This window comes from Leopardus geoffroyi, chromosome D2, assembly GCF_018350155.1.
Source record: "Leopardus geoffroyi isolate Oge1 chromosome D2, O.geoffroyi_Oge1_pat1.0, whole genome shotgun sequence".
Classification (NCBI taxonomy): domain Eukaryota; kingdom Metazoa; phylum Chordata; class Mammalia; order Carnivora; family Felidae; genus Leopardus; species Leopardus geoffroyi.
Window position 1 is genome coordinate 78,875,484 of NC_059334.1, and position 69,976 is coordinate 78,945,459.

Consider the following 69,976-nt stretch of genomic DNA (forward strand, 5'->3'; position numbering starts at 1 on the left):
CAGCATGCAGTTTTATTTTTAATCAGTTATTTCACTCCCGCAGCTTGGCTGGAGGGTGGAGGATGGGGTCCTGGCTGTATCACTCTTGTAGTGTGACCCTGGGGGAGTCACACTACCCTTTTTGGCTCTCAGTTTTCTCACTCATCTGCAAAGCGAGAGTATTGGACGAAAAGAAGTCACTACCGCAGGCCAAAGTTTATCGTATCTGCCCACTGGGCTGCAGTGGGGAGACGCTTTATTGGCTGATCCACTTTGCCAATTATTCCCCTCACCCCCCCCCTTCCCCTTTTTGGGTAATCACAGCTAGCCAGGCGCTCAGCACCCCTAATCAGAATGCTGTGGCCCTCTCCAGTATCCAGGGACTGAGTGAATTCTGGCTCAAGTTCTCCCTTTACACAAGGATGAAGATTGTGGCTTTAGGAAATCCTGTGCTAATGTCCTTCTAGAAGTCCAGGCTGCTGGACCTCCTGTTTCCCAACTCTTGGTCCCAGGTACCCCTCTGGATCCTGGATGCTATTGGCTCACATTTGGGAGGTGCTTTGGGCAGGGGCGGTTATAAATATTTGGATTTTGCTTTTTAAAACTATTTTTATTGGAAAAACATCCCGTGCACAAGGGAACCACCCAAATACAAAAAAAAAAAAAAAAAAAAAAAAAAAAGTGCAAAATCCCTAAGCCTCCTGTGCCCCTTCCCACACCTACTCCACCCCAAGGTCGGAGCTCCCAGCCCGCCTGTCCTTCCTTCGGCATCTCTGCCTGGGCGGGGCGTGTGCGAACCGGTCTCCTCCCGGGGCCTCAGGTGTAAGCTTTGTCCATCTGCTGAGTATCGGCCCGGAGGCCGACGCCCGAGGGCCTGGCGCCACCGGGACGCGCGGATCCACCTCCGGAGTCGCCCCTGCCCCTCCAGGTGATGCCTTGACTTGCATCTGTCCCAAAGGAAGCACCGAAGACTCTCAGGCGGAAGATCAAAGATGAACTCCTTTAGGTAATAACAACGTTTTGAGATAATCATGCACGTGGTGCAAAACTCAGGCGCTACAAAGCCCCTCTCTCACCCAGGACTCCCACACACCCCCCGCCCCGGTGCTACCAGCTTCTCGCGTCTACGCTCCGGAGCTATTCCGTGCATGTACAAGCACGCCTCCCACCCGTTAACAACTTTCCAAAGGAATCTGACGCGAGTGATTGTATTCTAATTACTTCGGCTCTTGGCTTTTTTCACGTAACCGTGGGTCTGGCCACGGACTTTCCGCCAGCCCCGCCTTCCTCGCAAGGCTGCACCGGGACCGCGGTCACGGTCGCGCGTGTGGGACGCGGGGGTCAATTCCAGGGAAGTGCCCGCCCCCCTCCTCTGGAGCGCATGACCGAGGGCCAGCGGGTCCCCGGCTCGGCAATCTGGGGAACTTCCTCGGGCCCGCGCGCGCGGGACCGCCGCAGGTTCCCCTTCGCAGAGTCTCCCCCTTAGTTTTAGGCTGGCGAGGGGCGTGCGAGAACCCGCGGACGGGAGGGGCGGGAGAGGCGCGCGGAGCCGGACACCGAGCCCCGCGAGAGGGCGGGCCCGCGTGCCGCCCCGCCCGCGCCCCGCGAGCCGCGCCGTGCCCGGGCGCGCCCGCCCTGCCCCCGCCGCGGGCGGTCCCCGCTGCAGCCGCCCGCCCGCCCCCCGTCCGCACCCCCCCTCCCCCCCCCCCCCCCGGCCGCCGTGCCCGTCCCCAAGGCGGCTCGTCACCGCCGCGAGGCCAATGGGCTGGGCCGCGCGGCCGCGCGCACTCGCACCCGCTCCCCCTAGTCCCTCCCGCGCTCTCCCCGGCGCCGCTCTCCGGCCCGCGCCCAGCCCGCCGCCGCCGCCGTCGGAGCCGCCATGCAGCCCCCGCGCGCCTCGTTCCTCCCGCCGCCGCTGCTGCTGCTGCTGCTGCTCGCGGCGCCCGCCCCGGCGCAGCCGTCCCGGGCCGGACGCTCGGCGCCTGCCGCCGCCGCCGGGTGCCCGGAGCGCTGCGAGCCCGCGCGCTGCTCCCCGCCGCCGGCACACTGCGAAGGCGGCCGCGTCCGCGACGCGTGCGGCTGCTGCGAGGTGTGCGGCGCGCCCGAGGGGGCGGCGTGCGGCCTGCAGGAGGGCCCGTGCGGCGAGGGGCTGCAGTGCGTGGTGCCCTTCGGGGTGCCCGCCTCGGCCACGGTGCGGCGGCGCTCGCAGGCCGGCCTCTGCGTGTGTGCCAGCAGCGAGCCGGTGTGCGGCAGCGACGCCAACACCTACGCCAACCTGTGCCAGCTGCGCGCCGCCAGCCGCCGCTCCGAGAGGCTGCACCAGCCGCCGGTCATCGTCCTGCAGCGCGGCGCCTGCGGCCAAGGTACCTGCGCTCCCGGGGCTCCCCGCTCTCGCCATCCCGGCCCCGGCGGGCCGGCCGGGCGAGCCGAGGGGCGGCGAAGCGTCGCGGGGTGTTGGGGCTCCCACCTGCTGCGAGAGGCGGGGCCCCGGACCCCCGGTGGGGGAACTTTCCGCGGGCCCCTTGGGGACCCAAGCTTTGCGCCCGGCCCGGGGCCGGCTCCGCGCCCGGCGGGTGCCCCGCGCGCTCTGGGCGGCAGCCCCGGGCCAGGGTGACGGGGCGTCCCGCCCGCTGGCCGGCTGCTGGGTGCCCCGCGAGGCACCACAGCGCCCCGGGGGAACACGGACAAACGAGACAGGAGTGTGCGCGTTGAGTTGAGAGGGACTGGGAAAGGTGCCTTGTGCCGGAGGCGTCGGGACAGCCAGGACTCATTGCTGTCGCTTTGCCTTCCTTCTACTTCTCTGCATTCCGCCCCCCACCCCCCTGGCGCCTTTAGAGTTAAGCGTGCGTTCGTCTTATTATGGATCCTGTCCCGGAAAACTTTCCCGTAACTTTGTATTTGAAAGGAACGGTGTTCCCGCCCGCTCCGCGGTTCCCCCAGATGATCTCGCTGGGTTGGCACCGCTTGAGCCCCGCAGACTTTGCAGCGGCGTGGCCGCCTGCCTGCTTCCCGTGTTTTGAGCCAATCCTACAAAAATGAAAGTGGCTTTTTTTTTTTTTTTTTTTTAAATAAGCGGAACGGAACTTTGGATCGCGGAATCTGAGGCGGGGAAGGGGTGGGGGGAGGCGGGTTAGGGATGAAGAAGTGAACCCCTCCTCCTTAACTTAAGCATCATTTCTGGCTCAGCGAGACCCGTCCTGGCTGGGGAGGTGCCGGTGACCCAGCGAAGGGTGGGGAAATTGTCTCTCTCGCGGGACCTTCCAGAGGGATGCTTCTCCAGGCGGAGAGACCATGTGGAAAAACAATACGGAGTTCAGCTGCGGCCAATCCAGCGGTGTAGGGACGGGCCGGCTGTGCTTGGCAGCGCACTTGGCCGCAGCCTCCTACCGCGGGCAGTGCATGGAGAGGGAGGGAGGCAGGGGAGCCCAGCGCCAGGAAGTGGTCTAGATTTTCTTTGGAGAAATATGGTCCAACACGACCAACTAGGGCCTGGCACAGGTTGGCTCCCACGCAGAGAAAGGTGCCAGAGCCGTGGAGGAGAAATTGGAGGTTGTGTATTCCAGCAACACAGGAGCAGGGAGCCCGGCCTGCCCTCAGGAAAGAGCCTAGCCAGGGGGGAGGCAGGAGACTTCCCTCGGAGAGAAGTGGTCCAACAGCGACTGAGGTATGGCTGTGACAGTGCACAGGTGTGAGATTCTCGTTTCACAGATAGGGGAACTGAGGCTCAGTTACTTGCCCACGGCCACTCAGCTGGAATTTGAACCCAGACAGCCTTCCTTGGTGCCAGCCTAGTGCTCAACCCCAAGACTGAGAAAGAGATGTCAGACAGGGTGACGGAAGTTTCCGGAAGGTCGGGAAGTGCATCCTGGGCGGCCTGCTCAGTCTGGGCAAAGCCTGAAACTTGCTTGGGAGCTGGTGAATAGATTGGTGTGGCTGGGGACATTAGGGGCGGGCAGCGAGAGTGACTCAGGCTGGTGGCACAGAGTCCCGGGCCTGAAGAGGCCGGCTGTGCTGTGTATTTGGATGTTCTTGGACCAGGGGCAGCTTAAAGAAATCCCGGCGTAGGACTCACCTAGCACCGGAGCGCAGAACTCGCCAGGGTGCGGAGTGAGGGCCACTGCAATAGTCTGGGTGTGGGGTGACAACATTGAAAAAAGCACCTGGCATGTTTTTGTCGAAAACAAGCCAGCTGTTCCTGTGTGTAGTCTCACTGCTCGGGGTCTTGAGTCATTGGCACCGTCTGAGCACCTGATTTATTGCCCGTGGAGTCACTTAGCGAGCTTCGCAGTTGGCAGAGGCATTAATAGTCGCCGTGTGGAGAGAAACAGGTCCTTGTCCGTGGGCCATCAGGCCCACAGGAGGCTCCCAGACAGCGGCCTTGAGAGGAGAGAGAGACAAGGAGGGGCGAGGCTATTCTCACCCTTTTCTCTGCAAGTATTTATTGAGCGCTGCGGTGTGTCAGACGCCGTGTGCTTCTCTGCCTGGCACACCGGAGGCACCCGGTAGATATGTGGGCAGGTGATGAATGAATAAGTGAATGCATCAGGAAATAAGAGGTGCCTGAGACACAGGGCCATCCAGACTTTCCCTAATGGAAGGCCTTGCTTTTCCCATCTGCTGCCCACCCGCGCTCCACTCCTGCCGTCTAGCACTCCACCCGTGACTTCCCAGAGGTGCCTCTGCGGACCGGAGCCTGGGAGCCAAGACTTCATTCAGTGGAAGCCCGGCCCGCGAGCAGGTCACTTGACGTCGTTGTTGAATGAGGTGAATTGGCAGCCAGTTCTGGCCGAGAGGGTTGGCGGGAATGCTCTCTCTTTTCGCTGGGGTGATCACGGGAGGCCTGGAGTTGGAGGGAGCCGTGCACGGATGTGGGGAAGGAGCTCCCGAGACAGGAGCGGGCTCCATGATCTCCGAGATCCTCTGGAGGGTTTGTCTGGAGCAGAGAGTGAGCGGGGAGCCAGGAGGAAATGCCCGCAGACCAGCGGGCCCTGAGTTGAGCGGCTCTTTAGAATCATGGTGGATGGTTGGATGGGGGAACGTGTCACCACTGAAAAGAAAGCACTTTTATCTGTAAGCTGTTTAACGAAGAGTTCAGACAGTGTCTCCTAAAAATGGTTCTGGAGGTGAAGGCAAATCATCTATTTCAGAAATCTCGGGCCACCGGGGTGGCTCAGTCGGTTAAGCGGCCGACTTCAGCTCAGGTCATGATCTCTGGTCGGTGGGTTCGAGCCCCTCGTGGGGCTCTGTGCTGACAGCTCAGAGCCTGGAACCTGCTTCCGATTCTGTGTCTCCCTCTCTCTCTCTGCCCCTCCCCCGTTCATGCTCTGTCTCTCTCTGTCTCAAAAATAAATAAACATTAAAAAAATATTAAAAAAAAAAAAAAAAAGAAATCTCAATGCTGCTGTCAGGGTTTGGATGGGAAAGTGTCCAAGTATGAGAACAAAGATCTCTCATCTTTCACCACTAGCAGCTTGGATTCATTTAAAGCAAAAATTCGCTGCTGTCAGGAAACTATAACGGAGAAAGGAATTGCAAGTAATATAACAGTATAATAATAAAGGCTAACATATATTTAGGGCTTATTCTGTGCCAGGCATGTGTCAACCCATTTGACCCTCCTAGAATCGTGTGAGGAGTGTGCTCTAATCTTCCCTGTGTCCCAACTGGGAGACAGAGTCACGGAGAAGTTCCTTGTCCAGGACTTGAACCCATGCATCTGGTCCAGGATGCATTCATAATCACCATGCTGTGCTGTTGACAGAGAAACTAAGATTATAAGCCAGCTCCAGCTAAGCCGCGGCTAATAGCTGGAATAAACAGTGCTCCAGATGGCCATGGCCTTGACATGAAATGTAGGACACCTCCCAGCTCTCATTCCACAGGCACGAGAGTTGAAGGACATGGTTGCCCCAGTTGCCGTCAGTGCAACGTTTGCTACAGAAAAGCAAAAGAACGGAAGGGGCTGGAAGAGAGATGTTTCCAAACCAGAACCCTCGGCCCCAGACTGCTGTTGGGGAGAGAAAGTCCCCTCTGGATTCCCAGACATTGCAAAAGACTAGCCAGCACTACAGATCTCTGCTAAAAATGGACGAGAAGCCAGGAAAGAGGCCTGAAAGAGACTTCTCAAAGCAGCAGGCTACTCCGTTTCTACCCCTAGTACCCACCCCAGGAGAGCCCCCCCCACCCCAAACGGCAGCCCAGACAAACCTGGAGCTCTCCTGTCCTCGTTCTGGTCCTGGTCCCAACATCGCCGTTCCCCCCCCCCCCCCCCCCGCCCCTCAAATCTCTCCTCCCCCACCCTGATGAGGTGGAGCCTGGCTGTGCATTCCTGGTAAAGAGCCACCAGCTTGGAAGAAGAACCGTCTTTTCCACGGTTTAGAAGGCTTTGCTCTCTCCGGTTGGTTATTTGCCTTTATTCTCTTGTCGGTTTTGCTAAAGAGTTAAAATATTAAAGTTTCACAAAGTTAGTAAGTTAACAGTGTCGAAAGCCAAGCGTTTGAGTTATTTCATTCCGTCCAGAAGAGCTGTAAATAGGTTGCATTAGAACTTAAAATAACCGCATTCAGTAAGCGATTCTGGTGGGGACCATGAGCTAACTGTGGTCAGGCATCCGACAGCCTCCGGACTGCGGGGCTGGATTCTGAGTCCATTTGGAGTTGTGTGATCCTGGACACTGTTTCGTGCCTTGGATTGAGAGATCAGACTTTCTGTGGGCCTGTATATCAAGTGAATAAATAGCTCTGGTCGGGCTTAGTTTGAAGAAGAGAAGAAGAAATCAAGCTTGGCAGCGGCTGAGGGTTCCTTGGAAGGCCAGCTGGTGTGGAGGGACTGGCGGGCTGGCCCCTGGCTCTGACCCTTCCTAGACTGTTACCTCACCAGGTGACCAGCCCCCGACATCTCAGAGCCTCAGCAATGAGGGGATTGGGCCAGATGATCTCTGAGGTCCCTTCTAGCTGGAATGGTCTGTGATTCTTGTAAGAAAACTAAAGACCCGTGGTCACGTGGCCCATCTTGGGCCTGGTTCCCTTGTACGTTAGCTTTTGCTGGCTGGGGAAAATCCCTGGTTGACCATCGTGGTGACATGCCCACCCCTGAGATGTGAGCTCCAGTGAACCTGGTGCCTCTCCCTGCTTTTCCCGGAGGCCCCACGGCTGGGCTGGAGTGGGATCCTTCTCGAGTCATTTCATCTTTCTTTCCCACCTTCCTTGCCATTAAAGAAGAAGGAAAAAGGGAAGGAAGGAAGGAAGGCAGGCAGGCTGGCAGGCAAGAAAGGAGGCAAGAAGGCAAAGAAAGAAAGGGAGATAGAATTAACATCAATAGAGGAACTGAGACGGGTACCAATTCCAAATGCTTTTCCAAAAGGCCCCTAGAAGTGATAGGGAAGTTGGTGTGACCCAGTGCTGCTGGGTGACATGTGTCTAGAGCCACCGATGGTCACCAGCTAGGATAACACAGCACCAGACGGAAATGAGCGGCAGCGAAGAGGCCAGGCCACTTGCTGCTCAGAGGGTACAGAATTTAGCGTTTGGAATTAGTGACGTGGATTCTATTTCTAAGTTTCTTCAGAGCATTTGTGGAACACCTACTGTGTACTCAGAAGGGGGTCGAAGGGAGTAAGGCTAGCAGCCCACGATCTCAAGGACTTTGTGCTGGATCACGCGATACCCGGCCTCAGGAGTCGGATCAGCACTTTCTAAACGTGGGACTTCCTGTGTGTGACGTAATCTCTGTAAGCCTCAGTTTCCTCATCAGTGGAATAATAATAAAAACAATAGTACCTGCGTACATATGTCCTTGGGTTGCTGGGGGGTAGATGCTCCTAATTATATGAAGTGCTTAGAAGTGTACCTGCTGCGTTACTAGGACCCAATCAGCATTAGCTGTAGTAATAGAAACAGTCATCATTTTTGAGTCCTCTAACAGGGAGTCAGCTCGGCGGGGCGAGTGCTGTAAGGATCATGTCTTCCTGGGGATGAGGTGGGCAGGTGGGTTACAGAAGGCTTCGCAGAGAAGGAAGGTGGTGGGGGACATGTGTCCTGGAAGCTGACTTGGAATTTGCCAGTAAATATGTTTGAAAGTTTCTCTGGGCAGAGGGACTCAGACGCCACTGTCCCTGTTACCCCGTGAACCCCCTGGTCCTTGCCCATGTATCATTTGACAAGTGTGTGACTTTTCTTTCTCTTTCTTTCTTTCTTTCTTTCTTTCTTTCTTTCTTTCTTCCCCTTCCTTCCTTCCTTCCTTCCTTCCTTCCTTCCTTCCTTCCTTCCCCTTCCTTCCTTCCTTCCTTCCTTCCTTCCTTCCTTCCTTCCTTCCTTCCTTCCCCTTCCTTCCTTCCTTCCTTCCTTCCTTCCTTCCTTCCTTCCTTCCTTCCTTCCTATTTAGTTTTGAGAGAGAGAGAGCATGAGAATGAGTGGGGGAGGGGCAGAGAAAAAGGGAGACACAGAATCCGAAGCAGGTTCCGGGCTCCCAGCTGTCAGCACAGAGCCCGATGCGGGGCTTGCACCCACCAGCAGGGAGATCATGATCTGAGCCAAAGTCGGACGCTTAACCGTCTGAGCCACTAGGCGCCCCTGTGTGACTTCTCTTGAGTGAAGAGCTGGGACACCTGAGCTTTTACAGATGTCCCCTTGTTAACCCTGCCTGGAGGGACTTTGTGACGCTCAGGAGATGGCAGTGTTTAGAAGCCCTGAGAGCTTCTTGAATAATCCTTGTTTTGGGAGCGTCTCACATGGAAAGATTTGCCACGTCAAAGTGTGGGAGCCTACCGGCTACCCTATTATTTGAGATTCCTGGGACAAATTGTCAAGTAAGCGCATTGCATGAACACGGGCCTCCCCAGCATCACGTGACCGTGGCCCACTCTCTCACCGGGGGCTGATCCTGCGCCCTTGGGCACATGCTGGTTTCGGAGGGCACGTTGTTGTGGCTGGAATTTTTGATAGTTTTCAGATTTGAATAAGCCCTAAGTGAGTCAGAGGCTTGTGCAATGCCTTCAGGCCTCAGGAAACATCTTTTTCATTCGTTGTGCAATCAGATCTTGAGAAGAAGACGGTAGGCCTGTGTGTGTGACGAGCTGTTTTCTTCTCAGGGTTTGGCGAGGTTTGCGGGACGGTTCCCTTTCACATCGTCTCGGGTGAGATTTCAGCAGCTCATCTAGCACTTGAGTCATCTCGCACCCTGTGACTGGGAGAAGCCCTGTCTTCGGTGCCACTATTCCAGGTGGCAGTCACCACTTGGTGGGGATGGATGGACACAGAGTTCTGCCAGTTGGGGTTGCCCAGGCAGGCGGCTGCCAGCCAGATATGGAAGAGAGAAGGCTCAGCGTCTAGCGGTCACATCTGGTTTTCTCCGGCGGAGTGAGCTAGCCGGGGGGGGGGGGGGGGGCAGGGACCCCAGGACGGCCGGGTGGTGGGTCACAGCCCTGGAGAAACAGTGACCCCCAAAGAGCTACTGCCGCTGGGTGCGCTCTGGGAGGGGACACTGTGCACCCCTGAGTTAGGGGCCTGCTGCCTCCTTGGCCACTAGGGCCACCCAGGAAGGGAATGGCATTGTCCTCGCTTCCCGGCTCAGGAAACAAGAGGAGGCTCCAAGCAGTAGGTTGTAACTGACCAAGGCTCCCTGGCAGGACGAAGCAGGGCTGGGATTCGACCCACCTCTGTCTTACTCCCAAACCATTTTGAGACTTCTTTTTTATTTATGTTTTTTTATTTATTTTTGAGAGAGAGAGAGAGTACAAGTGGGGTAGGTAGGGGCAGAGAGAGAGGGAGACAGAGGGTCCAAAGCAGGCCCTGCGCTGAGAGCAGAAAGTCCGATGTGGGGATTGAACTCACAAGCAGTGAGATCATGGCCTGAGCCGAAGTTGGACGCTTATCCGACTGAGCCACTCAGGCGCCTCAAGACTTCTTTGCCTCGACTGTTACTTAGAAGACTGTTACTGAATCTCCAAGTATTTGGGGGGGGAGGGCGGCTTCCAGCGATCTTTTCTGTTCTCGATTTCTAGTTCAGTTCCACTGTGGTCTGAGAACATACTTGGTATGATTTCTGTTCTTTTAAGTTTGGTAGGGTGTGTATTCTGGTCTGGAATGTGGCCTGTCTTGGCGAGTGTTCCATGTGAACAGCAGAATATTCTGCTGTGGTTGTCGGATGGAGTGTTTTATACATGCCAACTAGGTCTAGTGGACTGATAGTGCTGTTCAGGTCAACCCTGGCCTGACTGATTTTTGGCCTGCTTGGTCTGTCGGTTCGCGAGACAGGTGTGGCAAAGTCTCCTGAGTCTGCTCCAAAGCCCTGACCCGCTGTCTCCTTTGTGAGCTCCTGGTGTCAGGAGACCTGGGTTCTCGTACTTGCTTGGACCTTTTGGGGGAGTTCCGAACTCCCTTCAGCCTCAGTTTCCTCATCTGTAATATGGGGATAACGATGCTGCCTAGGAGACCTCAGAGGGACACTGTGAGAGTCAGAGGAGAGAGTGGCTGTGAAGCTGTGTGGTCATCTGGGAGTCCTGGAGCATTGCACCTGCAAGGAATTAGGACCCTGAATTGGCACTTCTGGACTCTTCCGGGGCTCCTGGTACAACCAGCACCAAGCGGTGGAGCCAGAAGGATGGAAAAAGTAATATGCTTCCTGTGTGTTTAAGACATGGGTCTCCTCTGGGCGTGTCCCCCCATCCCACTGAGACACGATAGCCCTTGGCCAGGGCGACTGAATTATTCGTAAGCACTGATGCTCTGTTTCAGGGAAGCCAAAGGCCAAGTCCACGACCATCAGCTCTTCAGGGAAGAACACTTTGGCTCAAACCACTAGGAATTGGGAATTATTATACCGAGCACACTGCCGTCTCCACTGTGCCTCCAGGGAGCCTGTGGCGTGCGTTCTGAGTTCCTCAGGCTGAGTTTCTGTCGGACATCTGCTGGCCAAGAAGTGGCCTGAGTTGAGGTTCTCCAGCTTGAAATTGCTGGAGAAATTCATCAAATGTATGAATCCGTATTCCAAGATATGACACTTTTGACATTTTTGGTTCTGAAAACCAGAGCCCAGTATGGGTTCAGCCCTCACCGGAGAAACCCAGGAGAAGTCTGATAACAGCACAGAAGGCACAGGAGGAAGGGCAAGGATTGGAGACCGTCGAGAAAGGACCCACGTGCCCTGATTCCTTCCTGTGTGTGTGTTTGGGGCGGGGGGGGAGTGGTTCTGCGGTGTTCTCAGACACAGCCATTTCCTTGGAATGCCCATCACTGGCCATCCAGACAGTCCTTCATCCTCTGAAAAATACTGTGGGCTTCCACAGCCCATCTCTGACCACGGCCGCACCTCAGTTTCATGTTTTCTGGGGTTTTGTGGACAGGAACAACTCCTTCCCTTCAGAGGGCTGGCCATAGTCCCCAAGTGCCTCGTAGAGAGGACCGAATCCCAGAGCGTGCAGCCTGAGTGTGGAAGGGCCTTGCAGGTCTTGTAGCCCAACCCTTCCCTTTACAGATGGGGAAACGGACACCTAAGGGGAACATGACTCACGAGCTGCCCAGCTCATCAGTGGGGAGCCAGTGTGGACTCCATCCTGAGGCCCTTCCCACGTCAACCACACCTTCCTGCTGGAAGCAAGTGGGTGTTTGGGAGAGGACAGGGTCCATCCATACGATTTTCCCATGAGGCTGAGAAGCAGTGGGTACTTTGGCTTAGTCTCCCAAAATGATGCTAAAGATAACTGCCCCCCCCCAAAAAAAATGATCTCCCCTCCAAAAGAATGATCTCTTTCAGTTGGAAGGTGATCCCAAAGCCATGCACGTAATGACTGATTTCTCCTCTCAAGAGTTCTAAGCACATATTATTAATGCCTCTGAACTATAATTATAGTGCTCTCGCTGAGGGGAAAGAAAAAAAAAACCAGTACAAATATCATGGTGGACACGCCAGATAAATCGGGGCTGAGATGCTTCCTTGTCTTTTAAGCTGCGGTTAGATTTTCTTTGAGATGACTATACCAAGTTTTCCCTCTCTTAGCATCAAGGCTCTTTTTACTTTTTATTTCTTTTACTGGACTCTGTAGACGTCTCAGGACACGAATTCATACATTTGATGACACATGTTACCGTATCAGTTTTTCAAAATTATAAATATAGTCTAATTACATCGCAAATAAAGAAAACTGGCAAAAAGAGCCACAGTTTGGCATCTCCATCATTTCTGTCCCAAGCATTACCAGCGTCTGGTTACCGAGTCCCCGCTTTGTGTCTGTTTGAGCTGTGGTTGCTGTGGCAGGGGATACTGAAATGAACATTTTCATGCTCTTGGTTACTTTTGTATCTAGGGTTATTCCCCAGGGCACATATTAAGAAGTGCCACGACTGGATGGAATAAGGCTTTTTTAATGCCCCTCTGTGTATATTGCCAAGTTGCCTTCCTAGAGGGCTGTACCCATGTTCATTGCCATCAGCTGTAGAATTAGCAGCGTCTTAAGTCACTGCAAGTTGAGACGGGCAACAAGAAATTCCCCTAAAAGAAAACCTTCAAGATAAATGGAACAGGATGATGCCAGATGAGTCATTCTGTTCACTGAATAGATCACCTGGTTGGTCTTTCAGTTATTTATTTATTTATTTATTTATTTATTTATTTATTTATTTATTTATTTATAATGTTTATTTATGAGAGTGACATAGAGCATGAGCAGGGGAGGGGCAGAGAGAGAAGGAGACACAGAATCCAAAGCGGGCTCCAGGCTCTGAGCTGTCAGCACAGAGCGCGATACGGGGCTCGAACTCACGAACCGTGAGATCATGACCTGAGCCAAAGTCGGACGCTTAACCGACTGAGCCACCCAGGCACCCTGGTCTTTAAGTTATTTTTATTTTCAGGTGGATGCTTTTAAGAGATAATCAATGTTTGGGGGAGAGTGAACACTTCAAAAATTTGGTTTTTACCCAGTAATAGAGTTGTGATCCCAGGCTGTCTGACCTGGAAGCGGTCCTGTGTTTGTTAGGTCATCTTATCTGACCCTACTGTTTTCAGTGAGGAGCCAGGACCAGCCAGGGCATGTGAAGGTCCGAGGTCACAACCCAGGCTGTGACCGAGGACTTGAGTCCCTGGACACCCAGCCCAGGCCTCTCTGCACTGAGCCTCCCAGATATTCAGTTCTGCCCAGGATGCAGGAGGAGGCCAGGATGTTTTTGTTTGTTTTGCAAAGGGAAGAATATGTTTATTCAAACGTTTTGTACACACAGAAATATGACGTGAGCCACATAGATAAAATCCACCTTTCTAGTCGCCCCATTAAAAGAGTTAAAAAGGTACAAATGACATTTTTTTCTTTTTTATTGTAGTTGTATTGAGGTGTAATTCGCATGCCGTGAAATTCACCCTTTTAAAGTGTATGGTTCACAGTTTCTGTATATTCTCAGAGGGGTGCAGTTATCACCGTGGTTGAATTCTATAACATTTTCATCACTCCCAAAAGAAACCCAGTACCCAGGGGCACCTGGGTGGCTCGGTCGGTTGAACGTCTGACTTTGGCTCAGGTTATGATCTCACGGTTCGTGGGTTCGAGCCCCCACATCGGGCTCACTGCTGTCAGTGTGGAATTGGCTTTGGATTCTCTGTCCCCCCCCCCGCCCCTTCCGTGACGTCTCTCTCTCTCTCTCTCTCTCTCAAAACTAAATAAACGTAAGAAAAAAAAAAAAAAGAAACCCAGTGCCCATCAGCACACACTCCATACTTTCCGTCTGCCCAGTCCTAGGCAACCACTAAATCTGCTTTCTGTCCCTCTGGATTTGCCTGTTCTAGACATCTCCTACTAACGGAATTGCACCCCATGTGGTTTTTGGTGACTGGTTTCTTTCACTTAGCATAATGTTTTCAAGGCTCATTCACATTGTAGCATGTGCCGGTGCCTTAGTCCATTCTATGGCCACATCAGACTCTCTTGGGTGGATATAGGAAGGCCAGACTTTGTATTCTATCGATTCTCCCTGACGGGGAATCCTAATCCCAGCCGGGAAAGTCACGTTGAAAGTCTGAACTGTTGAGGTGGCCCTGGCTTGTTCTATTGGAAGAAACCAGAGCACGTGACCCAGGAAGCCAGCATTGAAAACAGCAATATATGTATTTTTTAATTTATTTATTTAAATTCAAGTTATTTAACATACAGTGTAGTTAGTGATGGTTTCAGGAGTAGAACCCAGTGATTCATTACTTACATATGACACCCAGTGCTCATCCCAAGTGCCCTCCTTAATGCCCATCCCCCATTTAGCCCATCCCCCCACCCAACACCCCTCCAGCAGCCCTCAGTTTGTTCTCTGTATTTAAGAGTCTCTTATGGTTTGCCTGCCTCTGTTTTTTTTTTTAATTCTATTTTTTAAAATTTATATCCAAATTAGTTAGCATATAGTGCAACAATGATTTAGGAGTAGATTCCTTAATGCCCCTTACCCATTTAGCCCATCCCCCCCCCCAAAACCCCTCCAGCAACCCTCAGTTTGTTGGGTCTCTTAGGGTTTGTCTCCCCCTCTGTTTTTATAGTATTTTCCTTTCTTTCCCCTATGTTCATCTGTTTTGTCTCTTAAAGGAAACCGGGAATATTCTATATGGATGGGAATTATATGCTGACAGGAAGAGATCAGGAAATGCACTTCTCAGATTTATTAGATCATATAACTTTGTTGGGAGCTGGAAAGGATGTCGGAAATGGTCTAGCCCACCCCCTCATCATCTTACTGCTGAGGTAACTGAGGCCCAGAGAGGGGAAGTGGCCTGTCTCGGGTCTCAGGCCCCACTTTTCACTTCTTCCTTGAGCCAGAGATTCCCCCTGGCTTCTGTCTCGGTTTCCTAAGTTACCCTCCTTCTCCTCCTTGTATCGGGCTCATCACAGATGGGTAGGGGGTACTTCCTAGGAGGAACTGTCCCCTTCCTGGATGGAGGGCCTTGGTTCACAGTCACATCCCTCCCTGTGTGCCTTCCCGGTTTCCCCTGGCTCCCAGGTCCACCCTCCTCCACCAGGGGGCCGTGGGAGGGGAACCATGACCGCTGAGGGGTGCGTTCCGGGGGGGCCCCTTGAGCAACTCCGCGGTCGCCTCCCAGCCCCACTGCTTACGGAGGCAGAGCTGCCCTGGCCGCTCCAGACATAACAAGTAGGAGCAGTCGGAGCAGGAAGAAAACCCAAATGAGAAATCTGGGAAGGTCAAGACCGGAGCCAGATGCTTATCAAGAGGAACATTAATAGTGTTTTTGTGAACTGAGCGGTCAGCCGTTTCCCTGAAGGTAATAAAAGACACATCATGCTGGGCATTCAGGAGACTTCGAGGGGAAAAAAAATCGTGCGGTGGAATGGATCGGACACTTCTCCCCAGCACAGACAATAATAGGTCGGGAAAGACTGTCAGAGGCCGCAATACTGACCAGACCCGAGCATCCACCGCGGTGCGCAGGGAAGGGCTTTTTTTTTTTTTTTGGCTGATGAAACTGAAAAGTAATGATCAATGACAGGCGCCATGAAAACATAGACACGTTGTTCTGGAAAAGGCACCTCTTTACTAGTAAAGTTGAAGCTGCAACAGCGAGCCGCCCTTGTGACTGACGGCACATTTAGGGGTTCGCAGCCAACTGGCCAGGTGCCCCCCACCCCCAGAGCCCGTTGTCGGTCGGGAGAGGCGGGCTCGGGCTCAGGCTTGTCTGGGGCAGGGTCAGAGTGTGCGCGTCCCTTGCCTTACCCCTGCATCATCTGCCCGGCCTCTGCAGGCGGCTCCGTGCTCAGGGCCCCGTGGGGCTGGGGGGCACCTTCGCGGTCTGAGGGCTGGCGTCAGGCGAGCTTTTCCCACCCTCGGCCGTCTGGGAGACTGCGCCGGAAAGGGGGGCTGCCAGCATTTGGAAGCGCCAGTGTGGGCTGGAAATTGAGGCCAGGCTCCCAGGCTCCGCCTCCTCTTCCTCCTTTCTTCATTATGAGGAGAGAAATAGGTCACCCCGGACTCTCCTGAATTTCATTTCTTTATTTCTGTGCAGAAGACAGGGAGCATGGGAGTGCATCATGCAACCTTAAAAAAAAAATAGTAATAATAACAGTGGCTCCTTGTGAATTCAGTGTATTATTATTTTTTTATGACTTTTTAAAAATGTTCTTAAATTTATTTTTGAGGGAGAGAGGGAGAGTGTGCAGGATCGGCCAGGGTAGGGATAGAGAGGCAGAGAGGCGGGGGGACACAGGATCCGAAGCGGGCTCTGCACTGACAGCAGAGAGCCCGATGCGGGGCTCGAACCCACGAACCGTGAGATCGTGCCTTGAGCCGAAGTCAGAAGCCCAGCCAACCAGGCGCCCCGTGAATTCAGTTTATTTTAACAAGGAGGGGTCCAAGGGCCTTTGGCCTTGAGAGGTTTGACTCCAGAACTGTGTCTTCCGTTTCCTTCTTCCTTAGATTTGCAGACGGTGGCCCTGATGATGCACAGGATTTTCAAGTTTATTTTAGACCTCAGCCTCTGCTGCCGTGGCCACAGCCAAGTGATACCTGTCTCCCTCCTGGGCATTTTTCTCTGCAAGGTTCAGAGCAACCTCGTGCAGGGGCCCCTCTGCGTCAGGCCCCCAGCGTCCTGGAATTTGCAGTCACAGCACTGATTAGAATGGGGGTCTGGTTTCCCGGAATGTGCAAAGTCTCGCTTCTGTTTCTGCTGTCTCCACACCCCAGACCAGCGCTGGGCCAGCCTCTGGGTTGGAGCTGTTCCTGACAAGCTTACTTGGAATTTAATGGAGTGGGACAGACAGATCGCAGTCGCTCAAACTGAAAACGTGGAGAAAATGAGTTTTCCGGGGCATCTTTGCTGCCTCCACTGGGTTATGCTTCTTCTCCTCCCAGGCAAGCCGCTTGCAAACAGGAGGCCCCGTTCCCTTTGCACATCGTGACTCATTCCCCATTAGGAACCTGTTTAAATTGATTCTCTGCTGACCCTCAGGGAGAAAGTAGTGAAAGTTCACTGCAAGGCGAGGAAGCCTCCTTCTGTTTCTCCGCCCGCCCGCCGTCTGGCTCCTGTAATGCAGTCTGCTGCTTCTCTTTCTCCCCCCTCCCTTGGCTGGTCTGGCCTCTCCCACCCCTCTCGCAGTCATTCTTGAATTCATCATGCAACCTCACAAAGAGAGCTTTTCTTAGTGAAAAATCATCCCCCTTGCCCTCCCTGAATGTGGACCAGCACCTCTCCCAGCTGCGCGGTGTCAGGTTAGTTAACCGCCTGCTTCCTGGTCCCGTCTCCACGCCCCTACCCAAGTGGGAACAGGTGGCCCGCTTCTGCTTCAGGTGCCCGCACTCGGCAGAGTTGTGGAGCCCAGTTCCAATGCTGACATCAAAAGACCCTGATGTGTTGGGGCGCCTGGGTGGCTCAGTTGGTGAGACATCTGACTCTTGATCTCAGCTCAGGTCTTGATGTCAGGGTCATGAGTTCAAGCCCCGCGTTGGGTGAAGCCCACTTTAAAAAATAAAAAAGGTCTGATGTGGCAAGTGGGGTGGCGGGGGGACCCGTCATTGAGCAAAAGCACAGTGTCCCCGCCATCATAGCGTCGGGCCATGGCAGGCCCCTCATATGTGTTGGCCTTGGCTGCAGCCGTCTCCTTCTCTGCTTTGTTTTGTCTCTCTGAGATTGATGTCCTCACCCCATCAGAAGTGTGGGGACCTTGGGCGCAGGGCAGTGCAGCGCTGGGGAAGTAGGAAGAGCATCGGTGGGACAAGCTTTGGATCCTGACTGCGTGTGCTACCCACCCCCCACCTCCCCCTGTCCAGGCTCCACTTGGCCTCTCTGTGAAGGTGCCAGACTGTGAGCAGGACAGAGCAGGTGGGAGAGCAGGCCCCGGGCATGTGCAGGTGATGTGCCAGGAGTGGAATTTCCTCCTGTAGGTCGTCCCCTCTGGATTTGAGCCCGGATTTATTTACCCAGCAAGTAGCCTCTTGGTAGTTACTCTTCATCTAGCTGTGCTAGGGACGAAGAAATGTTCAGATGTGCCCCTCGGACCATCAAAAGGGGAAAAAGAGGCCAGCCTTCAGCATGCAGCCCCCTGGCAATACATTCTGCGGGTGTCCCTGGATCGTCAGCCTGAATTGTGGCTGCTACTTGGAGGAAGGGGGCTCCAGAGGCTGGAACTCATATGGGGTGGGGGGCTCCTGTTCGAGCACTGGGGCTGTGGGAGGGTGGCTGATGACAGCTGAGAGTGTGTCCCAGACCCCGCAAGCAACTGAGCCATTCCTAAAGACTATTGAAATGTTTCATGACACCCCACTGGGGGCCGATTGACGGTTTCTGAGCCCGTGGGAGCCTGGCTGGAAGTGCCTCTGCTGGTGGCCAGAGTACATGTCCCCAGGCTTTGGGGCTGGCCTTGAATCTAGAGCATGGTGGGTCCAAGCTGGTGTCTCAGGGGTGATTACTTCTCCTGGTCATCACCTGGCCCGGGGCCCGGGGTGTCCCTTCAGGTGAACACGGGAACAGGCTTTCCTCTGGCCTTCATCTCCGACCTCTGCATGGTGCGTTTTGTGCCCTTGCCTTTGAAAGGACTTCGTTTCTTTTGTCACTTGTGCCCGGGCCCGTGTGACAGAAGGAAGAGAAGGGCTGGACCGGAAGCTTGAGGGAGGCAGGGGCGAATGGAGGAGGGCCAGCTATCCCCGCCTGCCCTCCCGCGGTCCCTTGGCGGAGAAGGCTCTGGCCAACTCTGGCCCTGTTGGCTGAGTGTCTCACTTCACATTTCGTCTTTTCCCCTGCGTCCTGCCGATTGTTGGAGCTGGTCTGTGCTGGGATTTGTAGGCTTGAAAGGACCGGTACCTTTGGTGGCACTTGAAGTGGAAGCAGTCAGGTGACACATCACAAGGGATTTCTTCCCTGTCTCCTCGGGGGCTGGGAGGGACCCTGGAAGCCACCCAGTTGAGCCTCCTTATTTTATTATTTTTTTTAAAACTCTATTTAGTTTTTGAGAGAGAGAGAGAGAGAGCAGGGGAGGGGCAGAGAGAGAGAGGGAGAGAGAATCCCAAGCAGGCTCCGCACCGTCAGTACGCAGCCGGATGCTGGGCTCGAACTCACGAAGTGTGAGATCATGATCTGAGCCAAAACCAACAGACGGATGCTTCACCAACTGAGCCCCACCCAGTGACCCCGCGCCTCCGTATTTTAAAGTTGACGAACCTTCAGCCCCAGGGCCTTGCCTGTGGTTGCGTACTTGTCTCACCCACTTGTGAGGCGTACCCGGCACGTTGGACCACGGAACGGGAGTGCCCGCCTCCCGGCATATGGAGCGCCCGTCACCCCTGACGGCTGCCTGTGGGCTCCTGGGCTCTGCCAGACCCAGTATCTCCATCAGCTCCTGGGCAGCGGATGCTGCCTCTCAGTACTTCTGCACTTTGGGTTTTAAATCAAATGAAATGAAATGCAGACAGGCCCGGCGTCATGGGCATGCCTCTCGTGCAGTCCGTGCTCCGACGGACCCCACACCCGGGTTAACGCCCCGTGGCCACCGTCTTGGACTTCTCGATAATTCTGGAGCAAGGAGCCCCTACAGTTTCATTTTGCACAGGGCCCTGCGCGTCGCCTCTCCGGTCCTGAATGTAGGACAGGGCATTAAAATGCCCATGATTTGATCAATCTCCTCTTGCAACTGGTTTGAATTTTGGGAACATGCTGTTCCCTGTGAATAAAGGGGGATTCATTTCTTTTCCCTCGAATACACTGTGTTCTGTTTTCCAAATTAGCTCTCCTTCTCGATTCTCTTGAGAAACTGGAAGGCACGATTGTTCTTGTTGGAAGCCAAGGCTGGATTGTTAGTCCCGAGTTCTGGCCCTGAGCTCTCAGGCACGAAGTGGGAAGCCTTTTCCTCCAGTCATGGGGCCGCCGGGGGCTGGAGGCCGAGGGAAGGGGCCGGCGCCTGGAAGGGAGGCTACGGCAGCAGAGCACAGGGGGAAGCTTCCCGCCCGTGCCACCTGCCAGCTCTCAGGACGTGAGCAACATGCTTCGCTTCTCGGCCTTACGTCTCACATCCTTCATTTTTCCATCTTTCCGGAGACTGGGCATGGGATTCACCCTAGAGGCTTGCAGGAACATTTAGAGATAATGCTTGTTGAGTGCTTCGCATTCTGCTTGCGCGTAGTAGATGCTTAGTAAATGAGTACTGGTATTATTCTCATTGGTGTTATTATTTTATTGCCAATATTGCGGGTTGGGTGGGACTGGCCCAGCTGTATGGGAGGAGAATGAGGATTCCAGGCAGGAAGGAAAATAGGGTGAGTGCAGGGGTGGGTGGGGTGGAGCGTAGTGGGCCCGGAGGCTGGTGAGAAGTTTGCAGCAGCGGAGGGTGTATCTCAAGGGGTCCTGGGAGAGCGAGTTGGGGAATCAGGGCAGTGGGGAGCTGTGCTCGGGAGATGCAGACCAGCGTGGGGGTCCTGCAGGAAGTTCACACCCCCCAGGTGGTAACCGTCATTTCGGGGGCGACACTGAAAACGGGCCGGGCATGCCTGAATTAGAATGCAGAAACGGGATTCTGAGAAGTCTTAGGAGTGTGGGAGGAGGCGCTTGGGAGCCCTGAAATGCACCGGGGTGGTGCGCAGGCTGAGAGCTGGGAGATGATAATGGTCTTGAGGGCAGGCTTTGTGGGCACTGTCACGCTTTGGACTCCCCACCACCTGGACGAGGTGGTACTATCTTCAGGATGCAGAACGGGAGACTGAGGCTCGGACAGAGAGAAAGCCACTGCCGGAAGTTAACACGGCTGGAAGGGGCAGCATCAGGATTTGAGGCCAAGTCTGGCTCTGGAGTCATCCTGGCACTAATGGGAGCCTTGTGATCTTTCCCAGCGTCGCTGACGCTGCTAGGAATCTTCTGGGGCTGGAACTCAGCCCGGCATCCCATCTATTCCCTGTAGGTGCGACCCGGAGCTGCCAGGCCAGATTGGGAAACCGTGGAGCCGAGAACAGGGTCAGGGCATCTGGGATCCATGCTGGGATTCCTGGAGCCAGGTCTGCGGTGGCAGCTGCCCCCGGGGCGGCCCCGGGGCTCTCCTGGGGCTGCCAGGAGGGCTCCGTTGGTCCTCCTAAAGCAGATGCCTCCCCTGCTAGCCATGGTGTCTGGACGGTGACCGGGAGTCCTGGTGACTGAGGCAGCGCATCCTGTAGATGTAGCTCAAGGGTCCCCCACTCCTCGCCTTACACGGCGAGCCAGTCACGAGCTCCAGAAATCCAGGGAGCTGGGGAATGAGTGGGACTCAGGCCTGCTCCTCGGTTAGGAGCTGGTCCTCCCACCTCCCCGCTGGCAGGTCCAGGTTGTATGGGACCTGAGACATAGACAATTCAGGGAACCTCTTTGCGAAAAAGAATTCAAGGGGCGCCTTGGATGGCTCAGCTGGTTAAGCATCTGATTCTTAATTTCGGCTCAGGTCATGATCTCACAGTTTGTGGGATCGAGCCCCACGTCGGGCTTTGTGCCGACAGCGCGGAGTCTGCTTGGGATTCTCTCTCTCCCTCTGCCCCTCTTCAGCTTGTGCGTGCGTGCGTGTGCGTGCGTGTGCGTGTGTGCTCTAAAAGATTTAAAAAAATTGACAAAAGAAAGAAAAAGTTCAAAATTATAGAGTCTTGGATCACCTTTCATATGACAGTGAGTTTGTAATGTTTCCTATGGAGAGAATAGAATTCTTTATTGTTATTATTATTATTATTATTATTATTATTATTTTAAGTTTATTTATTTTGAGAGAGAGAAAGCACAAACAGGTGAGGGGCAGAGAGGAGGAGAGACAGAATCCCAAGCAGGCTCTGTGCCATCAGCATAGAGCCCGATGCAAGGCTTGAGCTCAGCTCATAACCTGAGCTGAGATCGAGTCTGAAGCTTACCTGGCTAAACCACCCAGGTGCCCTATTGTGATTATTATTAATTTAGTCTTTCCTCTGGCGTATTTCTCTGCTCCCATATACTTTCATACCCTGTACAACCTCTGGCCTGCACTAAGGAGCTGGCAGGAGGGAAGTATACGAGTTTGATCTTTTCCTCTTGCCCCACATCTAATCTTTACCAGACATTTTTGCCTTAAATAGGAACACACGCACACTTTGATGTTTTTAAAGCACGTGTCTAATTCGGTGCTAAATCTTCGGAGAGGAGCATAGATAAAAGTCTACCTGTTGGTTCATAGCCCCCACATTGTGATTTTTCATTTTCACTGCAACACATTTTTCTTCACTGTGATCACGTATGTCAAATTCTTAACCTAGTGCCTGGCACTTTTCAGCAAACACTTAATAATGGAAGTGTCTGTTACGCTAATTTTGATACTAATTAATGAAACTGAGCAGGCTGTGTGTATCTCTCTCTTCCCCCCTGTGTGGAAGTTTTTGAAAGTAGGTAAGTATTATCTGTAAAACCCCGGGGAAGATGGGGTTCAAGGAAGCAGCATTTACGGAGTTGTGTGTTTTCCTAGTAGTTTATACAGAGGAAAGAAAAATCATTTATTATCTTTGGATGAAATCCTGGCAGTTTTAAACTCATTAAATAATAGGAAATGTTGGCTGCTCTTAATGGGTCATTTGTTGTGTTAAACATTAGTAATGATAAATATTTATTAGGTAGATGGAAAGGCCTGTCCTGTAAAATGCTGTGACTCATTATTCTAATCCTAGTTATTCACATTTTTTCAGTTTAAAGTGAAATATTTACCTATTATGTATTTAATATTTTTGCTGCTATAATTGGTATTTAAAAAATTTTAATTTCCAACAGTTTTTAAAAATTTTTTAATGTTTTTATTTATTTTTGAGAGAGAGAGAGAGAGAGAACATGAGTGAGGGAGGGGCAGAGAGAGAGGGAGACACAGAACCCGAAGCAGGCTCCAGGCTCCAAGCTATCAGCACAGAGCCCTACATAGGGCTTGAATTCACGGGCCATGAGATCATGACCTGAGCTAAAGTCAGACACTCAGCTAACTGAGCCATCCAGGCGCCCCAATAGTTTATTGTTTTTTTAAAAGATGTTCATGGGGCACCTGGGTGGCTCAGTCGGTTGAGCGTCCGACTTCGGGTCAGGTCATGATCTCACAGTACGTGAGTTCGAGCCCCGCATCGGGCTCTGTGCTGACAGCTCAGAGCCTGGAGCCTGTTTCAGATTCTGTGTCTCCTTCTCTCTGCCCCTCCCCTGTTCGCGCTCTGTCTCTGTCTCAAGAATAAACAAACATTAGAAAAATTAAAAAAAAAAAAAACTTAAAAAAAAAAAAAGATGTTCATGACCTGAGCTGAAGTCAGACACTCAACTGACTGAGCCACCCAGGCGCCCCAATGGTTTATTGTTTTTTTAAAAAATGTTTTATTTCTTTTAGAGAGCGAGCGAGAGAGAGCAGAGGCAGGGGAGGGGCAGAGAGAGAGAGAGAGACAGAATCTGAAGCGGCTCTAGGCTCTGAGCTGTCAGCACGGAGCCTGATGCGGGGCTCGAACCCGTGAACCACGATATCATGCCCTGAACTAAAGTCAGACGCTTCACCGACTGAGCCACCCAGGTGTCCCCAATAGTTTATTGTTAATACATAGAAATACGATTGTGTGTATTGACCTGTGTTCTCTTGTGACATTGACAAACTCACTCACTCCAGCAGGTATACTTCAGATTCTGAAGCAATTTCCATATGGACTATCGTGCCGTCTTCAAATAGTGGCAGGTTTATGCTCTCCTTCCTAATCTCTATGCCTTTAATTTCTTTTTCTAGCTTAACTGTTCCAATTAGGACATCAATACAATACTGAATGGAAGAGTGAATGGCCTTGTCTTGCTCCCAGTTTTAGAGAGAAAGCATTCAGTCTTTCACCATTGAGAATGATGTTGGTTTCAGGTTTTTTTATTAATCCCTTTTATCAGGTCAAGGAAGTTCTCTTTCTAGTTTGCTGAGTGTTTTTGTCACGAGTGGGCGTTCAGTTTTGTCCCATCTTTTTGCAACTATTGGGATAATCGCTTGAGTTTTCTTAGTATCACATTGATTAGTTTTCTGATGTTAAGTCTTAGCGATCCTTTCTGGAAGCCCCACCTGGTCACGATATATCATCCTTTTTGCTACCCTTTGTGCGGGTTAGCCTTGTACGCTGGGGAGCACAGGTCAACATCCAGGCCAGAAACATTGGCCTGCCACACAACTTGCCCTTGATCTCTGCCTCTGCAGCGGCGGCCGTGATGGCCCTGGAAGGAGGAATTTCCAGGACCTGAACAAATTTGCTGAGGTGGGGAGCCTGGTTCTGTGGACACCCTCACGTCTCCCCTTAACTTCTGTGCTGTACCGCCGAGGCGTGTGGTGTTCACACCTGTCCAGAGCTGTCTCCTGAGCACCTTTACCGTAAAAAGAGCAGCACTGTTTATTTTTATTATTATTTATTTATTTATTTATTTATTTATTTATTAAAAAAAATTTTTTTTTAACGTTTATTTATTTTTGAGACAGAGAGAGACAGAGCATGAACAGGGGAGGGGCAGAGAGAGAGGGAGACACAGAATCAGAAACAGGCTCCAGGCTCTGGGCTGTCAGCCCAGAGCCCGACGCGGGGCTCGAACTCACGGACTGCGAGATCGTGACCTGGCTGAAGTCGGACGCTTAACCGACTGAGCCACCCAGGCGCCCCATTTTTATTTTTAAACTCTACGCTGCGACTTGGCCAAACACTTCATATACAGTAGCTCATACACTCGGCCTCAGAACCGCACTGAGGCAGGTTTATTGTCACCCCATTTTCTGGACAAGGGGGATGAGACTTGGAGGAGTGAGGTGACATACTGAACGTCACACAGCAGGTAACTGCTGTGCCGAGCGCCACCCTTACTCTGCTGAGACCACAGCCTGGGCTCTTGGCCATTTTCCCCAGGCTTAGTGGCCTGGGTGCCCCGGCCCTTCATCCGTCTAAAATCACCTATATTGTGGCAGAGCCAGCCGGGGTCCGCCTCGGGGAATTCTCCACCTCGGGTGACCCCTCTGGAAGGAAGACAGTTGGCTGACAGTTGGCTGGCAGTTGAGATGTGAGCAGGTGAGCCAGCCAGGGTTTGTAATGACCAGGGGGCCGTGCCAGCCTCCTCTAGTTTGATGCACAGCCTTTGACATGGAGCGGGACTCTGACCCTGAGCCATGCTGGTCTTAGAGACATTTCTATTCCTCGTTCTGAAATAGCATTTCGAGAAGCCAAACACTTCTTCTCTGGTTTCACATTTTGCCCATCTTTGAACAATCAGTTGATGTTCCTTATGATCATTGTTTCTGCTCTATTTCATTTTCCCGCTGATGCGGGTCCCCTTGGTGATGGCGGGGGGCGGGAGGGGGGGGCACTGGTGGTTTTCTCATCAAAGCTTCACAATTAAGGCTTGTCAGTTGGGCTCTTCATTATGGTCCGTCCTCCCGCTTTTTCTCCTTTCTGCGTACTCATGTGCAGAGTTTGGAGAGTCCTGTGCCCGGCCTGAAATTCCACAAGTTCTTTATCTTGCCATAGCACGTTGGGGTGAGAGGGAGAGACGGGGATTAGATCACAGAATGTTGGAACTGGGCTGGATGGACTTTGCAGCTCATTCTAGAGGCAGTCGGCCCCATTTCACAGATGGGGAAATGAAGGCCACCCAGAAGACGGGATGGGCCCTGGGCCTTCTAAGCGCCCAGGCCCGTGTTCCTCGCTGATCTCCCATGTTGTTTTCCTGGAATGCACCGTGCCTGGAGCCACTTTCTCTAGTGTATGTGACAAAGCAGCTGGTTCTCACAGGACCTGGAAAAACCCATGTTCATTTTTACCCCTGATGCAGCCAAATTCTCCCATGCCTACTCTGGGAAGTCAGAAAGAGGAAGTGAATTAAGGATCCTTGCTGGTAAGACTCTTGTGATTGAGAGGGTCCCTGAAACGCCATGCTGACCTGGAGGTTGCTGGCCTTTTGGCGTTAAACCTCCTTTTGGCCTTTCCCAGGAAGCTGGCCGGAGGAGGCCCAGATGCGTTTGTTTACAGCTGTCTCTGGGTGATGGTCGCCAGGTTCTGTGGTCAGAAGGAATGTTTCTGTCCCCTTATTTATATCTCCCTTGAGAGCCCTTGGGGAGACAGACCAATCAATTAACCGCCACTACCTGGAAACCTGGGAGATGGCAGATATGTCTGGGGCCGGTATTAAGAAGAAAAGTTGTAGGGGTGCCAGGGTGGCTCAGTCAGTTGAGCGTCGGACGTCGGCTCGGGTCATGATCTCGAGGTTCTTGAGTTTGAGCCCCGCATCGGGCTGTCTGCTGTCGCGGTGAAGCCTGCTTCGGATCCTCTGTCTCCCCCTCTCCCTGCCTGCCCCCTGCTTGCGCATGCTCTCTCTCTCTCAAAGCTAAACACTTTTTTAAAAAAGAAAAAGTTATAGATTTGCCCAGATTTCCCCATTATTTATACTCTGTATTAAGAACATGTAGTATCGGGGCACCTGGGTGGCTCAGTCGGTTAAGCGTCCGACTTCGGCTCAGGTCGTGATCTCGCGGTCCGTGAGTTCGAGTCCCACGTCAGTCTCTGTGTTGACGGCTCAGAACCTGGAGCCTGCTTCTGATTCTGTGTCTCCCTCTCTCTGACCCTCCCCCCATTCATGCTCTGTCTCTCTCTGTCTCAAAAATAAATAAACGTTAAAAAAAATTAAAAAAAAAAAAAGAACATGTAGTGTCTGTGGAGAAGTCATTTAAGGTCTGTGAGCCTCAGTTTCCCTAAATATAATATGGGAACAATACCTGATTTTCCTCGCCCTTAGGGAGGCAGGGGGAATAAAAGTAGGGTACTGCATGAAGGGGCTTTAAAAGCAAAAATGATAAAATGATGCTACCACGAACTTGTTGAATTAGTTTTCCTTATCTGGTGGGTGCAGACCTTCTGACCTTAGAAAATCAGGCTGTGCAAAAAGAGAGTGGATTCCAGTCCTGGAGTAAAGCAGCTCAGAGCCCAGCAGCCCGGCCACCGAGGGGCCCTTTGCTCATCGATGGTCTCTCACTTCTCAGAAGGGAAGCGCGGGAGAGGCAGGCTGGTCCCCTCGATGTCCCGGGGCCCAGCGGTATCGAGTTGCATTGCTGAGGTCTCTGGTGGGGACACGCAGCCGTGGGTTCAGCACAGTCTAGACAGGGAGCCACTGGGGAAACCTGTGGAGACGAAACTCTGAGAGCCACAGGCACTGGCAAGGCTCACAGCTTTCACTGCCGGCCCAGAGCCTGGGAAGCGGCTGCAGCCCTTGCTCACGGGGAGGGAGGCGTGTGGGTGTGTGAGTCTCTGTGTGTGTATAAGTATGTGTATGTGTGTGCACATATATATGTGTATGTGAGTGCATGTGTAAATGCGGGTGAGTGTGGGTGTGTGGTTCTGTGTGTGTGAGTGTCTGTATGTTAAGAGTGTGCATATACGTGAGTGTCTGTGTGTGGGAGTGTGTATATGTGTGCATGTATGTGCACGTATATGCGAGTGGGTGTGAGAGTATACGGGCATACGTGGGTTTGTATGAGAGACGGAGTCTGTGCATGACTGTCTGAGTGTGCATGTGTACGTGCGGGCTCATGGGTATGAGTGTGTACGTGTGGGTGTGTTTGTGTGCACCTCTGTGCATGTGTGTTGGGAGTGGGGCACACAGGCCCTATCTTGGGTTAGTGACGGATGGTTTTGCAGGCCAGTGGTTTCTTTTAAAAAAAATTTTTTTTAACATTTATTTATTTTTGGGACAGAGAGAGACAGAGCATGAACGGGGGAGGGTCAGAGAGAAAGGGAGACACAGAATCCGAAACAGGCTCCAGGCTCGGAGCTGTCAGCACAGAGCCTGACGCGGGGCTCGAACTCACGGACCGCAAGATCATGACCTGAGCCGAAGTCGTTCGCTCAACCGACTGAGCCACCCAGTCGCCCCCACTGGTTTCTTTTTAAGCTGCAGAGTGGTTTGTGAATCCCGCTGAGTGAGCTGTGACAGGGAGTGACAGGTGAGGGGGACAGATCCGTGCTTCTTAGACCATCTGTGGCAAAGGAACAGATTTCGTTTCCTTTTATTCCCTATCCATTATGGATCAATTAAAATGAATTCCTACCAAAATGTCGTAAAAAGGACACAAAATATAAGCCTGAGTTTCAAATGTTTGGATGCGCCAGACGGAAGGTTACCGCTGTAAGGGCTCCTGCAGGTTGCCTGTCAGTGTCTGCAAGGGACCGAGGGGCCATGACGCTGGCAGAGCCACTGGTCCCTGGAGCCTGCTTTGTGTCGCATTGGGCTAGGCGACTGGCCCGAGGGAGGCGTGGAGAGAGCCAGGAAGGGGTTCTTTGCAGCAGACTAGCCTAGAACCGCTCTGGTCCGTGAAGGCAGAGAGACATGTCGAGGGATATCAGCAGGTGGCCTGAATTTGGGGCCAGAGCAGCAGGCTCAGGGAATAACTTCCTGGGGCTACCCTGCCTCTGTCACCACCTATGCTAGCAGGACGGGTGTCCTGGGACCTGAGTCTGTAGTAGCTCCTTTCTGCACCAGATGCCATGGTGTTGGCAGAAACCAACTTTCTGGCCTTGCTGGGTGAGAGCCCTACACTGGGATGTGGGATCGCTTTGTCTGAAAGTAGCTTTGAAATGGGGGCTCACTAATTACAGGGTGTATGTTTATATAGAAATTGCGGTCGTTTGATTTCTCTCTCTTTCTTTCCCCCCCAACAAGGCAATTTCTAGTATCAAGGCACTTCTTGTGCCTTCTGGCCTGGGATGTCCCAGGGTGTTGGAAGAAGCCAGGCGTAATGGAAAGTTGCTCTGGGGACAGACGGTGGCCTCTGTTCACCTTGTGGTATCAGTGGGAAAGACAGGATCTGTGCCTTTGCCTTAATGCCTTTTCATGATAGTGTTTTCAGTCTATAATGTCTAATGGGCATCTCCTCCAAAGCAACCTCAGCCCTCCCCTCGGTGGTGGTGATGTGCTGGGAAGGGCTGGCAGGGCTGTGGCGGAGGGTGGCGTCGGGACGGTGACCCTGCGTGCCACGGCCTTTGCAGGGGGGCCGCTAGGAGGTCCAGGTATCGGCTGGTGCTTCTGGCTCAGCATTTTTGTAGCGAAGCTGTTGGAAGGAAAGAAGCAGAACAAAGAGGTGCTCTGTGATGGGTGTTGCTTCTTACCTAAGTGGACGTTTCCTTGAGAGCCGCAAGGATCTTTGCAAAGGAGCTCAGGTCTGGGGTCTTGTCCTCGCTTGTCCAGGTTTCCAAAGGCCCCGGGCATATATTTTGGCTCCTTCTCACCCATCCCTTCCCCAGGAACCCACAGCACAGAGCAACAAGGTCTTGAAGTGCCCTGTCTTTGCTTTGTTCCCAGGGCAGGAAGACCCCAACAGTTTGCGCCATAAATACAACTTCATCGCCGATGTGGTGGAGAAGATCGCTCCTGCTGTGGTTCACATCGAGTTGTTCCGCAAGTAAAGAGGGCCTTCTTGCTTTCCCACGACCTCTGATGCTCCCACCGAGATGCACTGCCGTTAGCAAAGCATCAGAGCTATCTCTGAGGCACTGACTATATTCCTACGGGAAGATAATGTTTCTCCCTTAGTGGGCTTTCCCTTTTGACTCTTTAAAGCTACATTCTTGACCCTCCTAGAGGAGTTAAGAACCTCTAGTGCTGAAGAGAGCTCCTAAGAATATGTTGTAAGTGGAGTTTTTTGGAGCTCGCAAAAGTCAGTAGCCTTCCGTTGTTTTGAATGTTAAATAGACCGTTGATTGTAAGGTGTTTCAGGCTTAACCGGGTTCTCCTCTGGGTTCTAGGCTTCCTTTTTCTAAGAGGGAGGTGCCAGTGGCCAGTGGGTCTGGCTTTATCGTGTCCGAAGATGGACTGATCGTGACAAACGCCCACGTGGTGACCAACAAGCATCGGGTCAAAGTTGAGCTGAAAAATGGTGCCACCTACGAAGCCAAAATCAAGGATGTGGACGAAAAGGCAGACATTGCACTTATCAAAATTGACCACGAGGTACGTGCACTCCCCATCTGCAGAACTCGGTTCCCAGGTCTCAAACCTGGGAGCGTTTAAGAGATGCTGGGAGTATGGCCTGGGCTGGGCGAGAAAAGGGGGCTCACGGAAGCTTCTTTAATAAGCAGACTATACTATCAGAGTTTTAAAAATAGAAGCTGACATTTTTATAAAAGAAAGCAACAGGTTTATAAAGACATTAGTAGGTAAGCAGTGAACCTTGAGGCTCCCTTGCATTCCTGACCTCCAGGCAACTATTGTTACAGATTTGTTTTCATTTGTGCATTTCAGCAGCTTTGAAAACAAACCAGGTCTCCCAAATTGGTTTTTTTCAGGGTTACTAGATGTGTTTTAAAACAATGCTCCATTCTTAAAAAAGTTTTGGAAACCATGAATTAAAGCACCGCTGATGGATTTCTTCCTTACAGAACTTCTCAGAACTTTTAATATGCTCACGGGCACCGGAGTCTCCCACAAAAGGGTGTATACTCCAAATGATAATCATCTGAGCTTAGGACTTTTTTTTTTTTTTTTTTTTTTTTGGCAAAACTGAGACATAGTGAGCTCAGTCTGGGAAATGCTGTGTTTGAAAGCGGTTTGCTCTCTATTTAAGTATTCTCCTTGCCTTCGTTTTTGCTCTATTGATTTGTTTGGCAAGTCTTCCTACCTGAAATCAAATCCAGTTCTTAGGGGCCATCACCAATTCCCGCTTGATGGTGTGTTGATTGGGGAGGCTTGGTTTGCTCTGTGGTGTGTGCAGTGAGATTGCATTTTCTGGTTGCTTCGTGCCCTTGTGATCTTGCAGACTTCATAGGGAAGGGAGACTCTGGGGAGGCTGGAATCCTGTTGTTGGCCCAGGAAAAGGTCCTAGAGTGAGAGCCAGGAGGGGTCTTTTTTCCCACCTCTTTACCTACCTTTGCCTGCTTGTGGGCTCTGAAGGCAGACCAATGGAGTATGACACAGGCTGTTTGTTGTCTGTGCTGTTTATCCGGCTCCGTGCCTGGTGGCCTTTAGCAAAGTCTCGATTGGATATTATTTCTGTTAGGTAGCTGTGGAATTTCTAGCAACATCTCTCTTTGAAGATGTGTTTATTGGTCACAATATAATCATAATAACTTCTATTCAGTGAGCTCCAGTGCTGATCCAGCCTCTGCCTTCATGCATAACTTCCACCTAATCAACAAGATAGCTGTATCGTCCCCATTTTATAGTGGAAGAAACAGGAAATAACCTGCCGGAAGTCACACAGCTGTGCTGCTATGAAACTAACCTTCCAAGCCAAGCCAGGCTCCTGACCCTCAACTGCCCAAGGCCGTGGCCTTTACCGAAAGAATGGAACCCAGCCTTTTGGGGGAGATCGGATGGCTGGGCTTCAGATAGCCCACGGGAAGGCTGGCACTTCCCTATTTAGGAACGTGCTGCTCGAAAGGTGTCCAGGATGTGGTAGTCTCATCGGAAGGAGGCTGGCCAGAATAGCACATCCTGTGGCCACAGGCAAGACTTTTCAGCTCCCCCCCAAGCTCCTGGAAGGCAGCCAGCAGTCGGGGCTCTCTGCAGGCAGGGTGCTGGCCCGGATGCTAAGTGAGCTGCCGCTGCTGAGTAATTTTGTGTTTGGAATGCGTGGGCACATAATGTGCCTCTGGCCAGGGGGATATTCTTTTCAGATTTTGAGCCAAGGTGGAGACTGTATCCTTGTGTCATCCCTGACATGTCCAGGCAGGACGTGAAACATCTCAACAGACCAGCTCTGCGGTGTTTCCGACCCAGCCCTTGCAGCCCTCCCCCCCACCCCCCCATCCCCGCCGGGGGTCTGGCCCTTCGCCTGGCAGCACAGTTTGCCATGTGTTTCCAGCTCAAGAGAAAGGTGCTTAAAATTTAAAAGCTGAGCCAAATGTGGCTCTTTAAAAAGGAATCGGAAATGAATGGATATTAAATTGCAGACACCCACACAAGAGACTCGCTTCTACTTACTAAACTGCTTTTTTTATTTTTTGCTGATAGTAGTGGGAAGCGGGGAGAGTAAAACCATCTCTTCAGCTCTTTCCCTTTTGTTCCCGTAGTTTGATGATTGATTCTTTAGGAGGGGTCAGAGACTGACTTGGAAGGAGGCTCAATTTGGAAGGAGCCTCTCCTCTGGGCAAACCCAAATCCGCCCCAGCACACGATTTAATAACCTGCAGGCTGTGGATGGAATGTGAGTTTGCACTGAGTCACTCTCAGGAATAGCAGAAGAGAAGAAAGCCAGTGCGAAAACTCAGAGCAAGGAGGAACAGAACCGGCAAAAATTGGGCCTGAGGATCGAACATCATTCCAAATGGTGCCTCGGGGGACTGTGGCCCAGCTGCCCCCGGGGCTGTTTCCTAATAACCCAATGAAATTGATGTGATGGCCCGCCAAGTATGTGGGCTGGGTAGCTAACTTGGTGGCTCATAACCCGGGGCCATTTCTTACTGGGCGTCCCCTCCCCCCCACCCCCATCATGATTTCTTTTGGAGGCTCTCCATGACTTTAAACAGCTCTTGTCCTTCCTGAGTGTGGTGTTCTCAACACTTTTAAGGAATAGAAATTACCATGGACATCTGTTGTCATGCCCCTTGTCATCTATCTGGCTGCCGTCTCCTGGGAACAGCAGCTAGCATCTTCTTTGGGGTCTGCTTCTCCCCCGTTGGGCAGTCTTGGTGGGACCGTCTGTCACGGTACCCCACCGCCCCCCCCCCCCCCCCCCCGTGGCCCCGTTAGATCAAGCAGGCCCTCCCCTCAGGGGTGCACCTGTCTGTCGCCCTCACAAAAACTGCAGGGGCCACGCGGGTGGAGCCCCTGCTGCTGAGACCCCCAGGCACTGTCTGAGTTCCAGCCCTCTCTGAGCCCAGTCTGTCTACTTTTCCTTCCATTCTTGGAGCTCCCCTCGCGTCTCCAGTGAACCCCCTTTGGCTTGAGATTGCCAGCGACATGTCTGGGCTGGCGACCAAGGAGCTCTGTTTTTGCTTCTCACGGCTGAGAAGACACATGTGCGCTCACTTTCCCTGCTGAGTTTGGAGACGGGAGAACTTTCGGAAGAAGGCTCGCCAGCAGCCGCGTGGCCCGGTCTGTCCCCCTGTCCCCCACCCCCCAAGCTGGGGGAGGAGGCTCACCCCCCCTCCCCAGGCCCATTCTGTGCTTCTGTCCTAGGTTTTGCACCTCCTCTTTCCTGGGGCCAGCAGTGGCCTGGGGAGGGAGCGCCAGCTGCAGGAAGTTGGGACAGCGGGTGCATGCAAACATTTTAATAGAAAGCAGCTTTGAGGGCAGACTAGCTCAGCTTCGGATACAAACTGTTTCCAAGTGTGTTTAACATGACACTGGCCATGTTTGCAGAACATTTAAACATTTCATCCCCAGGCAGCATTTTGTCCGTGCAGTCTCCTCTCTGAGTGGTTCCGAAAGAGAGAGAGAGTGGGGTGGAGAGAGAGGCCGAGAAGGAGAGGGGGTGGGTATAGAGGCAGAGGTAGAAAGAGCGCGACTGGTTTCTCTAGGCCAGACTCCAGGGCAGAAACCCTGGGGATGCATTGAGGGGAAATCTCCTTTCGTTACAGCGGTTTTCCAGCCGTGTTGACAAGGAAACACCAGGCGAAAAAGCACACGCCTCCCTCGCTGGTTCTGACTTTCGGACCGTGTGCTGTGTCCCCTTGATGCATTTCCCAGTGCTCTTCTGAAGAGAGCTTAGCTCCTTTCCCGGGGCCTCGGAGGCCTGGCCTGATGGGGCGCACCTCCTCCCAACCTCATCTCCCCCCTCGGCCCGCCCGCCACCCACTCTACTTAGCCTCTTTCACACCAGTGCTGTTTCTACCCGGTGTCGGGGTGGGGGGGGTCTTGGCCGTGCCTCCCCCGCACCCCGGGGTATCTCCCTGCACCTCCTCCAGAGCTGGCCTTCCCATCTCTTTGGGGCTCCTGCCAAATTCTGCCCGAGACAGCCCTTCCCCGACCCACGATCCGAGGGGGTGCCCACATCCCAACCCCCAACTTGTCACTCTGAGGACAGTCACGCGTCACTGTTCATACCCCCCCCGCTGCTCCTCTCCTTAGCATAATCTACCGTTGCCTTGTTTGTTGATTTAAGTTTTTCCTCGCCGGCGGGAGCGTGAGGGACACGCCTGTCACACTCACATGTCAGGTCGTAGGTGCTGGGCAGCCGTGTCCCGGTACGAATCTAAGTGCCCTCTGCTCCGAGGAATGCCAGAGCAGGGAGGCACAGGGCTCCCGTGGTGGCCTGCGTCCCACTGTCAGATGAGGGTGTGATGGCCCACGCTCCCCCCACCCTCCTCAGCCAGTGCTCATTGGATCCCGAGGCCCGTCTGCTTTGGACGGACACCCGGCTTTGCCTGGGCTCCCGCAGCTCTGTGGTCTTTGGTAACTCAACGCGCTGCTGAGGCAGTTAGGTTTCCTGTGGGCGCTTTCCCCTGACGCCAACAACCCGGGAAATATGTGGAAGCGGCCAGGTTGAGGCTTGGGAGGTGTTTTTCTTCCCTCGCCCCCAGGCCCGCGTCCGTCCCCGGCCACACGTTGGGGCCGGTTGGGGCCGGTTGCCGCCTACAGGCCAGACTCGTTTGAAGTGGCCCAAGAGGAGGACTTCTGGGCGGGGGGGGGGGGCTGCTTGGTTTTCAGAGGGTCGTTTTGCTGCTGAGCCGGCCGCTGGGGCAGGAAGAGCTGCCAGCTCTGATCCTGTGCAGCTCGGGACAGGGGTCCCTCGGGGTCGAGGGCCCCGGGCCTTCCCCGCACGGGTCCCAGTGGCCCCTCAGCAGGCTCTGTCTTCTCCAGGCCCGTGTCTCAAGATTTGGCCCGGTGTGTGGCAGTGAATCCATCCCGAGGAGGGCCCAAGGGGGACCGTGGCGAGGGCCGGGGGTGGTGTGGTGCCAGGCGTGACTCATGCCCGCCCACCAGCCAGCTCTCCTCAGGCAGCCTGATCGTCAGAAGGCGCTGACTAAGCCGCGCGAGCCGTCCGAGAGTGAATCAGATAACGCGGGGCCTGGACTGGCATGGCCTCCCATCTTTTGGAGCCTGTCCCTCGCCCTTGTAAAGCGACTGGGAGCCTGGGCTGTGGATCGCACCACCATAGCTACCCTCTTATTTTGTTTCTGTGTTTTTCCCTTTTGGATTCTTTCCCCCACTCCCTCCGTGCTGGTCGTTCTGTGGTCTCGCTCTTTCTCTCCCGGAACTCCCCAGGCCAGAGACGCCACAGACCCTGTTGGCGCCCCAAGGCTTCTATTACCGTATTGATTTTTACCAGTTTTAGGGGGTGGGAATCAATATCTCATGAGGTAATGGAAACCCGGGCAGTGAGGTGGAAGCCGGCCTTCATTCCTCCGTGCGGCCTTTGTGCAGAGGCTGCTGGGGACGCGGCCCCTTATGTTCTGACTGCAGCTCCTCTTGGAATGTGAAAATGTTTCAGTTCCCCAAACTATGAAAACCGGAGCCCTTGTGTGTTCTCTGGCCCCGGTTCAAGAACTTAGCTGATTGTTAAGGAAATTCTTTGGCTATTTTTTCTCTTAATATGGTAATGCCTTTTTTCACTTTGGCGCTCTCTCCTCAGGGAATTGGATTAAGACTATTATTTATGGTTGTGACAAAGCAGTTCCCAGGTTTTCAGTTCCCTGAATTTGTAGGTGCCCCATCGGGAGCGTCTCCTGTCCCCTTCACTGCGCGGGGGACATCCGCTGCTCCCGTTTGACAGTGTAGTGAATGTGTCACGATGCGTTCGAGTCCAGGCTTGGCCAGCTGCGGCCTGCGGGCCAAATCCAGCCCTCCACCTGTTTTTGTAAATAAAGTTTTATTGCAACAGCAGCCATGCCCGTTCCTTTATTTACAGTCTGTGGCTGCTTTTGCCCCGCCCCAGCAGAGTCCAGCAGTGAGGATGGAGACCACAGGGCCTGTGAAGCTGAAAGTGTTTCCTTTTTGGCCTTTCACAGAAGAGGCTTGCCAGCCCCAGTGTGAGGCGATTAACACCTTGTCCTAAGGAGCTGAGTGTGCTGGGGGCTGAGTGTGCTCCTAAGACCCATTGAGGTGCGGCTCTAGGTGACCAGAGGCCAGAGAGGCTGATTTCATCTGCCCTTTCTCTTGGGGCGTGTGTGTGTGTGTGTGTGCGCCTGTGTGTGTAGCGCGTGTGCATGTGTGAATTGTGCTCTTTTTTGCTGCTGCTTCCGCAGCTTCGGTTTTGCTGGATTAGGCAGAGAGAAGCCTTGTTTTTGCCCATTTCTCTGTATTCTCAGTGCAGCGTTTCCGTGAATTCCAAGATGTTTTGAAAATGAGTGTCCAGTGTTAAATCCTAAAGATCTTTAGAGTCTGGTTTGTTCACTGCCCTCAGTTACTCTTTATTCACTCACGGATTCTGTACGTCTTTACCGAGCATCTGTCTTGGCCAGACGGTGTGTCAGGTGCTGAGGACGTACCAGCACTTGGGCAAGAGCTGTGAGAAGGCAGTCGAGGGTGGGAAACAGGACAGGTGGTGTAAAAGTCGGTGACAGTGCAGAAAAGGAGCAAACAGAAGAAGCAGAAGGCACTGGGGGCTGGGAGACCTCCGTACCTATTGCAGACAAGGAAGCTTACATTTGGAGGTGACATGACAGGAAGGGCAGATAGGGCCAACCCGGGGGAAGATCCGGGCCAAGCCTGGAGCCTCTGGACCTCGGACCGCGTGCAAACTTATTTCTTTCTTTTTTTTTTTTTTTTTTTAAATTTTTTTTTTTCAACGTTTATTTATTTTGGGGACAGAGAGAGACAGAGCATGAACGGGGGAGGGGCAGAGAGAGAGGGAGACACAGAATCGGAAACAGGCTCCAGGCTCTGAGCCATCAGCCCAGAGCCCGACGCGGGGCTCGAACTCACGGACCGCGAGATCGTGACCTGGCTGAAGTCGGACGTTTAACCGACTGCGCCACCCAGGCGCCCCGCAAACTTATTTCTCAGTGAGTTTATTGGAGCCCTTCAGAACTCAGCCGACATTTCTGGCTAGCTGCTTTTTCCGCATATTGTCTACATTTCTTCTGGGCCTTGTTCTTGGGAATTCCTGGTCATACTCTGGAAAGCTCCGCTTTCTCATGTAGTCAGTCTCCTGAGAGTCTGAAAGTGATGAGGCTTCGTAATGAACTGGTTGCCTCATTCCACGACAGTGTAGATGCCGTTTCCCAAAACTGCTTTCCTACCACCATCGTGACCACCTTCCGTGGCAAGGGAGAAATAAGGCATTCTGGTGAATGGAGGACTGATTATTTTAGTACATGTGCTAATGAACAAGTCACTTTTGCTAATGAAGGCTCCAGAATCTGGTGATGACAGCATGTGACTCATGGTATTTCCCTCTTTGCTTTGGTTACCAGGCAGCTCATCGAAACCATTGGCTTTGTGGTTAGAATATTCTCTGTGACTCCATTTTATGCCACGGATATATGTTAATTAGCTTAGTATAATATACCCCGTGTCACTGACCGTGTCAGATTATTTTTACGTAGAGGAGGTTACATATTAAAAAACATTTTAAACATTGAAAGGAAAGGTATTTCCTTGGGCTTCTCTGCGTACAGGACGGCACAAGCTCTAAGTGGTCACGGGGAGTAAGGAGCCAGTTCAGTTCAACAGACGTCGGGTGCCTGTGGCGTGCTAAGCACTGAATCCACCAGAGAGGGACCACTGTGCTTCTCTTGGGGAAGGATCTTTTTATTTATTTATTTTTTGGGGGGGAACAGAGAGAGACAGAGCATGAACGGGGGAGGGGCAGAGGGAGAGGGAGACACAGCATCCGAAGCAGCCTCCAGGCTCTGAGCTGTCAGCACAGAGCCCGACGTGGGGCTCGAACTCACAGACCATGAGATCGTGACCTGAGCTGAAGTCGGACGTTCAACCGACTGAGCCACCCCGGCGCCCCTAGGGAAGGATCTTTTGAGATCAGTTTTTGGGGATGGGCCTTTAGAGACCTGGTTTTCTTTCATTTCTTTCGTTTTTCAGTTTCCTATTCGTTGATTTTTATAATAGATGCTTAGCTGCCAATCACTATTATCAGTGAAGCTGAAGTCAGCGTTTGATGAATGTGGAGGCATCCAGGGGCTGGTGTATGAAGACCAGGGTTACGCTTGACGGAGGCGATGTTTTGCCTCCTCTGGATGCCACGGAATAAGTACGGTCACTGGCCACTGGGCTCCCATGTAGAACTGTTGACATTTTGTGGCTTAAACAACAGGAGTAAGGGAATTTTCGAGATGCCAGTGTTTATAGCCTGACGGAGACTAAATATTCTGGTGGGGTTCACAGACAGGGACGAGGGGGTTGCTGGCCTGCTCCTTCTCTTTCTGTTCGGGCTTGACCATGCTCTCTTCCTTTCTCTTTCTCCCTCTGCCTCCCCCACTTCTCCCGTCTCCCCCACCTGAACCCTCCCCTACACTCATCCGTGGAACAGTCTTAGATGCTGACAGCACCCCCTCTCCAATGCCTCTGCGACCTAGTTTGCTTTTCCACGGTAAGCAGGCAAGTTGGTGGCTCTGCTTCTCGCTGGGTATGGGGGACGTGCTATTTTCTCCATTGCATATATTTTTTTTTTTTTTTTAAAGAAAATGAAAGGTTAGCATAACTGTTTCCAGAAAGCACATGGAATCACTCAGTTGAGTCCCAGCCAGCCGCTGCAACATTAGCCTTTGAGGCACGCTGCGGCCGACACACTCAGGACCAGCCTGGGGCTCCAGCCCCTTGACAACGAGTGTGCCGGGCGGCGGAGAGGCAGCGGCTCCCGCCGACTCTGCAACGAAAATATTTTTGTAACAGGAGCACTTTATACTTTCCAAGGAAGAGAAAGAAGTGGTTCACTTGCCTCATTAGGTTAAAAACATTTTTTTCCGTTCAGTTTTATGGTTTGTTTCATTGGCCTTCTCTGTCAGCTTCAGGGCAGGAGTGCAGTGGTTTGAGAGCATTTAAGGGCTCGTGGGCAGAACCCAGTGTGGCCAGACGCTGAAAGACTGACAGGCCATTGCCTTTAGGTCCTCTCTAGATGACTGCAGGCTGAGCCAGCATCTGGAGAATTCCAGGAGTCCCCTCTCCTCTTGAGGCAGGCGCTTGCAAGGACCATCTGCCTCCGTCGGGGACTTGTAGGAAAAGAGATTTATTAAGGACGGCGGTGCCTGTTTTGATCTCATCAGTTTAATGGTTGTCTGCTAATAGGTTTTTTGGAAATCAGCCAGGTCTTTTGCAAAGAACCCTAATTGTCAGAGCTGGAATGACCTTGGACATCACCGGCCTCCAACAACCTTATTTTAGAAGTGGCCAAATCCGGGACTCAGAGAAGTCAATCAGGTGGCCCAAGGTCGCAGAGTGAGTTAATACAGAACCGGGTCCAAACCCGGCTGTCCCGCTGCCTGGGACATTGTGCTCCTGGGATACGCGGTGGCCGAGGGGGCGCGTATGTGCGTGTGCGTGTGGCGTGACTGTGTCTGAGTCTCCACTTATGCACAACCCTTGGCTGCTGCTGGAGAATAAGCCCAAAGGAAGCCATCACCCAGGACGTTATCCAGCACAGACCCAGCCTTCCTTCCTCGGGGCTTCCGGTGGTTGTGACTCACGTTCAGCAGGAGTCCAGGCCCCACGCAGAGTCCTCGAAGCAGGTGGGACCACACAGCCCTGCCTCCAGGCCCCGGCCCAGGCTTGTCTGAGGATAGTTCAGCTTCCCGGCACTGGAGAAACAGCATGGCCCAGGCCCTCGCCCCGAGGACTCGTGAACATGGCCTCCCCTGGCTGGTTTCTGTGCTGATTGCCCTTCGACTCCCCAGGTGCCTTGTCATGTACCATCTCTGCTGCCCTCACTTGCCCCTGTGGGAAGGTCCTGCACCATGAGCATTTGGGCAGTGGGCAGGGTAGGCCGGAGAGAAGGTCACTTGGGTTGGAGGCAGAGGGAGGATTCTGGTCCTGGGACCTCCGTCTCTTAGCTGTGGGAACGTCGTTGTCATGGGCACGATGGTCTGTCCCACTGAGCGTCTGGTTGTAAACTTTTTTTTAAATGTTTATTTACTTTTGAGAGAGAGAGAGATGGAAACAGAGCGTGAGCAGGGGAGGGGCAGAGAGAGAGGGAGACACTGGATCCAAAGCAGGCTCCAGGCTCTGAGCTGTCAGCACAGAGCCTGATGTGGGATTCTAACTCATGAACCATGAGATCATGACCTGAGCTGAAGTTGGACACTCAACAGACTGAGCCACTCAGGCTCCCCAGAGTGTCTGGTTGTAAACGTCAAGCAGATGACAGAGCACGACGCACGTAGGGCACGCATACCAAGGGGTGGGTTAGGCCAGGCTCTGCTTGGACCATTTGTGTCTTGCACGAACACAGACATTTCGTGACCATTACTTGTTTTTGAGGCAGATTTCTCCTTTTGCTCCCATCCCAACCCCACCAAAAAACCGCATGAAGGAGCATGTACGTAGTAGAGCCCTTCCCAAACATTGTTAGGTATTAGGATCGCTTCTCTAAACTTTGTTTAATATTTATTTTTGAGAGAGCGACAGAGAGAGCGTGAGTGGGGGAGAGGTGGAGAAGGAGACGCAGAATCTGAAACAGCCTCCAGGCTCTGAGTTGGTAGCACAGAGCCCGATTCAGGGCTTGAACTCATGGACTGTGTGATCGTGACCTCAGCCGAGTTGGACACTTAACTGACTGAGCCACCCAGGAGCGCCTAGGATCGCTGCTCTACAGTGAACCATTTTCCCCTTAGCCTTGGGGGTTGCTGATGGCTCCCACCCCACAGCCCTCCTTCTCCTTGCTGCTACAGTCCTGGTCTGTCCAACCATGATCCACCCCATTCCTAAGGCAGACAAATTCTGGAGAAGCTAAGGCAGTCATGGGGGCCGTGTTCCCCTCGCCAAAGCATGGTTGAGGGTAATCTTATGACTAATTGCTGGCCGATGACCCAGGAAGAAGAATGTGCTGGGCCTCTGGATTCTTTGCTCTTCTGAAGAGACACACAGAAGAGAAAAGATCCTTTTACATCCACTGGGCATAGTCCTGTCTTTACATAACACTTGGAAGGCAGGTGGCTTAAGTTGATCAGACAGAAGGAAGGATGTCCATGAGTCTTTGAGGTGATCAGCCCTGCCACCATCTTGCCCTTGAACAGCTGGACATTTACTCCATTTTGAGTAGGGTTTTCTGATACTTGGCAGCTGAAAATACCCTAATTGAAACACCCAAATCGTTTTTCGTGTTGATCTATATTTAGCCTTTATGGAACATTCTAGACTGAACTGACCTTGGCAATGGAGATTTGGACCATGTGCTTTTTTACTGCTGTGTGACTCTCCAACCCATCAGGCAGTATGGCTGGAGGGGTGGGCACGGATGGATTTCATTGATCTTCTGTGTTCACTGTGCCGGGCACTCAGGAGACGCTCGGTGAATGCTTGTTGAGAAAGTTCTCTTTCATGGTGGTGGTGTTTCACGGGAGTGCTGCCAGGCCTGCTGGTTGTTTGTTTGTTGTAATTAAATGAATGGGAGAGCCTTCTTTAATCACACAGTACGCTCACCTCCCCCAAGTTCTAGCATTAAGCCTACCTCAGTCAGTATCCTGCCAATGGCTAGTGTTTAGTAATTTAATACAGACCTGGTGAGTCTGGAGTCCACACCCAGGACTTCTGACAACCTCACCTGGGCTGTTTCTCCCTCCGCCTGGGTGGCAGTGGGCTGAAAACTCAGGAGTTAGGGGGATTCGTGTTTTCTTTGCTTTTTTTTTTTTTAATTTTTTTTTTTTAACGTTTATTTATTTTTGAGACAGAGACAGAGCATGAACAGGGGAGGGTCAGAGGGAGAGGGAGACACAGAATCTGAAACAGGCTCCAGGCTCCGAGCTGTCAGCACAGAGCCCGACGCGGGGCTCGAACCCACGGACCGTGAGATCATGACCTGAGCCAAAGTCGGATGCTTAACCGACTAAGCCACCCAGGCGCCCCTCGTGTTTTCTTAAAGTCACTCTCGGTGGTGCTGTTGTGAGGATGCTGTTTAGTGGTCTTGAGTCACATCCAGATAGCTCCCCTGCCCCGCCTCATGAGCATGAATGTGACCTTGAGAACTGGGAGCATACCTGGCACGCTATGAAATATCCCCGGTCCTTGAAGGACTTGGGCCAAACATGAGACTCAGGCTCTCTGGGTACAGCCTGAGGGCTCCTTCTCAGCTCTGATACAGAGCCTTGGAGTCTCGCTGCGGCCACTTACGAGCTCAACCCCCCTCACCACCCTCTCCCCCCCCCCCCCCCCGCGCACACACACACACACACACACACACTGCTGCGGTCTGCACACCCGACTTAGGTTTTCATCCACCCGGTGGCTATAGGATCCGACATGGGAATAGATGCTGCTCGCACCCTTGCTTCATACTGAGTGGAGGAGAGATGCCTGTGTCTTAACATCGCAGGCGTGCTGCGTGCCCGGGATGGTGAGCTGTGGGAAGGGGCTGTCGGGAGAGGGGCTGGCTTCTCCAACAGGCCCTGTGAAGCTGGGGCCGCTTCAGAAGGAGACTCAGGTGGAGCGTCTGCTCAGGAGCCTCGAGGCGGCTTTGATGTGGGTGTCCCGGGAGCCAGCCTTCCGGCAGCACTGTGGAGTTAAACCAGGAGTGGGCTGAGCGGTCAAGGCCAAGACGTATCTTGGTGCTTCCAGCTGTATCTGCGTTTCATCCCCCCCGAGGCCCCCTGTGGACCGTGTGTCTAGACAGCCATGGGATAAAATGCTCAATTACCGAGTAGGAATTTGGCCAGCAGAGGTATAGCTGCGTTGGGCAGACAGACCCGAGGTAAAGACTGATCAGATGAGCCTGCTTGGATCCGGAACAGCTAGAGAGCCTGATGCTTGTGGGGCCAGATGGCCCTGAGAAGGCATTTTGACTTCGTGGAGAGCTGTAAGCCTGGCCTGACCCACATTCCTGCCCCACGTCACCCCTTTGCAAAGATCTCTGCCTCCACTTAGACTTCAGGGTGACACGTACTAGGAGCGCAGGTCTGAGAGTTGGGAAGCCTGTTCTCTTCTTTAGCCAGGCTGCTCATGAGCTGTGACGAGTCACTGCATCTCTGGGCCTCAGTTTCCACATCTGTGAAATGGAGGGGACGCAGGCCCTAATTCTCAAGGTGGCCGTGAAAGTGCTTTGTCAGCCGGGAGGTGGAAGGTTCATTCCCTTCCATGTCAGTAGAGGCTTCGTGTTAAAAACCCCACCCCCTTGGGATATGTCCACTTGCTTATTTTTGTCTACGATTGTCCTTCGTGATCCAGGAGACGAGTGAGTAACAGCTTACACAAGGTGAGGGTTGGCATTGCCCATTGGTACCATTGGTGCAGGTTTGGCCTCTTGGGATCCAGGGTTCTTTCCCCCGGTTGTGTTCCAGGGAGGATTGGTTCCTGGGGAGACTTGGGCTAGTACCACTGGTGTCCACTTGTCCAAGCCCGTGTGGTCCCTTGAGTGTGAGGACTTCACCGTGCTAAAGTCCCCCAGGCCCGGCCCTCCCCAATGAGCACGGCTGAGCAGCACCCAGGCCCCTGGTATTCTCCTCCCCTCATGGTGGTGGGGGGCAGTGGGGGGTGCTCTCCTCTGTCCTTACAGCTTCTGCTGACCCCAAAGTGTTTGTCTCCCTGCCTCGTCCTCTGCCTCGAGCTCAGACTTGGGAAACAAGAGCTCAAGGGCTGTCATCTTCAGAGCCCCTCTGCCTCCTGAACCCCGAGAACTGGGAGCCTGGGCCTGGTTCCCTTCCGACGGGGTGCAGGTGGAATGCAGGAATCGAGGGTGTGCCAAGGCTGATCGAGAGCCCCACGGCAAGCCCTGCCCCACGGAACTTTCTGATGCGGTTCCCAGTTTGTGTCTGAGCTGATGTGGGCTGGGCCCGCCTCTCTGTTTGAACTTGATCTCTTGCCTTGGAGTTGGTGAAAAGCAACTGTTATCTTGGGCAGCCAGACACAGCCAGCCCCAGGATCCTTCGCCGCCGTGTCCCCTGGCCCAGCCCCGAAGGAGGGGTAGTGTCCCCAGCAGGCCTCCCCCAGAGTGGCTGAGTATACGTCACTGGCCCTGCTCGCCCACCCGCTGTGACTGCTGGATGAAGTCATTCCTGGCAGGGGTGGCTGGCACGGGCCCAGAGTAAACAGGCCGAACTGAGCCGCTGGTGTGCCTCTGGACGCCGAGGAGCTTGGGGGTGCGGGGCCGCGGGCCTGCCCCTTACAGAACAGCACCGTGCGCTCCGGCCTCGGGCGACCCCAAGGGTCACTGGTAGTGTAGACCCGTGCCACCTGCCTCTTCCCGGCTGGGCGACAGCAGACGAGCTTGTGGGAGTTTAGTTGGCCGGGTTCCCCCATTGGGTCTGCACAGATCCCAGTGCTAGTAACGATAACTAACACTTAGACGATGCTGACACGTCCCAGTCACGTGGGACTTAACATCAGCCAGGCGGTATTCATGGTGTTGTTCGGGTCTCGTCGCCTAATTCTCACAACTCACCCGTGAGAGGTGTGCCGCGTTATTCCCATTTTCCAGACGACAACACTGGAGGCCCAGGGGGTTATGAACCCGCACCAGGATCTAATCAGGATCTAATCTGTGCCCTTGACAGGCCTCTACTGCGCTTCTCGTTGTCTGTGCTCTGAGGGGCGTTCCTTCTCATTGCCATTTCTCGAAGTCAGCGTGAGGTCTTAGATCCCTTCTCCGATATTCCTTCTTCCTCCGTGAACTTTCTGAGCCAGCGTCTTCCTTATTGGGGGTGGGAAGGGGTCTTTATGGCTTAGCGCCATGTCAGAGGATGAGGGAATCTGGGTTTGGGGGCAGAGTCTGATGTGTGAATCTCTGCTCCGTCTCGAGTCACCCAGTCTTTTGGGGCCTTAATTTGTCCATCTGTTAAATGGGCACCTCACCTCATCCGCTGGTGTCTGCTCTCTCCGTGTCAGAGCACATGCTAAAATAACCCTGGTTTTCGCCCACCCCATCCTCTCGGGGGGCCCCCCTCATCTCTTTCTTTCTTTGTTGAGGTGGATGTGAGGGGGCTGGGCGTGCATGAGGCCTGGGCGGGGTCTCGGCTTCCTGGGCCTGGTTCCCGTTGTTTGGGCAGCCGCTACTCTGCTCTGGACTCAGGGAACAAAGGCGAGAGGAAGGTTTGCTTGGCTCAGGAAGGAAGGGAGGGGGAGAGCCTCAGGCCATCCCGATGGAAGCCCAGCTCCAGGCCTGGCTACTCCAGCTGGCCTCATTTTGCCCTGTTTCAGTGTGAAGAGTTATTTGGAGCTTCTGCCTCTGCCGGAGCTTCACAGGGCCCTGGGGATCAGGCTCGCGGGGTTGGTCAGTTCACCAGGGCCGCTCGGAGCAGAGGTGGTCGATGGGGCGCTCTTTTCGGGCGAGGAGAGAGGCTACTTCTGGGGCTTTGGGGCTGGTGGAGGGGTGGGGGAAGCCGGATGCCTCGCCGCCCCCTCCCGCTCCCCTCACCTCTCCAGAATGGCCCTGCACTTAGCACAGAGATGCACCCAGCCGAACCTGTGCGGCGCTAGCCTCAGTGCTCCCGATTCTCCAGGACTCGGACAGAAGCACCTGTGATGAGCGGGGGTGGCTCCGCCCTTTCCTCCCACCCCATTCCACCCCCAGGCTGCGCAGGCTCAGGATCCTTCTGTGCGTCTTCCCTTTCTTCGGCAGCCTTGCCCCAAGTCCAGACTTTGTCTCCTGTCCCCTGGTCTCAGGGTCTCACAGCAGGTCTGTGCTAATAGTCAAGATGGGGCACGACCCCGCGATGGCCTCTCATGACCTTCCGTGTTCTCCTTGGTCAGCGGCTCCAGCGCTCACTTGTCCCTCAGCAGCTTGCGACGTGCTGACGGCGGTGGGCGGGAGGGGACGGGAGGCCCCGGGCCTGCCCTCACTCCCGCACGAGGCCCGTCACCGCCCGACACTCCCCGACGCCTGTGCGTCGTCCATTCTGTTAACCAAACGCAGCAACGCCAACCTTGTGGTTCCAGGGCAAGCTGCCTGTCCTGCTGCTGGGCCGCTCCTCCGAGCTGCGGCCGGGGGAGTTCGTGGTCGCCATCGGAAGCCCGTTCTCCCTTCAGAACACGGTCACCACTGGGATCGTCAGCACCACCCAGCGCGGTGGCAAAGAGCTGGGGCTCCGGAACTCGGACATGGACTACATCCAGACCGACGCCATCATCAACGTGAGTCCCGTGGGGTCGGGCAGGTGTTTGGAAAGCTGGGCTTAGGAACCCGGGGTGGAGCCAGGATCCTCGAGGTGCCGGCCAAGGCGTTACCTCTGAACCCCTAGAGCGGCTGAGGCCGAGGGCTGGTCCTCAGCCTCAGCCATCTCCAGGGACTCCTGTGAAGGGGACTTCGGATACGCCAAGGTCTGCAGCCCAAGGGGGCTCCCCATCCCACTGGAGGGGCCGTGGCTCCTCTGCCCCCAGGCTGCTCAGCGGACCCGATGTTGAGGCTCTGTGCAGGACGGACGTTCACCCTGGTGCAGATGCTGTCACCCCCGGAGGTGCTCGCTCTGCCTTGGGGCGCGGTCTGAGCGTTAGGCCCATACTGTTCCGTGTCTAAGGAGGCCAGGCCTTGCTCCACACCATCTCCTCAATGGAACCTTTTATAAACCACATTTTTTCCCCTTCGGCTGTCTGCTTATAGGATTGGCCTTTCTTTTTCTTTTTTTTTTTTTAAATGTTTATTTCTGAGACAGAGCATGAGTGGGGGAGGGGCAGAGACAAGAGGGAGACACAGAACCCGAAGCAGGCTCCAGGCTCCGAGCTGTCAGCACAGAGCCTGACGCGGGGCTCGAACTCATGGGCCGTGAGATCATGACCCGAGCCGAAGTCGGTCGCTCAACCGCCTGAGCCACCCAGGCGCCCCATGGATCGGCCTTTCTACAGAGCAACGTGTTTCCCCCTACATCGGTCTAATAAATAAGAAACAGTGTGTTTTGTGCATTTGCTGCTCTAAAAGGCTTCATTCCCAAACTTTCTTGTGATCCGCATGAAGTAGTGGAAAAAGAACAAACCATGTGGCTTTCCAGCCACAGCGGCAAAGCCGGGATCACATAGCGGGGATGGGGGTGGGGGGGTGGGGGCAGGTTTGAAATACCGGTTGGTAGCCAGTGTGTTGCCAGGAGAAGGAAGTGGGTGTTGGGTGTTTGAGGGGGGTCATAGTTGGCCTTTGGGCTTTGGAGCCAAAAAAAAATTTTTTTTTTCCCCATTTATGGCACATCTAAAACTTTCTGAAAATGTTTAAGGCGCCTTTTTCCAGCAGCATATTAGGTTGACAGGAACAAATCCAAGGAGAGAACCTGCCAGGCAGGGAAATGCACAGGGCCATGTAAAGACATAAACTCATAACCTTTTAATTTTTGCTTAATTTCAGTATGGAAACTCGGGAGGACCATTAGTAAACCTGGTAAGGCCTTTTTTTTTTTTTTTTTTTTTTTTTTTTAAATCTATGTACATGTTTTTTTGTTTTTTGTTTTGCTGTTTTTTGCTTTCTTTTCAGACATGAACTTGCCACAGCACATTATCTGATTCTTTTACAGTGAAATCTGTGAGTCTGTACCGCATCCTTAGAAATTACCCTTCTTATCTTTTCTGGAAAGAGTAAGGCATGTGGGAGTCGGGGTTGGAAGTGTTATGCCAGCAGACATGCTTGGGTTTCAAAGTTACAAGTAAATTCAGTGGAATTTGGGTCCAACCCAGGAGCAGCCAAAGGGGGAGGCCTTTCTTTTGAAGGTGTCAGCAGCTCTGGCCTGTTACAAAAAGGCACGGCCTTCAAATGAGGTCCCCAGGCCGCCACAGGAGCTGGCTTGGCTCGTCCACAGTCTTTGTCTTGGCCAGGAGCCCTCCCTTAAGACCTGGCTGAAATGAGGAGTTGCCCCCGCTCACAGAGATGTCACATAAGGCTATATTTAAATACATAAGCATGAAAAGGGAAGCTTTAGAATCTGTCAGAGTGGGGCCCACACAGCTCAGGGGTCACCCAGCCCCGTTTTCATTTCCCTCCATGGGAAATCGAGGCCGTCTTTAGAGAGGCCCTGGGTGGCAGCGCCTGCTGGAAGGTTCTCGGTGTCGGGGACCGAATTCTCAGTGTTGCAGGAACTGTACAAGGAGAGAATTTGTAGTCGCTTGGCACTTGTCCCTTATCAGCCTGAGCTAAACAAACCATTCAACAAGGGTGTGCAGAATAACGGTGAAGGGGTCTTGTTATTCCATGAGTAGCGTTCGCCAAACTAGGAATCTGTCTCGAACGAGAGCACAGCCCGTAGACTGGCTTCCTCCGTGATCGGTGACAAGCAGAGGAAGCGAGGCGGGGCCTTACCCTGCAGCCCCTGTAACATCTGTGGCTGCTGAGACAGCACGGAGGTAGCACTGTGTTTTCCCGGTAACCCCTAGTCACTAAGGTTGTCCCCCTGGGTGTCAGCAGAGGAATCTTTAGATCATGGAACATGGAAGAAGCTGGAGGCTGTGGACAGCCACCTAAAGGACTCTGAGGTTTCGGAAATATTCCCTGGGAAAGGAGCAAAGGAGCACCTCGAAACCAGCCTCTTGAGGCTGTTTTTGTGGCACGGTGCTCCCTGAGGACAGAGCCTGATGTGTGTTGGCTCGTACTGCCCAAGTGATGCCTCTCCCCCTGCGGCCCCGGGTCCCCCTCCCCACCCATTCACAGCTCAAAGACTTCCTTCATTACAGACGATCTGTTCGCTTTTGTTGCGTGTCTTCTGGTAAACCTTCGTGGGCTCAACAGGCTGTTTCCATCTTGCTTTTCAGGATGGCGAAGTCATTGGGATTAACACTCTGAAGGTGACAGCCGGAATCTCCTTTGCGATCCCATCAGATAAGATTAAAAAGTTCCTAACCGAGTCCCATGACCGACAGGCCAAAGGTAAAGCATGGCCCCGCGTGGCCGCGGGTGGTTCAGGCAGGCCCGGCTGCACCCCTGAACGTCGGCTAAGCCTTTTCGGATCGAGAAGGAAAATGGGATACACGTTGTTAGGCCCCTGGCATTGGGTCACAGAAGTTTGACCCTTTTTGGCCGTGAATGTTTCATGTGGTTTGGTTTAATATGTACCAGTCATGATCCTAGGTGATTTCTATACATCGTTTTATTTCATTAAGTTCCTTTGCCCTCTCAGGAGGGAAGTATTAGTCCCATTTCAGTGATAAGAAAACTGAGATTCTGGGAGATCGTTCATTCCACACATGTTTGTTGACCCGTATCTGCTTGGGGTTAGGCTGGGGGTTCCATGGCTCCACAAGGTCCCCGGCATGTGTGATGTTTACACTCTGACTGGAGGAGGAGGGAGGGTGATACTAGACAAACATGCAAGGTTTCAGTTACCAATGATGCTGCCCTGAAAATGAAGCAGGGTGGTGAGCTGGGGGAGTGCCGGGAGGGGGACATTCCAGACCAAGGAACAGGGGATTCAAGGCCTCCGTCGTGGGCACAGCACACACAGCGAGTGGGTCACGTGGCTGGAGTGCAGTGAGGTTCAGGGTCACACAGATGGATGCAGAAAGCGGTTAGCCAGGGTCACGGAGACTTGACCTCTGTGCTGTGGTGGCCATGGTGAAGGCCTTGGGTTGTATTGAGAACAGGGACGGTCATGATCTGGTGGACGTCTTTGAAAAGTCATTGTCATGGCTGCATGGAGAGACTCCACTGGAGGGGCTGGGCAGAAGTTGTAGGACCAGGTGAGAGACTCTCCTGGTCATCCACGCCAGGGTGGGACGAAGGGCTCAGATTCTGGATTTATCGGAGGGCTAGAACCCTCATTGGAGGTCAGGATAAGGCAAAGAGGAAGCAAGTATCACTCCTCAGTTTTTGGCCATTAGCAAAAATGACAGGACTTTCCCCAGGTGCCATGGCAGGTAGGGGTCTGAGAAGGATTTGAACCACATCGTCAGCGTTCCCCCCCGTGGCCCTGACATAATTTATAACACTGCAGGGATTGAACCTCACAGCTCCTGGTGTCCCCAGTACAGCTGCCAACTGGGCTGACCTGTTGTCCTTTTGTTGTCCCACCAGGCAAAGCCGTTACCAAGAAGAAGTATATTGGCATCCGAATGATGTCGCTCACATCCAGGTGGGTAAGCGGGTCTGTGTGTGTATCTTAAACTTAAACCTAAACTTAGGAAGGCTCTCACTGGCGCCCTGAAAGGGAAACCTCATGCTGCCTTAAGCATCTCGGTTTCTGGTTATAATTGAGAAACATCAGGAAAGAGGAGCGGCCGTTCCCCTGGGCCTCTGGTTTTATGCTTCATTTTGGGGTTTTGTTTGTGTTTGGAGGGAACAGGTCCTTCCTTCTAGAAGATTCTGCCCTCCTCTTTGAAGGCAGGCCTGGACAGCGGGGCGTGTTGGTCACTCTCCCTCATGCCTTCCTTTTAGCACTTGTTCTGTTGAAACCCACATTCCAGGAGTGCCCCAGCACCTCCCTCAGCCCAGAGCACCCTGCCTTTTGGGAGTGCGACCATGTGTGGGCTGTGGCTGCCGGAATGCTGGGTCAGGCTTGTTTGCCGGAGCCGGTGGAAGCTGTGGCGTGCGGCTGCCAGGCTTATAACGTACTGGTGTTTTACCCTTGATGAAAAAGTCTGGTATAACCACACGAGTCCTGGTAACTAAGGGCACAGTGGAAACTCTTGTAGTATAGGTAGCAAAGAGCAGGACGTATTCATGTCGGCGTTAACATATGAATTATCGTAATTAACTTACTATTAATCGTGACCATGTTACTATCCTTTAGATGCATATTATGAATGGTGGTGTCGTTTTTAGCACTCCACAAGGTATGGACTGATTTGCTAAGACTCAAATGTGAATCAGTTACTTGTCTTGGAACCGTGGGCGATGAAGGCATGGGGAAGGAATATACACCCTAGCATCTGGCTTCCTGAGTTCTTGTCCCAGCTGTGCGACTTCCTGGCTAATGACCTGGGGAATGACTTGACCTCTGTGCCTCAGTTTCCTCCTCTCCGGGACCAGGATAACAGTGCAGGCATTTTGGTGGGTGGTGAGGACTGAGTGATTGAACGTGTGTGTGCCCAGGCTTGGATCCACGGGTGGTGGCACGGGTCGCCAGCCACAGTGACACCAGCCACTGTATTTACCGCACATTTGCTCCGCACCAGGCCAGGTGCTGCGTCCAGACCATCTCACCTAATCCTCAAAACGACCCCTACATCATAGAGTATTGTCATTATTCCTGTTTTGTAGGTGAGGAAACTAAGGCACAGAGAGGTTAAGCAGCTGCCCAGGATCACACAGAAAGTGGCAGAGCTGGGGCTCCAAACCTGGGCAACCGCTATACCATATCCACTCCTTACGTTACAATAGCTACTATTAAATCATTAGTAAAATTAAGAATAATAATAATTATAAAGCACCATACTTCGTGTCAGCCAGTAGATCTTTGACTCTAATAGACACGTAAGCGAAGCAGAATCAGACCTCCTGGGGCTATTTTATTTCGGACTCAGGGATCAGGAGGAGAAGCTGGGTGAGAGCTGAGGCTCAGCCAACAGAGGCCCCTTGTTACTTGATGTTAACGCAGGTGTTTTCCTCCCGAGCAGCAAAGCCAAAGAGCTAAAAGACCGTCACCGAGACTTCCCGGATGTGCTTTCGGGAGCGTATATCATTGAAGTCATTCCCGACACTCCAGCGGAAGCGTGAGTTAGAACTATTTTCTCTTTGCCGGATTATCCCTGCGGTTCCTGGGGGCGGTCGGGGGAGGCTGTGTTCTTTTCATATCGGCTCAGGTGGTGGTGAGGGTCCCTGATGAAAGGGTTGGACACCCTTGGTCCCGCCAGCCGGGCCCTTCGGGCCTGGTTCAGCTCAGCACTCATCAGCAAAAGGGTGCTTCCTGTCCTCAGAAGTCCTCACTTCATGAGAGGTGATTCAGGTGGAAGGAACGACATCTGACTCTCATGAGTCTCCGGGGCAGGCCTGGCTGGGGAAAGAGGGTTGAAGGAGCAGTGGCCCTGAGATCTTGGGCAGTGGTCCCGTCCTGGGCCGCCAGAGGGACACATCTCCCCTAGAAGCCTGCCTTCTCTGATTCCGTCTGTTACCGACCAGGCCATACCTGTCCACACCTCCAGAACAATAACCCAGGTAACATCCAAGTAACATGAAAAGAAGTAGCTCAGCAGGCAGTCAGCACGTCTTACTTCTACGGACATAATATGCAGGGAGAAGAGCTAGACGGGGTGGGGCCTGCAAGCTGTTCCCTGGGGCCCGGATCTGGCCCGCCGACTGCTCCGCTTGAATATGACCCGTGGGCGAAGGATAGATACTGCATTTTTAAAAGGCTGAAAAAATTTTTAAGCAAGAGTATTTTCTTCTGATACATAAAAATTGTACGAAATTGACATTGCAGTGTCCGTAAGTGAAGTTTACTGGAACACAGCCAAGCTCGGTAGTTACACACTGCCTACAGTGGCTTTACGGCCACGGCAGTCGAGTTGAGTTGTGACGGATGCCACGTGGCCTGCAAAGTCCAAAATATTTCCTATCTGGCCCTTTACAGAAAAAGTTTGCTGACGCTGTGCTAGACCACTAAAGGACCGTAATAGCTTATTTGACACTTATTTGACTCTTGCTTATTTGTAAAAGCTAAAGTTACAGCAATAGGTAACACAAAAGAAGGCAGAACCATTCCACCTGCTCCTCAGGGGACCGTCCTCCGAGTTGTGATGCCCATTACAAGCAAGCTGGCCACGGGCACGATACATAGTAGACGATACATGGTAGCGGCATATCCTTGCCTCCTCTGGGGTCAGTCTGTCATCCGATCATAACAAGTGCTGGGAAGCATTTCTGCAATGGACAGGACTGATGATTTGGCCTAAAACTCTCAAAAGGAAATGAGGCGATCCGTTGGTAGCTGAAGCTACTGTCGTGTGAGTTCGCCATCACCCCACCCGATGCGCTCGGGGCTTCTGGGTTCTCAACTGTGCCTCTGTCAATGCACAGTCGAGTCCCTCTCATGGCAGTTAGACCCGGGGGAATGGAAGCGTTACAGTTGTGTTTCCCCTTGTGTTGCAGGGGTGGGCTCAAGGAAAATGACGTCATAATCAGCATCAATGGACAGTCGGTGGTGTCCGCTAATGACGTCAGTGACGTCATTAAAAAGGAAAGCACCCTGAACATGGTTGTCCGCAGGGGCAACGAAGACATTATGATTACGGTGACTCCTGAAGAAATCGACCCGTAGGTAGAGGCATGAGCTGGATTTCATGTTTCCCCTCAAAGACTCTCCAGTGGACGGTGCGTGATGACTCTGGGCTGGTGGCACAGGACACTCAAGACTTCGGACCACCATGTTCCTTGTTCAGCAGAAGCACCCTGGCCAACAGAATCCTTCTTGATAGTTTGCAGGCAAAACAAATGTAATGTCGTAGATCCGTAGGCAGAAGCTCGCCCTTCTGTATTCCTATGTATGCAGTGTGCTTTTCCTTGCCGGCTTGGACTGTTCCTGCTTAGACAGTCAACATTTGTCTCTCCCTTTAACTGAGTCATCATCTTAGTCCAACTAAGGCAGTTGACATAACGCATAGGTGGAGGAAGGCCCCACGGAAGCCAGAATGGTCCTGGGCACGTTTTTGCTTTCCTCGCGGTCAGCACCCGGAGGAGATGGACGCCAGAGACCACAGGCCGGTGACCGTTGGCTTCCCAAACGGCCGAAGTTGCCTCTTTTAGGAATCTCTTCAGAACTGGGGGCACCATGACTTTGAGTTTGAGCTATTAAAGTACTTCTTCATACTCCGCCTTGTGGCTTGCTTCTTTCCCGTTCCCTGTGAACAGCTGGTGGCTGTCTCTTGGAAATGATTGTAAGGTCAACAGGTCCTCATTAAACCACGTTGTCTGCACAGGGTTGAGCTTGCAGGCTTCCCAGTTATTTCCAAATCATCACGTGGGGTTTACCAGCATTACCAACAACTGTGCTTGGCCACTCTGCCTTCATAAAATAGGGTTTGAGGACAGTCGTACTTGCATCTGGAGCTTTCCAAACTGACGAGAGTTTGTTGACCTCATGCATCACGCAATCAGTCAACAAAAGATTTTCTGGGCCTCTGCTCTGTGCCAGACAGGGTGCTAAGTATAGAGAGATCAGCGCAGAGCAGGATGGACCCAGGCCTTCTGTGACCCAAGAACTCTCTTATCTTAAGTCCCCAGAAAGTACAGGCTGAAGTTGATTGCAGTTGTCCTGGGCTCTGACCCAAGAACCAGACCGTAAGCCTTGGGAGGGGGAGGAGGGCTAGAGCAGGGCTCCCCTCGACGCGTTCTCAAACCAGCGCAACCGTAAGTGGCCAGAGGCGCCTCTGTCTCTGGGAAAGCTCCCAAGAGTTGGAGACTGGACCCGTGTAGACTGCCACAGAAGTTTAGCTTGAGAAGTTAGCACGGGCCTGCGTCGCTGTGGGGAGCACACACTGGGGAGGAGGCTTTTTACACCGGGAGTGGAGGATGAGGCTCTCTACTTGTCAGCTGTAAAAAGGGGGGCCTTGGACAGGATGGAGGTTGGGGTCCCCGGACGGAGAGCTTCATCCTTCCTCGACCAGTAGATCTCCGAGGTCTGGTTCATAACAGAAGAGGCTGTAGAAGAACAAGGGCCCAAGTTCAGTGGAGGGGAAATCCGATTTAGCAAGACCCTCATCAGTAGTGACGCCAGGCAGCCGGGTGGCTGTGTGCCTTCGCGGTCTGTTTAGATGACCTTGGAAAGTCGGAAGGAGCCGACTTGCGTGTGGGTTTTGCGCTCCCTCCCTCTCCACCTAAGGTGATGACTCAGAGAATGGCTCCGTCCTCAGATGTTTTTCCCACGGGCCTGCTCCTGGGTGGGCCCCAGGGCTGAGGTACCACTGCAGGTGGGGAGGGCGCGCTGGGTGGCGTCCAGGGCAGCGGCAGCCCCGGCCGGAGCCCGTCTGTCTCCAGCCTGTCATCCGCTCGGGAGATCACAGAGGGTTCTGCTGGAAGGCATCGGCCTGGAGCCCACGGGCTCAGCCCTCTGCACACACTGTAAATACTGAGCAGCAGTTCCGAAGGGCCACGGGACTCTGGGGGAGGGGGTTGGGGTGTTGCCCGCAGATGTGGTCGTATACGAGGCCTCAGAGAGGGCAGCTTGGCGCACGGTGGACACGTAATGGGTCCGGTTCCGTGGCTGCCCTGAGCTGTGGTACCCGGTGTCCTGTGGGGGCTGCTCACCCGAGCACCCCGCGCTCACGCGGGCTTTCTCAGGCCCTCTTAGGCCAGCCGTTGTTTCCTCACCTTGCTTTGGGCTCTGATGGAGGTTTTGGCCATATCAACTAGCCTTAAGGTCCGGGAGGCAGAGCTGAGTCGAAGGGGCATCGCTCCTGGAGCTAGGTAAATGTGGGCTCAGCTCCGGGGTCCGCATCTTACTGGCCGCGTGACCTTTGAACGAGCTATTTCACCCCCCTGTGCCCGTTTTTCCATCTGTACCACTTCCTGTGTCTGCTGTGGCAAGTGACACAGTGGCGCACAGCGAACGCTCTAAATATTAGTGACATGGGCGTTCCTTGATGTCTTGGAGCCTCAGTTTCCCCCTCGGTCACGTGGGGAGTAAGAGCAGTGTCCCCCCTTGCCCTGGAGTCGTGCGCGTCAGCCGTGAGGGCCTGCGCTTCTAGATAAGTGCAGCTGCTCCCGTTTTTATTGTGATTAGCCTGCCGTCCTTCTGGTTCTCAACTGACAATTTCAATAGTTAACATCTGCCGGGTGCTGGCCGTGTGTCAGACGTCGTGCCGAGCATTTTACATTTACTGGCTGTTCGGGCCTCAGATCAGCCCTCGGGTGGACGCTGTGTTTACCTCTTTTGACAGGTGAAAAAATTGATGCCCAGAAATTAAGCATCTTGCTCAAGTCACGGAGCTAATAAGCGGGCGGCTGTGACTTAGACCCAGGAGGCCTGAGCCCGTGGTCTCTGTGCGGCACTGCCTGCCCACCTTTGCCTCCTTGGGACTAAGACTCCCAGTCCCTCCGCCTCGGGGCAGGCCTGTGTCCATCTCGCTTCAAGAAGGTGGTCATGGGGGCCTGCAGCCTGCTTGGTTTCTGGTTCCTCCAGGGCCTTTCAGACCCCTCTGTGGTCCCCTAAGGGCCCTGCTGGCTGGTGGGTTGGCAACGCCCCCTTCTCTGTCCCCTGAGGAATTCCTACCCACCCAGTCTTGGCTCTGTGGCTCCAGTCCCGGCTTCCGGCTTGTGTGAAACCTTGAGCGACGCCAATGGGCACGTTTACGTGGCTTGATTGGTCCCTGTCCCACCCTCCCAGATGCTTCCCTAGATGCACGAGCCAGGAGAGAGGCCACGGCACGAAGGGGTCTCCTCACCATCTCTTCTGGGGCCCCGCCGAGTGGGTGCTGTGCCCGGAAACTGTATGTGGTCCTGGTCTTTTGTGGCTCCATTTCTTCAGCTGCAAACTTTGCAGAATGCTCATGTCTGGTGGGTGTGGGGAAGGGCAGCACGTGTTTTTATGCACGGTGCTTGTCTTTACCTGGTCAGCACCTCAGGCCTGAGCCTTGGACAGTGGGGTTTTAGATGGCTGGCAAGGGCACTTGGCCCATTTCGGTAGATGCCACTCGAGTGAGGCCAGCTTGAGGTTGTGCAGGAGGGGGCACATGTGGGCGAACGAATGGCCCCGTGCAGGTTCAAGGTTACTATGTGAAAGCTGCCTTCTCCCCCGGAGGTGATTCCAGGTGAGGCCAGAGGTCTGATAGTGGCAGGATGGGTCAGTGGGCTTCCGGAGTTCCCTGGGGCCCTGGGCTGAGCAGGTGGTAAGGCTCAGTGCAGAAGCGTTTTAAAAGCGAGCTGAGGGGCGCCTGGGTGGCTCAGTCGGTTAAGCATCCGACTTCAGCTCAGGTCACGATCTCACGGTCCGTGAGTTTGAGCCCCGTGTCGGGCTCTGGGCTGATGGCCCAGAGCCTGGAGCCTGCTTCCGATTCTGTGTCTCCCTCTCTCTCTGCTCCTCCCCCGTTCATGCTTTGTCTCTCTCTGTCTCAAAAATAAATAAACTTTAAAAAAAAATAAAAATAAAAAAAATAAAAGCGAGCTGATGCCTGGATGTTACCCTCAGCCATCCGGGTGACGTCATTGACGCAGGTGGGCTGGAGGGTGAGCCTGCCGTCACGGCCGCTCTCTGTCTCCTGCCTCTCCCCTCCAGGCAGCTCCTCCTTGCCCTGAGATGCCTGGGCTCCCCCTCTCCCTGTACCTCTGCAGCTGTCTCCCCGGGCCGCACGACCCTCACCAGCTGTCCGGTAGGGACCGGACCCCACACGGCTCTAAAGAACTCTCGCTAGAACGGACTGCCTCGTGAGCTGTGACTGCCACGTGGGTCTGATGGAACCGTCAGGATGCTGGCTTGGAAAGTCAGTCTCCTGTTTTAAAATACGTGCTGTTGGTTCCATTTCAGGGCCCTCCCCGCCCGGCCGCGCACTCAGCCACAGTCCACAGAAAGGAATCTGGCTCAGCGGGAAGCCAGTTCTTGAAATCAAATAATCCCTGCGTGTTGAAGCACGCACCCGAGGGCCCCGGGCTTCGCAGGGTGCTGGGGCTGGTCCTGCAGGAGCCAAGTGGGCCTCCGACCCTGTCTGTGCCCTGCATCTGGGCCCCAGTTGGGCTGACTCATTGTTCCCACAGGGGACTGGCCGCGGCCTTCCGGTGCTTCCGTCAAGATGTGGGCGGAGCACACTGAGCAGAGGCCTGCCTGCCGTGCGACAGCTGTTTTGTTTCGCGCTTGTGAAAGTGATGGCCTCAGCGTGGTGCCTGCCAAGGATCAGCGAAGATCAAATGCAGTAAACACCCACGATTGCATTTTTAGTTTAAAAACAACTGAAACGCAGCTCAGATTCTTTATGGAAATGGAGTTCTGTCCAACGTGTCTCACTGGGTCAGGTAAGATCTTGGGCGCACACTGCCCGAGGTGCACACACTGCCTTTCAGGCCTCCTCCTCCTCCTCGTGCATCCCCACGGTCAGGGTCATCAGCGCCACCTGCCACAGGAGTGTGCTGTATGCCCATTGCTTCACAGCCATCTGATGATGCAGATATTGTTAGAATACATGGGGGGACACTGAGGCACAGAGCATTGAGTAACCAGCCTGAAGTCACACAGCGAGGAGGACGGTAAAGCTGGTGCATTGGAATTTCGATGGCTGGCTCTGGAGTGCTCTCTTTCAGCCACTAGGCCTTTATACACTTTTGCTGATGATGCCCAGTGACCTCTGTAACAGAACTTTCCATTGGACTGTCTCTGAAGCGGTAAAGAAAGGCTGGCTCAAGGGTTGGTTTGTAAGCATGACTTTGCAGAAACTAGAAAGCCGCCTCCCCCCACCCCCGTTTCATGGGCATCACCGCCATGAAAGGGCATAAACGCTGTGGGCAATAAGGGAGCCTGGGGTCCCCCATCGGCATCTATCCTCAGAATGCCCAGGCCCCGCAAACTCCCAGCTGGCCCACCTGTCTTGTATTTTTTGCCCTGTGCTCTCTCCCAATGAGCCAGTAGAGTGGGAACACAGGGTCTTAGATGATTGCCAGGGTAAAAACACACCTCACTGTCTAAGGCCCTGCGTGGCAGATACTGAGCATAAAGAATGCATCCTAGAGGAGCGCCTGGGTGGCTCAGTCGGTTAAGCGTCAGACTTTGGCTCGGGTCATGATCTCGCGGTTTGTGAGTTGGAGCCCCGCTGACAGCTCAGAGCCTGGAACCTGCTTCAGATTCTGTGTCCCCACCCCTCCTCCGCCCCACCCCTGCTTGTGCTCTGTCTCTCTCTGTCTTTCAGAAGTGAATAAACATTAAAAAAAAAAAAAATGCGTCCTAGAAACCTCAAGGAAGAGAGGGTTAATAAATCATTCATGTAGAACTCAAACCTCCTCGGAAATCCCGACAATCAAGGATCCTCAACTTCTAGAGCTATTTTCCGGCTTGTTATCCTTGTCCCTTCCCTCGTAAATTAATTGCACTGACATTTAATGACTGGAATCAACAAAGGTGGAGTCGACGTGGAAGGTTCTGAGCTGCTTTCTTGCTTTAACGAAAGTAGTTCACAGTGAATGGAGTTTCTTGAGAATATTTGTCGAATTGCGGCAACTGAGTTAGGGGCTAGTCGAATCTGTTTCACTTTTGTCTTGGTCATGTGCCCGTTCCTGTGACTTTTATCCAGCACTGGTTTTGTGCCTGGCACTGTGCAAAGGCTTTACAGCCACTATCCCGGCGAATTCTGAATTCGTGACCTGCGGCCCCTCTTCTCAGAGGAGGAAACTGACGCTCAGAGAGGTGGCTTTCCTTGTTCAATGACACACCGAGAAAAAAGTCAGAGCCGGGAGTGGAAAGCAGGATTCTGCCTCCGGAGCCCCTGAGCTGGTTCCCACGGCAGCAGCCACAATGCATCCTTTGGGTGGGCATCTGCAGAATCTTGTCCTGGCTGCCTCAGTGGTCTGAGCCCCGAGCCCTATCCCTATGCTGGATTAAGGTGGGGAGGGGGGGCAAACATGTGTCAGCTACAGTTTTCCCATCAGTGCAAATTACGTTAAGTGTGTTAAGCTAAAAACCTGCAAAGAGTAAAAACACTGAAAAGCGACGGGAGAGAAAACATGTCCACGCAAAATCCTGCACACATGTTTGTAGCAGCTTTATTCATAATTGCCAAACCTTGAAAGCCACCAAAGCTGTCTGTCAGCAGTCAAATGGATAAATAAAGCGTGATACATCCAGACGGTAAAATTTTATCCAGTGCCTGAAAGCGATGAGCAATCAAACAATGAAAAGACGTGGGGGAAATTTAAATGCATGTTTCTGCGTGAACGAAGCCCATTTGTAGAGGCTCTGATTCCAAATGTATACCATTCTGGAAAGGCAAAACTATGGAGACAGGAAAAAAATCAGTGGCTGCCAGGAGTTCGTGGGGAAAGAGGAATGGGCGAGTTTTAGGGCAATGAAACTATTCTGTATGATACCGAATGACAGACACACAATTTGTCCAAACCCATAGAATCTGCGCCACTGGGTGAACACTAATGCGGCTGTGGGCTCTGGGTGATAAGGACATGTGGCAATGCAGGGCCGTCAGTCGTCACAAATGTACCAGGCTAGTGAGGGATATTGAAACTGGAGGTTGGTGGGGGAGAGGCCCCGGGAACTCTGAACTTTTTCTTCAACTTTGCCGTGAACCCAAAACTGCTCTAAAAAAAATTAAAAAGTCTGTTAATTAAAATTCAGAAGCAAACTTCTGAACAATATGAGGTTCTAGGTCAGGCCCTAGAGCCAAATGGAAGCCCCTGTCTGATCCAGAAAAGTGCTTCCCTCAGATTCAGCCTCCCCCGCTGGCCTCCAGCAGCGGCCCCCTTCCGCTTCCCTTGGCCCAGGTTGCAGACCCGAGACAGGTGTTCTGGGCAGAGGTGAGGAGTGAGTGTTTTTTAGAGAAGAACTTCTCAAAGCCAGAGTCTCTCCCAGCAGGTTCAAGCCTGCAGAGTGGACCCTGAAACAAAAATGAAAAACCCAGTTGCCACCGCTGGGAGTGTGGCCGCTGGCCCCTTCGTGGCGCCCACCCAGGGTTCTAAGCCCTGTGCCCACAACCTGACCCATTCTTTTCCTATGACGGAAACCTGTGTTCTGCTGGAAGAAAATCCGTTCTTGACTCACGTGGCCTGGGGGCGCCGTGCCTTGGGCTGGTGTGGCGCAGGGAGGCATTTCAGGTGGGCCACCTTTGCCTGGGTTTCTGCAAACAGTGCCCTGTCCTCGTGACAGAATTCCTTATGGCCCCAGCAGGATGGGGAGGCTTTTGATGACCGGAGAGAGCTGCTTCTACTCCACGAAGCCACCATCACCTCCCTCCTGGGCTCGTGGGTGATGCCTTTTGGCCCGTGTATTGTCCACCTGCTGCCACCACCTGCCAGGTGTCCCTGCCTGGCTAAAAGTGTTCTCTTCCCTTCGTGCATCTCCCGCGCCCAGCCGGCTTAGCTGGGTTGGGCTGCTAGATTTGGGACCCCCTGGTCTCTGTTCAGACAGGGCCCCTCTGCTCCCACGGGTTGTTCTTATAACCTCTTCTTTACCTGTAAGGGAGATACACTGCCTCTGAGCCCCGGATACTTAAATTATTTCCTACTAGGCTAGGAGAGAAGCAGAGGTTCCATGAAACATTGTGGCCATGGTGACGGCATAGGTGTGTCCGCTAGGGGGTGAACTGGCCTCGTGAAACTCCGGGAGGTGCCAGGGGACCTGGATGTGAAAGGGAAGGATGCCTGGAGGAAGCAGCCAAGAGAGGGCGAAGCTGGGGGCAGGAGCGGGCAGCTTCCTCCAGCCCCATCTGTGCATAGCACTCTGGGCTTGGGGGAGCGGCTCTGAGCCCCCCACCTCTCTGCTTCTTTCCATGCTCCGGCCACACCAGCCCCTTCTCTTACATGTTACACACGGACCACATTTACTTGTCCGTTGCTTATTTCTCCTGCTAAGATAAAAGCCCCTGTGACAGCAGGGACCTTACGCACAGGCTCTCCACAGCCCCATACATTAGAAGAGTGTCGTAGGCAAGGCACGCCAGAGCAGCGGATGGAAAGAGTGGCTGTAGGCCGCTCCCGCCTATTCTGTGGGAAGCACCCTGCAGCCTCCGGCTTCCTGCGCTTTGAAATTTGGGACTGTTTTAGGACCGAAGGGGCAGGGGAGCATCACTTGGTACTGGGAGCACCTCTTTGCTCTTCAGTTTGGGTGCCTTATTTCCTCTCCTGCTGTATTTCTCTTCCTTGGTCATAGTTCTCTTTATTGCTGAGCATTTCTGCCATTTTTGAAGATTAGCGGGATTTAGTTTGCCCCGTGGCACTGGGCTGTGATCTGGTTTAAGCCAGTGTGCATTCGCTTGTGGGGACACACCTGGTCTGAGGCCCCCACCGCCATGGGATCCTGACCCCACACCCCCACCCTGAGCAGAGCCTGGGAACCTGCTTGCTAACAGGCCCTCTAGCTGAGAACCCCGGCCTGGGGACGCCAGACCTGTCTCCTTCTCGTGCTGGGAACCAAGGTGACAAGTTGATCTTCTCCAGGGTGACAGCTGTCAGGCCAGAAACGTTTATTTACAGTCATTTCTGCCTTCCTCTCTGCTCACCCCCCAGGCCCCTGGGCCCCTGCCATCATCAGGTACTTTCTCAGCAATTCCCTTCCCTGGGCCTCTTGAGCTCTCACTGGTGTTACTGGTTGAGGCTGCTGGGGTTCCAGGCAGTGGGTGGGGGGAGAAATGGGGGCGAGTAAGGAGGAGGGGCTGTCGAACAAGATGGGGCCAGTCCCATGTGAGGCAGGGGCAGCAGCCAAGCAGAACTGGGTCAGAATCCACTTGCTGCTGGGTGCACAGCCTGGGAATGACTCTAGCCAGCATCTCGGGCGATGTTGGAAAACGTTCTTTAGTTGGCTCGGGCCTCGGTTTGTTCCTGTCTCCCATCTTCCTTCTAACCCGGTTTAACAATGGTTTGCACTTTACTGTATTTGCTTTTCATAAATAAAAAAAGAAACGCCCTACAAACATATCTGAACTTTCCTTTGACTGCTTTCGCCCAATCCCACCCTTCCTGCCTCCTCACCCCCCTTGTATTTGGCGTGTCACTTTTTTCATATATTTATATATTACGTATGTATCTATGAGCAGTGGGTATTGGTTTCTGTGGGCTTTAGGGATTTTGTTAATGATATCTAATGTGTATTATCCTACAACTTTTTTTTTTTTTACTCAACTTTGTTTTTGGAGATCTATCCTGTGTGTGTGTGTGTATGTGTGTGTGTGTGTGTGTGTGTGTGTATTTACACACACACACACACATACACACACACACATATTTCTGTTTTGCTCCATGTTAGTATTCCATAATATGAATATTATGACCCAGTTAATTTTTCTATTTCCCGAATGATGGACCTTTATGGTGATGGGGTTCAGTGCCTTGATCTGTAAAGTGGGAATCGATGTACCTCTCTCACATTGTGGAGCCTATCTGGGGGGGGGGGTGCAGGTGACAGTACCTTGCTTGGCAGTTGGCCAGAGAACCTTTTCAAGACCTACCAGAGGGAGTGACTTTCCAGCCCCCAGGAAGAGTACTGTTTCAGGACATGCTGTGTCCAATGTCTTCTCCAATCTCCAGCGATGGCAGCCTATCAGGTTGCCCCATAAAAGGAGGGCTTGTGACCCAGCGCATAAGGTCAACACTGAGCTCCCCTCTAACACTGGAGGAAATATTAGGACTCATCTAACTCAATTTCCTCCACCAGTGACCACCATGGGCTGTCCACCCCTGCCTGTACCCCCTCTATGAATAGGGAACCCCCATCCCCAAAGGCAGCTCAGTCTTTTACTGGGTCAAAAATTTGTGTTCTGGTAAGTCCCACTGTTTTGCCCCAGTTCTGCCTGCTGGGGCCCCACAGCACGTTGCAAATTTAACGGCAGCTGGTATGCCCACCCCCGCCCCTGTCCTTCGTCCTCTGGGCTAACGTCACACTTGAGAAAGGAAATGCAGCTCTCCTCTGAAATGTTCTGTCATCCCCTTGCCATCCCGGCCATCCTCTGAAAGTGTTCCTGTTCCCGATCTTAGGTGGTGAATTTCTGGCTGAGTTGAGCTCCAGCTAAAATGTATTCTGCAGAATACACCAGAAACAGTAGGAGGCGACCTCTGCGGGTGCTTTTTGCCTTAAGTACAGACAACATTGTACTGAACATCTACTGGCTTTTCTCCGTCATGTCCTCTCCCCATTCACAACTTTGCTTGGAACTGCCCCTTCACCCAAGTCACAGGGAAACTGGGATGGGCCTCCAAGCAGCCTCTTAATCAGTGCAGCTTGTCTCCCGGCACAGGCCCCCACTCTCATGGGCACCCATTCTTTGATGAAGACAGCTGACACTCAGCCCTGGGTAACTTGCACTTAAAACCTGTGTCGAGTTCTGCCTTTTCACTTGTTGGCCTTTTTGGTCGGAACTAAGAGATTCGAGGCTCCAAGCTGTGGGTCCCTTGGACGGAGCAAATTCAAATGAGAAAACTGTTGGCAGCCTGCGGTTTTCTTGAGGAGCAGAGAAAACGCAGCAAGAGAGAGGGGAAGGGCAGCGAGAGCGAGAGAGACGGGGGGGGGGGCATGGACGGAGCAGAGGGAAGGAGGGTGTCTCGACAAATGCAAGCCCTGGTTCCCACCGACTCCTGCGGACCTCCAGACCCCCAAGTGCTAATAATGAATCTGCCTTTGGCATGAGCCAGTTTCGAACCTGCTCAGTTTCTGTTTCTTGCAACCACAGGAGCCTTGATTCATGCAAACACGAAGCCAAGCCAACTCCATTGCCCAAACCGGCCATCTGACCCACTCCGGAGCCACACCCGCCCTCTGGAGGCCCCTGTCCCCACGGCCTCTGGGCTGCTGTCCTCCAGTGTCCACTTTTGCAATGTGTGTTTATCATCAACCTATTGCCTTGGAAGGAGGAAGGGCACAGCACTGGAATTAATAAAACTTAGGAGCAAAAGAGGGAACTCTGTTGGAAGGGTCAATCCGGACTTTGTTAGGGACCCCATGCCCCCATTTCATCTGGCCCGGAGAGAAGAAAACAGCTCCCCAGACGGCAAACACCTGTGCCCAGAACCCATCTTGCAGCTTCCGCCAGCAGGAGAGAACCATCCGGTCTGAGGCTTTGGGAAGCACGCTGCTTTCAATGTCCGTCACGCCCAGTGGTTGGAAAAATCTCGTTACTTCAAGACAAAGTCCACTCCCCTCCCTGGCCCACCTCCGGCTGCCCAGTGTGGCGGCTTGGAGGCTTGCAGTTTTATAGACGTCCTCCTGGGGAGGGAAGTGGGTGCCGTGGTTCTGGTCTTAGCTCAGTCAGCCAGTCAACTGGGCCACCTTGGCCAGGGGAACCCTGACCTCTGTGGGTTGTTGTCGTTGTCGTTGGTTAAATAACATTAAAAAAAATCTATTTTAGAGAGAGAGAAAGAGCGCAAGCCAGGGAGAGGGGCCGAGGGAGAGGGAGAGAATCTTAAGCAAGTTCCGTGCTCCATGCGGAGCCCTGCTTGGGGCTCCATCCCAAGACCCTGGGATCATGACCTGAGCCGAATCAAGAGTCGGATGCTCAACTGACTGAGCCACCCAGGTGCCCCTACTTCTGCGGTTTTTAAAAATGGGTCTAATGATTCCTGGGCCCACCTACATCATAGAGTTTTGAGAGGATTAAAGAGTAAGAATAATGAGTGAAAGAGTTTTTTCTAAGTAGTGACAATCAGGACAAGAATGGCCACCATTTGCTGAAGACAGAGGTGTGTCCACTCTTGTATTTCATCCTTATAACACGTGCAGCGTGGGTATTATCATCCCCATTTCAGAGATGGGCACAGTGAGGCTCAGATATGCTAACTGGCTTGGCCCAGGGTGCTCTGCTCGGAAGAGCAGGGAGTCGACCCCAGGGTCTTCTCTGACTTTCAAGGTCTGTGAGACACACAGGCGTGGAGGCACTGTTCAAGCAGAAGGCAGCATCATGCTGGCTGCCAGCGTGGGTGCATGCTCTTTATGAGATGATCCCGGAGACTCAGAGCAAGAGTGGCTCTTACAAGCCTGGTGGAAGAGAGGACACTGCTGTGTGAACCCAGAGCTGTCTGGAGCTGCTATGCACTACGGTAGATGGTTCTTTGTCTCGGGGTAGACTTTGGAGGCCTTTGGGACTGCAAAGGCGAAACCCCTGAACTAAGAGGAGAAGAAAGAAGGAGGAGACGGCTGAACTGCTGTCTTAAGACAAGAGAAATTTGGGGTTTTTTCCTGGGCAGCCCTGAGAGAAAGGTTAACAGGCTCAGAAAAACCAAGGGCAGAGGGGAAAAGAGGCGCAGAATACAACAGGAAGCCAGTGGGAAACTCTTGAAGGTGGAAGGAACTGAAGGAGGTCTTTCTCTTTGAAGTCCTTGATCCTCTGTAAACTCCCTTCATTGCCCCCAGACTCCAGGGAAGATTTGCTAACGAAACTTTAGGTCAATGCTTGACAAAGAGGAACGAACGGGTGAGGTGGTAATGCCATCATGAGATCAGCCGCGGAGCCCAGTGGGCACAGGAAGCTGAAGCCAACAGCGGTGTTGAGTATGAGCCACAGAAATCGCGGGGATTGTGTTGACACCCTCAACAGGTGGCTTAGGGTGATGAGCCCCTTCATCTTTAAATCTTACACACCTGATTGACCAAAAAGCTGAAGGACTTGAAGAGTCGCAGGCACCCAACGCCTTCGTGAGGTGTCACCTCTGCTCTCCACTTTCCCCCGTGTTCCAATGTCACCTGCGTAGCACACCCAGAGAATACTGGGTAGCTGTGACTTTCCTGTTCCTGTGGTTTCATCCCCTCCCTGAGCTAGGGTTCTGGCATGTAGAGAGGGAGAACATGAGCCTCCCATGCTCCTCATGGTTAGTGCTGACCCCCAGACTCACTGGCTCTGCACACTTAGGGGTGACTGAGCAGCATGGCAGAAGCAGCTGCCCACTGTCGGCATCATCCTTAACAGTCCCCATCAGATTTACTTTTTTGTTTTGTTTTTTTTTTTTTCTCTCACCAACCCAACCTAATGCTTTAAAAGGAAACCTTGTCTGAAGAAACCCCGAGGAGGGAACATTTCCCTAGGTGGGCGAGGACAATAGCCAGCACTCAGGCACAGCCCAAGATGGCGCTGCCCAGCTGCAGTGCGGGCTGGGTTGTTACGGAAATGGTTTCCTGCTTGGAGCCCAGGGCATTTCCTTCGGCTCGACCGCACCCTCAGCTTCTTTTTATTTTGGAGGGGAATAGCCAATTTGGCAGGAGACCTTGACCACTTGATATGGAACTTGTAACTTCTGGGAAGGAGAGTAGCACCGTAAGATGTTTTCTTGGCGACTCTTCGAATGCTGTATTTTTCACGCACGACGTCTCTGTTGTTGTGTCGTTTCAGCCTCAAGGGGGACAAGTCCGTAATGAGTTAAGGGGGTGTCATCTCTCACATTTCCAAATGTTCTATGCATTAGTTACGCAGCATAGCCAGGCCCTTTACATATATTATCTTATTTAATCTTCCCATAAATGAGACAGGTATTATATTAGTCTCCACGCAAGAGAACTGAAGTGACAGGTTTGCCTGTCCCCAAAGCTTATACTCTTAACCCCCAACTTGAACTATCCTTCATGGCTCAGCTGGAAAACCTTTTGTTCTAGAAATCCCAACCCCTATCACTCCCACATGAGGGGCTCCCTCTGCCCCAACCCTGTTTCCTGGATTCCTAGGTCTGTGCCTGTTTGAGGCAGGCTGAGCCTCCCTACTGCCCCCTTACCCCCCCGTGTCATCTTCCTGATCCCCAAAACCTGTGAATATGCTTCTTCTGATGGCAAAAGGGATTTTGCAAGTGTGATTAAGTATCTTGAGATGTGAGGATTATTCCAGACTATCTGGGTGTGCCCAGTGTGATCACAAGTGTCCTTATAAGAAGGAGGCAGGAGGCTCAGAAGGAAAGATGTGACCACAGAAGCCGAGGTTAGAGAGGTGCGTTTTGAAGGTGGAGAAAGGGGCCATGAGCCCAAGGGCATGAACACCTTCAGAAACTGGGAAAGGCAAGGAAATGGATCCTCCCCTGGCATTTCCGGAAGAAACACAGACCAGCAGACACCTTGATCTGAAACTGTGAGACCCACTTTGTTCTTCTGCCCTCCAAAACTATAAGATAATAACTTTACATTGTTTAAAAAATTTTTAAGCTTATCTATTTATTTTGAGAGAAAGAGCGAGCAGGGGAGGGGCAGAGCAACAGAGGGAGAGAGAGAATTCCAAGCAGGCTCTGCGTTGTCAGAGCAGAGCCTAGTGTGGGACTCGAACACACAAACCATGAGATCATGACCTAAGCTGAGACCAAGAGTTGGACACTTAACCAACTGAGCAGTTCGGGCTGCCCTGTGTTGTTTTAAACTACCCAGTTTGTGGTACTTTGTTATAGGAACCATAAGAAATGAATATAGTCTGTGTTGGGATTTCTTTTCCCTGCATTTATAGCCACCTCTCCAGCCAGGATGTAAGTTTCTGAAGGCTGGAGCCACTTAATTCAGCAGCTATATTTTGAGCCATCGCTCTATTTTTGAGCATACTGCCTCTGTGGAAAGCAAGGCAGATGTGAGTGAAACACGTCTCTGTCCTCAAGGAAACCACATCTAGAATCTTTGTGTTTTCAGAGGTCCCGCTCAAAACCTTGCACAAAAGAGACGAGCGGTAATTAGCGAGTGACTGAGGGTCCCCATCATACAAGGAAAACAAAATTGATAATGCAAAAGAAAACACAAATATATTTCGTAAGTTTTTATCAATGAAACTAGAAACAAGGGTCCTCTGATTTTTAAATTAGCAGCCATGAAAATAAAAATGTCTTTGAGCTTAATCTAATTCCAAATGACAAAGAGCAAGGAGAAGGGGAGGCAGCTGGAACCTAGGAGATGTGAAGGAGAGGGGAATTGGTGAGAGGCTGGTGGATATAAGATGAAGGCTGTGGAGGCCAAGAGGCTGGAAGGTTCTGGAAGGAGGAGGGGCTTGGTAAATTCCTGTAATTATATCTGCCTTCTATGATGTATAATGGCTTATCCCTGCCTTTGAATTGCTAACTAAACAAATTAGCCAGCTTCCCCAAGGTTAAAGTGGCCTTTATCCTTATACCGCAGCCCTCACCTCTGAAAAGAATAGTGGAGAGCGAGGACTAGAACTGTTAGCATTTCTGCTCCTTGCACCAGGTGTGGGTCAACCCAGGACCTCTCTGATGGGCATCCTGCCAAGGGACGGCACCGCCCTGGACCCAGACAGGTCAACTGCATCCCTTTAATGTGCGATTCTCTAAAGATCACCTGTGTCTGCATTACCTGATTCATATTAGGGTTCCCAAACCCTTCCCAGACCCCTTGATTCCGACCTAAGACTTGAGAACAGTGTGACTTTTCAAGATATTAACAATCTTAGCCATTTTATGAGCTTCATTAGCATGAAGTTTGGGGCCTTAGTACACCTGGACTGGACCAACTGATTTTTGTGGTTGATTTTCTTTTTAGACTTCTGTAGAGTACCGAACAGTAGGGTAAATCATATCTCATAATTGCCCTCTATTAAGCATTATTAGGAGTAACAACAGTAGACATTTTATGGCATTTCCAGTATATGTCAGCAGTTGTGAGAAATAAAAATTTATTATTCTACCCGTTCAACACGTCACATCAGATCAGTAGACAACTTGATAGTATGGTATATGGCTTCTAGAAGCTTGATGTTTGAAACATAGAGGGTGGTGGACTTTGCTTGGACAACTTTTAGGAATCGGAGTTACCCATGATAATAAAGCCGTTATCAGGACAAGATGTATTCCCACACTTCAAGCATTTGATAACCTAAATGTCGGCAATCTGGTTGTTTTACAACATAATGGAGCAATAAAAACTAATCTTTCCGGCAGATTATTTCATTACTCTTCATTACTGGCATTGTCTAAGCTGTGAAGAAATACTGTAAATGATTAACTCCCATGTAGAGATGGGCACACCGGATAATGTCCCCGCGCCGAATGCTCCGAGGCTGGTATGATTCCTCATGCTCATTTCCAAGCAAAAGAAAGCAGCTTGACCAGCTAAGGTCAGGCAGTTCCCCAGTGGCTGGGCTTCTGGACGCTAGCCCTGGGCTTGTGGTTGAAGATGTGAGTTACTCGTGACAAAATGTATGGAAAAGTGGCAAATGGTAGATTTCTTAAAAAGGGCATTGAAGGGGCGCCTGGGTGGCCCAGTCGGTTAAGCGTCCGACTTCAGCCAGGTCACGATCTCGCGGTCCGTGAGTTCGAGCCCCGCGTCGGGCTCTGGGCTGATGGCTCGGAGCCTGGAGCCTGTTTCCGATTCTGTGTCTCCCTCTCTCTCTGCCCCTCCCCCATTCATGCTCTGTCTCTCTCTGTCCCAAAAATAAATAAACGTTGAAAAAAAATTAAAAAAAAAGAAAAAAAAAAGGGCATTGAAAAGGAAGGTCAGCATGAAGGCTGTAACTCTTCCTATCATGGATCCATGTTGTGTGGTGCTCCAGTCTAGAATGACACTGTATTTTTAATTGTTTAATTATGTATTTATTTTTTAAATCTAAGTTATCG

At 52.8% G+C, this 69,976-nt stretch overlaps 1 protein-coding gene across 1 annotated transcript; it reads left to right on the forward strand.

Annotated features, from left to right (window-relative positions):
• The first annotated feature begins 1,610 nt into the window (after nucleotides 1–1,610).
• Nucleotides 1,611–53,629, forward strand: HTRA1 (HtrA serine peptidase 1). Its single transcript, XM_045439745.1, has 9 exons — nucleotides 1,611–2,342; nucleotides 29,245–29,344; nucleotides 29,688–29,892; nucleotides 45,859–46,053; nucleotides 47,249–47,281; nucleotides 48,643–48,757; nucleotides 49,901–49,958; nucleotides 51,442–51,537; nucleotides 52,913–53,629. The coding sequence occupies exons 1-9, from the start codon at nucleotides 1,859–1,861 to the stop codon at nucleotides 53,079–53,081; spliced, it is 1,455 nt and encodes a 484-aa protein (XP_045295701.1). The 5' UTR covers nucleotides 1,611–1,858; the 3' UTR covers nucleotides 53,082–53,629.
• The last annotated feature ends 16,347 nt before the right edge of the window (nucleotides 53,630–69,976 follow it).

Coding starts and splice junctions, on each gene's coding strand:
- HTRA1 (XM_045439745.1), top strand. CDS start 1,859: ATGCAGCCCCCGCGCGCCTCGTTCCTCCCGCCGCCGCTGCTGCTGCTG. Junction 47,282..48,642: donor GAGGACCATTAGTAAACCTG/GTAAGGCCTTTT, acceptor CTTGCTTTTCAG/GATGGCGAAGTCATTGGGAT. Junction 51,538..52,912: donor CCCGACACTCCAGCGGAAGC/GTGAGTTAGAAC, acceptor CTTGTGTTGCAG/GGGTGGGCTCAAGGAAAATG.